Here is a 69,346-nt window from a genome sequence, read left to right as displayed (position 1 = left end):
TTTCATAACATTTTAAAATTGTGGAATTTGATAGTGTTTGGATATTCAACCTTGAAATGATGTCAAGTCGAGTTTTGAGGTCAAGTGAGCAATCAGAACCACAAATACGGGCAAGGTGGACAAATGGTCTTACTAAGATATTTGCAGACTTGATGGTTGAAGAGGTTCAAAAAGGGAACAGAACAAGCAATAATTCCTTTAGCAAAAAAGCTTGGAAGTTTATGTGTGATGAATTTTATCAAAAGACTGGCCTGAAATGGGATACAGAGCAGCTGAAGAACAGATATTGTATCATGAGGAAGCAGCATTCCATATTGAAGTCACTCCTCAGTCGAAGTGATTTCAGATTGGATGAATCTTCAGGGATCATTATAGCCAGCAATGATTCATGGAACCAATACTTGAAGGTATGATTCTTCTGTCTCTTGCCTTTGTGTGAATTATAATATTTCCTGCCTTGAAAGAACCTCTCTTCAACCTATAATTTGCAGCGGACTTCTTCGCTGGCTACTATGTTGTTGCCGTGTGACCGAGAGGTCACAGTTCGAGTCTTAGGAGCAGCCTCTTGCCAAAAAGTTGGGAGGGGAAGGCTTGCCCCCAATACAACCTTGTGGTGGGACCCCTCCCCGGACCCTCACTTAGCAGGGATGTGTCGTGCACCGGGCCTCCCTTTATTGTTGTTCTGGGTTTAATGGATGAGCATCTATGTTGAACGGACACTTCTCTTTAGTAGCTGTTCTACGTTTTTGTTTCAGTGTCTGTTTTTGTTTGAAGGTTATGTTTTAGAAATAATGTTTTCGTTGTTTGTTTCTGTGTCCGTGTCATGCAACATAGATGAGCATGCTAGAAATTATATGGTGAGGATCTGACCTTGAGAAATGAGAATGCCATGGAATGATTTGTGAAGCAGCTTTTACTTCCATAGTAGCCTATAATATTTATCCAGATTATAGGGGTAGGTGTTCCACCAAACCGGGCAAGCGATTGATCTATGAATCTTTGAATTGTTCGTCTTTAACTCGCTGTAAAACGTTGACTTGTAGGGACATCCTGATGCTGAGCCCATAAGAATGAGTGGCTGTCCCTTTTATAAACAGCTTGGTGTGATTTTCTGCGAACCGATTACTAACGGAAAACATGATTTATCTGCTGAACAAGAAGAAGTTCCTTCACCCATTCCCTGTGTGAACACTATTAAAGAAGAAGAGTTACCAGCTCCTACTCCAGGGGAAGAATCCTCTTCGGAATCTGATGATCGGGAGTATATGGCAGACAACCAAGAAAGATTTCAACGAGCAACGTATCAACAAACCACATCTCAACCTGCCAAGCATATGATGCATAGTGCTGCTACTGCAATGGACAGCATGAGTGCTGCTAATCGTAAAAGAGGTCGCAAAGGGATTGATGATGGCATTGCAAGAGCAATATTGCACATGGCAGCTGCGTCGAGGATGAGGACAGCTGCTATAACAAAAGTCAATGAGAGATACGGTGTCGCTGATTGTATTAAGGAGTTGGACGCAATACAAGGTTTGGAAGAAGGGATGTATTTCGCGGCGCTTGATTTGTTCGACAATCGTAATGCAAGGGAATTCTTCTTATCGCTCAAAGGCGACAAGCGTACAATTTGGTTGCGTGGCAAGTGTAGTGCAGCACATCCAGCACCGTAGATGGAAAAAGAAGAAGAAGACGAGAAATTAGTTGTAATTGTGCAGAAAAATATGTTGTTCATGACAAACCAACTTCCCTTTTGACTTGTGTAGGCTAGACCACTTTCCGGCATCAAATCATGGTCCAGCATTGGACAGTTAACTGTAAATTATACTTACAATTTCATTATTTATTCTTCAAAAAATTTAGGAATATGGTTTTAGTTTTCTAACCTTTGATGTTTATAACGTGTTTGGTAAAATGCAAACATCATACAATATATGAGTGTTTTTGTTATAGTTTTTAAATAGGCTTATATCACCAGCTCCTTAAATTTGTTCATAACGGTAGATTGACTTCCTAAACACCAACTCCTTGAACTTGATTATTTCGTATTACCAACTCCTTGAACTTGTCCATAAAAGTAGACTAGCTCCATAAAAGTAGATTAGCTCCTTGAACTTTATAAGTGTCTCACTAACTCCCTAAATTTGCTTATTCCGCAACAATTAAATACAAAAACTTATTAAACCTAAATTCTAAAATCACATCTTCATATATTCGAGAGGTAATTTTTTTTTCTCTTCTCCTACCTTTCAACCTATTATAAGAGTTTTGAGGATTGGAAAGTAGTATTACGGTTTTTGTAATTAGTTGTTACCTAATAAGCAAGTTTAGGGAGTTGGTGAAACACTTATAAAGTTGAGGGAGCTAATCTATTTTTATGGACAAGTTCAGGGAGTTGGTGATACGGAATAATCAAGTTCAAGGAGCTGATGAGACACTTGTAAAGTTTAGAGAGCTAAGAGCATCTCCAAGAGACTCTTAGTACACTCTCTAAAAATAATATAAATAATTAACTCTTAATGATTTAAAAGTGACTAAAACATATCATCTCCAACAATACTTTTATATTCACTCCTTATTTATTATTTTATTATTAATTATTATTCTATTTACCAATAGTGAAAGGAGAGAGATTCTTCAATGGTAAATTATTAATAAAAAATGAATTAAGAGTCACTAAGGGCTCGTTTGGTTCGCGGAATAGAGGGGGAATAGAATAGTCTATTCCTAAAGAATAGCTATTCTCACATTTGGTTGATTTTTTTTATGGAATAGCTATTCCATGGAATCCCTATTCCTTGATTTTATGGAATAGCTATTCTTCAATTTAGGTTAGGAATAGCCTATTCCTAATATTATATTTTTGTAATTTACAAAATTATCCTCCATTAAATCCTCAATCTTCTCTCTAATCATTTTCCCAAATCTTATAAATTTTGGTCAATCCATAATTTATATCATATAAAACGTGAAAAATGGAAAAATGACGAAAACGTTAAAAAATGTAAAAATACGAAAAATATGAAACACGAAAAATGTGAAAATGTTACAAACACGAGAATATGCAAAAAATAAAATACGCAAAAACCATGAAAACGTGAACAAATGCGAAAAACACGAAGACGCAAAAAAAGAAGAAGCAAACACACGAAAAACACAAAATAGGAATAGCGCGAAAAAGTGACAAAACACGAAATATTAAAAAACGTGAAAAATAAAAACACGAAAATGCGAAAAAATACGAAAAATGCTAAAACACAAAACGTGACAATATGTGAAAAACATGAAAATGCGAAAAACGCAAACAAAACACGAAAACGTTAAAAACAAAAAAATATGAAAAAATACGAAAAACATGGAAAAACGTGAATAACACGAAAAAGTAACAAAATACGAAAAATACAAAAACGCGAAAAAAAACCAAAAAGGGGAAAAACCGAAAAACTAAAACGTGAAAAATCGAAAAAATGCAAAATAAAACACAATAACATGACAAAACGTGAAAAATACGAAAACGTGAACAAACGGAAAAAACAAGAAAACTTGGGAAACACGGAAAAACATAAAAAAACGTTACAAACGCATTTTTCGTGTTTTTAACACCTTTTCATGTTTTCGTGTTTTTCGATTTTTTCACGTTTTTCATTTTTTTTTTCACATTTTCGTGTTTTCCACTTTTTTCATGTTTTTGTGTTTTTTACGGTTTGCACATTTTTTTTGTTTTTTCATATTTTGCGTGTGTGTTTTTTTTTTGTGTTAACACGTTTATATGTTTTCGCGTTTTCACCCTTTTCCACTTTTATCTCATTTTTTTCTTTTGTTTTTATTTTTTTACCTCTCTTTTTTCGTGTTTTTACAATTTTTCCGTTTTCATGTTCTTATTGTTTTTTCGTTTTTAATGTATTTTTCGTGTTTTTTTCGTCTTTCGTATTTCCCATTTTTCTATTTTTTATATATTTTTTAAAATAATATATATTAAATATTTGAACAATTTATAGTAAAAAATTAAAATTTTAAAATAAATAAGAAATTACATTTGAGGATAATATTGTCTTTTTAATAAAAAAAATTATCTATTCTATTCTACGTTATTCCATCAACCAAACATAGGAATAGTAATTCCTAAGAATTTCTATTCCATTATTTATTCTATTCCTTTGGAATAACCATTCTATTCCATTCCATTCTATTCCGCGAACCAAACGGCACCTAAGAGGTGCAGAGAGGCTCTCTATTAATAGAGAGGATGGAGAGGCTCTTAATGATTTGAGGAGCTACTAAGAGGCTGTTGGAGTTGATTTTTAATTCTCCCTCCTCAAATCTATCTATCTATACTATATATAATAGCGGAAGCAGAGAGAAATGAGAAGAAGTGTTTTAGAGGCTTTTTTGATGAGTTGTCAACGTAGTAAAAAATCAAAATTAAAAAGATTTAATTAATTAATAATAATAGATTTATATTTATAATATATTAAACAATTACTAACTCATTAATTAAAATAATAAAAGAAACTAAGAGTTACAGGAAGATGAAAAACACAAAGCAAATGAAATCCAAAAGTCATAAATAAACTTCTATATAAAGCATGATAGATAATATTCCACCATTATATGCATTGGCCATGATAGATAGTACTATATTTCTAAGGGTAATTAATTTATTAGTCCCTATATTTTGACAAAACACACTGTTTAGTCCCTGTATTTTCAAAAACACATGGTAAGGTCCCTAACCTTTTTCTCAATGAACTGTTTAGTCCTTCCGTCTGTTTGTTAGTTTTTTTTACCATTTATGACTTCGGAAATGACTAAATTACCTTTACTATTTACCTTCAAACTTTAGAAGAGGAAATCCAATTTAGAAGAAGAAGCTATTTGTATGGAGAACAAGAAAAAGAACAGACCTAATGCTTACGAATTTGAACGATTAAGAAGAAAATCAAGAAGAACAACACTCAAAGTTGATTTCAGATGCATTAGAGTTTAAAGGAAAGGAAAATAAAGGAAAAGAAGAACGCAAATCCAAATTGACTAATAAAATCTTTATGAGAGTCTAATGATAGGGACTAAACAGCTCACCGAAAAAAACGTTAGGGACTAAACAGTTCATCGAGAAAAATGTTAGGGACTTTATCATGTGTTTTTGAAAATACAGGGACTAAACAGTGTGTTTTGTCAAAATATAGGGACTAATAAATTAATTACCCTATTTCTAAAGGTAATTATTCGATTTTTTTCATATGTTGTAGTTATTTTGTTCTCAATTGTGTTGTTGTTTTATTTTTATTAAACAATAGTTGTTATAGTTTCATCTTTCAGATCAATTTCTGCCGTTACCCAGGTTCTATACCTCTCGCTACCTTATCCCTGTTTTCTTTTTTATTTGTCTCCTTTTCAAACTGATATCTCCAATTGAAGAAATCCGATAGAAATAGAAGATGCATGGACAACTAAAATCGGGAAACACAAAGGTATTCGATTTTTTTTCATATGTTGTAGTTATTTTGTTATCAATTGTGTTGTTGTTTTATTTTTATTAAACAATAGTTATTATAGTTTCATCTTTCAGATCCATTTCTGCCGTTACCCAGGTTCTATACCTCTCGCTACCTTATCCATGTTTTCTTTTTTATTTGTCTTTTTTTTCAAACTGATATCTCCAATTGAAGAAATCCGATAGAAATAGAAGATGCATGAACAACTAAAATCGGAAAACACAAAGGTGTCAAAAATTTACAAGAAATTCTTATGTTTCTCAAGGTAATTATTCGATTTTTTTTTTCATATGTTGTAGTTATTTATGTTCTCAATTATTTCGATGTTTTATTTTTATTAAACAATGGTTTTTATAGTTTCATATTTCAGAGATGAAATTCCCAATGTGTCAAAAATTACAAGAAATTCTTACGTTTCTCAAGGTAATTATTCAATTTTTTTCATATGTTGTAGTTATTTTTGTTCTCAATTATGTCGATATTTTATTTTTATTAAACAATGATTGTTATAGTTTCATCTTTTAGAGATGAAATTCCAAAGGTGTCAAAAATTATAAGAAACTCTTATATTTCTCAAGGTAATTATTCAATTTTTTTCATATTATAGTTATTTTTGTTTTCAATTATGTCGTTGTTTTATTTTTATTAAACAATGATTATAATAGTTTCATATTTCATAGATGAAATTTCATTTATGTCGTTATCCAGTTTCATACCTCTCGCTACCTTATCCATGTTTTCTTTTTTATTTGTCTTTTTTCCCCCTCAAAATAACTAAAATAAAGATTTTGTATATTTGCATTCTTTTTTAGTATATGTTGCAAGGTGTTATCATTTCGATTGTTAACTCTAACTAAAATTTAGATTTTCGGCTTTATATAAACTCAATTGTTAGCTTTAATTGAAGTTATATTAATTTTTTTATTCGGAACCTGTTGAAATCCACTCATTTTTTTAGTTTGAGTTTATCTAACTGATATGGATTGTATTTTTTTAATATTTTTATGCATTTTGGTATAAATAGATATAAAGTTTCACACAATAGTTGTTCATTGAAGTTGGAGACATTGAAGAAAATATTAAAGAGGTATTGAAATATTATACTTACAATGAAGTTTATTTCAATTATAAATTATGTTATATTATTATTATTATTATCAAAAAGTTATTTTTTTCCAGTTCTCTAGGCAATGAGATTGTAAGCGTCTAATACACTTGATAACATGTTTATTCTTGAGAATTTGGATTATGCTAGATACGAATTCAAAATGAAGATAAATAAAAATAAATTTTGATGCTCAAAATCCTAAAATGGTACATTAATTATGGGATATCAAGATAATTGCTTTTGCAAAATTTGCTTATATAGTCTTTAACTATTATATTGTGGTTCGTACAAAATTGTTAGTATTTCAAGAGTTTTTAACAGATGAAAATGAAACATGATCATAAGACAAGTTGTTGGAAAATATTAATTAAAAAATATTATTATTTGAATCTCTTCAAATTCTCAAATGTTGACCATAATGATTCTAATTAATAGAATTAATTTCATATATTAATTATAAAACTTTTTTTTGTACTGAGTAGTTACAATTGCTGTTTAATTTTATTTAACTAAAATTAATTTATGAACTTAACACTTCATTAAGAGAAAATAAAAAATTTAATTAAGAGGCAAAGAATAATTTCACTCTCCTCTTTATATGCTTATATCTTGACATTCTCTCTTATTTTCGAAAAAATGAGAGGAAGATAGTTCTTTCCTAATTATCATTTTTGTCTCTTCATTTTTGCTTTTTATTATTTTGTTTGTTTTTCTTGCTTACGAAATTCAAGAATATATAATTATTAGAATATATTAATGAAGTCAAATAAGTTATATATGCGAGCGTGACTGATATTCTATACAGTGAAAAAATGATAAACAAATTGATTAAATGTCTTGATAAGATATTATGAAATAAATAAGTTTCATATCCCGTGCATCGCACGAGTTTTCGACTAGTTTTAACTTAAGAGCCAAACTAAGAGGCTTTTGGAGATGTTCTAATCTACTATTATGGACAAGTTCAGAGAGCTTGTGATATATTAGGCGTTTTAAATAATATATTAGGACTTATCCCAAAAAAAAGAAAAAGTTAATACAACCCATTTTTACTCATCATAACCTATCCAAACCATCAAATAATATCCTTGGATGAGTTGAGTAAAAACCTTATTATAATATCCACCCAATCCATTTGAACACCCCTACTATTGGATAGAAAATTTGAATTAAATGATTTAAATGGATAGAAAATTTGAATTAAATGATTTAAATGTTATTTGGTTGTTATATTGGATCTTACAAACAAGTTTATCGGTAAATTGAAACAGTTTTGTACTTTTTTTTTTTTTTTTGTTAGATATTTATAACTATATTAGTAATGCAGATTTCCCCCCAAAAAAATTGTGATTAAAAACATTATAGATAAATTTATATAATTTCATATAGAGTTAAATATATAAATCTCTAAAAACTTAAAGTCAAATTTGTTAAAAAGGGCGTTATCAAACTTTTTAAATTATCTGAAATTTTGTAAAATTAGGGTCAATTTATCACCTTTTTAAAAAATGATACTTACTTCAGGCTTAAAGATCAATTTAGCCTTCAACCTATTATACACACCCAAAATCAATTGGTCCCCATACTTTTAAAACTACTAATAAACACCCTATTCTCCACTCAAATCTCCAATTAACCCCTACCTCAAACGTTGTTAAAGGCATTACTTATTAGCATAAAAATAACCGATAATAATGTTTGACACAACATAGTGTAAAAAACCGACACAATAAAAATGGTTTCCTATCTATAATTTGGCACCAAAGTGTAGGTAGCATTGCAGCATTTATTGGTCGGACTGCACTTTTTATTTATGACTTTGCTATTGTTATGTCAAAAAAAAAAAAAAAAAATTATGCAAGCGTTGCAGCATTTATTACTGTCCAAAAACGATATGTTGCTGTTGCGAAATAAAAGCTACTTTAGACGACAATTATGTTTTGCAAGAAACGCTACGAAAGATGCGAATGCTGGTTTTATGCATAAAATCACACAGATATAACATAAAAGATGCAATTTTATTGTATTAATTATTTGAATCTAACATCAGATTCTGTCTGATAATTTAATATATATAATGTTTTCATAATCAATCATATATTATCAGAATGTTTTTACAGGCACGTAATTATATCTCTATCTTTTTTGTTGGAGTCCAAAGTGACAAACCACAGCTCTATATCTATAAATAAACCACTAGAAATCCTAACATTCCATCTATTCTATCAGCTATCCTTTCCTATGGCTTTCACAACCCAATTCCCAGTCATGTCTTTGGCAATCTTCTTCATTTTGGGAGCTTTGGCTTCTCAAGCCATGGCAGCTCGTACTCTCCAAGATGCATCAATGCAGACAATGCATGAGCAATGGATGTCACTTTATGGACGAGTGTACAAGGACTCTACTGAGAAGGAAATGCGATTCAACATCTTCAAGCAAAATGTTCATCTCATTGAATCCTTCAACAAAGATGAAGCCAAATCATTCAAGCTAGGCATTAATCAGTTTGCTGATCTTACTAACCAAGAGTTCAAAGCCTCAAGAAACAGATTCAAGGGTCATATGTGCTCCGAACAAGTAGGTCCTTTCAGGTATGAAAACATTAGTGCAGTCCCAACTTCAATGGACTGGAGAAAGAAAGGTGCAGTCACAGCCATCAAGGACCAGGGCCAATGTGGTAAGTTCTGCAGTATTATTATAGAACATAATAGCAAACTATTTACTTAGCTAATTTATCAATTCAACTTTCTTTTACAGGATCGTGTTGGGCATTTTCAACGGTGGCTGCAGTAGAAGGAATCACTCAGCTAACAACCGGCAAATTGATTTCACTTTCTGAGCAAGAATTGGTTGATTGTGACACTAAGGGAGAGGATCAAGGTTGCGAAGGTGGACTCATGGATGATGGCTTCAAATTCATCATAGGGAACCAAGGAATAACGACTGAAACTAACTATCCTTATGATGCTGCTGATGGAACTTGCAAGACAAAGAAGGAGGCTAATCATGCAGCCAAGATCACTGGTTACGAAGATGTACCAGCAAATGATGAGGCATCATTGATGAAGGCAGTAGCAAACCAACCAATTGCAGTTGCAATAGATGCAAGTGGTTCTGAATTTCAGTTCTATTCAAGTGGTATCTTTACAGGATCATGTGGAACTGAACTGGACCACGGAGTTACTGCCGTTGGGTATGGATCCAGCGGTGGAATGAATTATTGGTTGGTGAAGAATTCATGGGGAAGCCAATGGGGAGAAGAAGGGTACATAAGAATGCAAAAGGATATCGATGCAAATGAAGGACTGTGCGGCATTGCAATGGAAGCATCTTACCCTACTGCTTAAATCACATAATCATACATATGCATCTCAAACTCTATATAGAAACTGAGTTTACAGGGTTTAGTTAATTATAATATGTTAGCAAACATGTGTATACCTCGCTCCAGTCGCAATTTGTATATCTTTCCTACTTGTAATATATTGTGCATGTGTGGATTTGTGGTTTTCTTCAGTTTCATATGCCAAAACAAATTAAAAAGCAAACAAATCTCCAACAATCCATACCAAAAATCTCCATTTCTCGCCATTTTTTAACAAGAGCACAGTAAAAACACATCAAATGTGAGAGGAAATCATCAACAAAGCCTCCAGTGCAAAGAAAAAGACATTAAGGGCCAAGAATTTGGAATATAATCTAAATTAAAAAAAGTGCAGTTAGCCACTGAGCTCCAAAAATAGTAGATCCTGAATTCAAGATCCAGTATTTAGCAAATTCCTTATGTAATGGAAGAGATTAAATATTTTTACACAAACCACTAAGAACTTGTAAATTATTTCGTTTAACTCTCTAATTTCTCTTCCATAGGAACAAAATCTATGACCCCATTGAGAGTAACTTAATTGCTAGGTGTTTGCTTTAAGAGACAATAGTCATGCATTGATTTGTGAAAACCAAGTTGTTGTAAGGCATGGGTGAAAGCCTTATACCACTGACGGCCTCCTTGTTTTAATCCATACAAGGATTTGGAAAGTTTGCAGAACTGTCCTTTTTTGTGCCTTAAGATACCCTCCTGGTGGAATCATATATATATCCTCATCTACATATCCATGCAAGGAAGCACTAGTCACATCCACTTGGTGAATAGGCCAAGCTTTAGTTGTTGCAATAGCAATGAACAGCCTAACTGTCACTGTTTTTGTCACAAGAGAGAAACTCTCTGTGTAATCTACACCATAACTTCTGAACGTACCCCTTTGCTACCAAACGAGCTTTATATCTCTCCACACTTCCATGTGCATTGTACTTCACTCTAATACCCCACCTAGAAGAAATTTGTTTCTTTCCGTCTGGTAAATCAGTAAGTGTCCATGTTTCATTATCTTCCAATGCTTTAAGCTCCTCCTTTTTCACAGCTGCCTGCCATTTAGGCTGAGTATGAGCTTCACTGTAACTTGTAGGTTCCTTAATCTTAGCAATGGTAGCTAGATAAGATGTATGAGCTGTTGTACAGCTAAGAGAACTGTCAGCAAAATTAACCATAGGATCATTGAACCAATGTGGTGGTTTAGAAACTCTCTCATTTGGTAGTTGAATAGGTGGAACTGGTGAGGATAAAGCATTTGGAGAAGAGATTGGTGAATCTGAACTGATATTTGTATTGGGAAGTGAAGGTGAAGTAGAGGAAGTAGAAGAGGAAATTGGTGTATTTGATGTTAGGTCAATATCACAAGGTGATAGGTTAGATTCTGGATAAGTAGAATGAGAGAGCTAGATTGAGAGGAAGATGTTGAGGGTGCATCTGATATGTTTGGATTAGAGGACATGGGAAAAGAAGGGAGCATTGACTCTATTATAGTAACAGAAGTTTGATCTACAGGAACTATGGTTTTATAAAACTGGATATCTCGAGAGATAACAAGTTGTTTCTCTGAAATGTATGCTTTACTCCCCTTTTGAACTGGTGATATCTCCAAATATATCCCCTAATAAGCTCTTTGCATGAACTTATCCTTATGAGCTTGTGCATATGTAATGTAGCATAAACATCCTGCCGAATTAGGCTCCTTTTGATAGAACTTAGAATATGGAAATGTGCCAAGTGAGGACCTTAGTTGGAAGTACATTGATCAAATGAGTGGCATGAATCATAGCTTCGTCCCAAAACTTGTTGGAAAGGCCTGAGTAAAAAAGAAGTGCCCTTAATATCTCAGCCAGAAATATGTGCTTTCTTTCCAGCATTCCATTCTATTGTGGCGTGTGAATGCAAGATGTTTGGTGAATGATACCATGTTGGTGAAATAACGACTGAGTATTACAGCCTACAAACTCAGTACCACTATCGGTTCTGGCGTTAAGAATGACAGCATCAAACTGTGTTTTAAGCAATTGAAAAAATTGCTGAAGGTCCAAGTAAGCCTTGTGTAATCATCGACAACAGTCAAAATATACTTTGCCCCTGTGAGAGAAGCCTATTTATATGGACCCCAAACATCCATATGAACAATTCAAAAGGCTTAACCTATGTAATCTCACAATAGCTAAAATGTAACCTATGTTGTTTTGCTTTATGACAAGACACAATGAAAATCTGCCAATTTACATGGTAAACCTTTCAAATGAGCTAGTTTATGATTAGAAATGTGACCAAACCTATGATGCCACATGGTTACTGTAGAAGAATAAAATTTCTATTTAAAATAAGACTAATCTCCATTTATTCTATGCAGGAAAAAATCCTTGTAAGGATAGAATCCCTCATTATTTATAATGAAACAATATTATCTTAATCAGGATGAAGGGGTCTAAAAATTTCATAAGGGGTATCAAGTCTCATAAAAGAGATCCGGTTGAACCACACCTATTATTTCTGAATTTTTATCAATATATAATTTACCTTTTGAATAAATAATTTTGTTTAAATGAGAATAATATATTAAAGTTATATCATTAATAATTAAGTTAACTATAATATTATGTCATTAATAGTTAAGTTAACTAAAATATCATATCTAAATTATATATATAATAATCACAACAACAACAACAAAGCCTTAGTCCCGAAATGATTCGGGGTCGGCTAACATGAACCATCATATAAAACCGTGCAATCAAGTCGTGTCAGCGACACAAATTCTCTCCCTATATATTTTTTGAATCAAAAAAATATTTTATTATGTAACATAATAAAAAGTATATTATAATAAAAAATATACAACTAAAAATGAAGTATGAACGATATTTATTTCTCTTCAGAAAAAAACAATATTTATTAAAATTTTATTAAACACTTAATATTTCTAACTGTATAAACAATTAGTTGGCAATAGATAAATTAAATAGGTGCTCCAACATCAGAATTCTAGTTCAAGTTAATATTAATTCATGATCATCTATTCTGAAAGAAACAGTTAGCATTATTTTTTCCCAATGGGTAAATCAAGCCAGTTGCATAATTATGTTATTTGCTGGCAAAGGCACAGCGAAGTTCTTCTCATATGTGAACACATTTCAGAAACAACCAAAAAGCCAAAATTCCTTGGAAGTTGGAAACTAAAATCAAATTTGTGGCAATGCACAACTCAGTAGAAAGTAGATTACCCAAAAAAACAAATGGGTTATTAAAATACTAAAATATTCATTAATTTATTAAACAACTCATTTCATCAATTTCATAATACATATACATGTTGCAATCAGAATGTTTTTGTGGGCACGTAGTTTTTTATTGTGATAAACCATTTGAGAGCAGAACTATAGTATGTATATAAATCATTCCAAAATCTCCATCTATCATATCATTTCCTATGGCTTTCACAACCCAATTCCCATGCATTACTTTGTCACTCATCTTTCTTTTTGGAGCTTTGGCTTCTCAAGCCATGGCAGCTCGTACTCTCCAAGATGTATCAATGCAGACAATGCATGAGCAATGGATGTCTCTTTATGGACGAGTTTACAAGGACTCTACTGAGAAGGAGATACGATTCAACATCTTCAAACTAAATGTTCATCTCATTGAATCCTTCAACAAAGATGAAGCCAAATCATTCAAGCTAGCCATTAATCAGTTTGCTGATCTTACAAACCAAGAGTTCACAACCTCAAGAAACAGATTCAAGGGTCATATGTGCTCCGAACAAGCAGGTCCTTTCAGGTATGAAAACATTAGTGCAGTCCCAACTTCAATGGACTGGAGAAAGAAAGGTGCAGTTACCGCCATCAAAGACCAGGGGCAATGTGGTAGGTTCCAATTTCATCCAACAACAACACGAACTTTGTAATCAAACTATTTAATTGGCAAATTTATTCATTGAACTTTCTTTTACAGGATCTTGTTGGGCATTTTCAACTGTGGCTGCAGTAGAAGGAATCACTCAGCTAACAACCGGGAAATTGATTTCACTTTCTGAGCAAGAATTAGTTGATTGTGACACTAAGGGAGAGGATCAAGGTTGCGAAGGTGGACTCATGGATGATGGTTTCAAATTCATCATAGGGAACCAAGGAATAACGACTGAAACTAACTATCCTTATGATGCTGCTGATGGAACTTGTAAGACAAAGAAGGAGGCTAATCATGCAGCCAAGATCACCGGTTACGAAGATGTACCAGCAAATGATGAGGCGGCATTGATGAAGGCAGTAGCAAACCAACCAATTGCAGTTGCAATAGATGCAAGTGGTTCTGAATTTCAGTTCTATTCCAGTGGTATCTTTACAGGATCATGTGGAACTGAACTGGACCACGGAGTTACTGCCGTTGGGTATGGATCCAGCGGTGGAATGAATTATTGGTTGGTGAAGAATTCTTGGGGAAGCCAATGGGGAGAAGAAGGGTACATAAGAATGCAAAAGGATATTGATGCAAATGAAGGACTGTGCGGCATTGCAATGGAAGCATCTTACCCTACTGCTTAAATCACATAATCATTATACATCTAAAACTCTGTATATAATCTGAGTTTATATGGTTCATGCTTGGTTTTAGTTAATTACAATATGTTAGCAAATATGTGTATTCCTTGCTCCAGTTGTAATTTGTATATCTTTCCTACTTGTAATATATTGTGCATGTGTGTATATGTGGTTTTCTCCTGTTTCATATGCCAAAACAAATTAAAAAGCAAACGAATCTCCAACAATACATACCAAAAATCTCACGAATCTCCATTTCTCGCCATTCTTGTACAAGTGCACAGCAACAACACATCAAACGTGAGAGGAAATCATCAACAAAGCCCCCCTGCAAAGAAAAAGACATCAAGGGACAAGAATTTGGAATATAATCAAAATTATAAAACTGCTGAGTTAGCCACTTAATTCCACAAAATTGTAGATCCTGAATTCAAAATCCAGTATTTAGGTAATGGAAGAGATTAAATTTTCTTTACAAAAACCACTAAGAACTTGTAAATTATTTCATTTAACTACTAAGAACTTGTAAATTATTTCATTTAACTCTCTAATTTCTCTTCCATAGGAACCAAGTCTGTGACCCCATTGAGAGTAACTTAATTGCTAGGTGTTTGCTTTAACCAAAATGTAGCATTAAATGCAAGTGGTTCCAGCTTATAGAAAACAGGTCAATTAATACCAAAAGCAATTCATATAAATCCGTCAACCTCACATCTAATTAGTAAAAGTTTCGACAGCACAACTTCAATTCAAGAGCTCTATAGCAGAAAGAATCATAGTTCAGATGCTTTTTACTGGTCTCGCCAAATACATTTTGGGTATACACAACAGCCTACCAAAACTTCAGAAATTAAGATGAATACTACTAAATTTAGCCAACTCCGCAGTCATTGACCAATTGAAAACTCCTGTATAGCTATATAAGCACTTCACAGAATTCATTTCTAATGTAAACCGGCTTTTATATTCTTGAAAACAAACATGAATTTCAATCATATCGTTAACTCTATTAGGCACAAGAGATTACAAATTATCACTTCTCTCATCCTCCTCGACAATGGAGTACTACAAAACTAATCAGAATCACACAGAGACAGCAAGAATCTATCCCAATATTCAAGGTTTTGTGAATCTTCCTTCTTAATATGCCATCAATTAAGTACAAGCTTCTCAAATACAATATAAACCCCAACAGAAACAACAAGTTAACAATTAAACCAAATCTAAATACGTTCAAGAAAGTAATCATTATGCTCTGCAATTGTCTTAATAGCAGAAAAATGTGAATGGAATAGAAAATATTGGAGATATTGATCAAACTTCTTGACGTGTTCAACAATTTGGTAGTCAATCTTCAAGAGAAAACTAGATGAACTTTATCCAATGATAAACGCTCAACTCAGAAATTAAAAAATGAAGTTGCAAGCAAATTGGAAAAAACAGTATTAATAAATCAAATAATAGCCAATTGCAAGGTATATCTCCATATATATGTTTAAAAGAAAAAATCACCTGTCTGTAGCAACATTTTATGCTTGTGTTCTTGACAAATTGTAATGGTAGGTTTTTTCGTCCACATACTATGCCTCCAAAGTGAGATGAAATCCATGTAGAAAGGTTAAACGCTTTCATTGGATAAGATGTTTTGAAAGGTAATTAAAGGGAGGGTAAAGATTAAAAAATATGAGGGTAAGGGTTTTGATCAATAAGTTTTTAATAGATTTTTAACCCATCAAATCGGTGGGTTTGGAAGGGTTTTGATGAACCCTTCCTTTTCTTCCAAATAAGGGTAAGGGTAATACCTTCTCTCCCCTTCTTTTCCTCCTCTACTCTTTTCTACCCACCCTTTAATTATCCTTTAAAACCTTTCATCCAATCAAAGCCTAAGCCTTGTTTGGGAGGAGGAGGTTAATGAGAGTAAATGGGAGTAATGGAAGGTTAAGTATTAAGCTAACCTTGTTTGGGACTTAATTTTTGAAAGTAAATGGAGGTTAATGGGGTTAAATGCTTACTTCCTCTAACCTCCAAATTGGGGGTTAATGGGAGTAACGTAATTTTTTTTAAAATTTCTTGTCTCTGCAGAGTAAATTTAACCTCATTCCTCTCCATATTTAAACTCTCAAATAAGGTTAAACATTTAACCCCATTTACATCCTATAAACTCCCAAACAAGTTAATTTTTAACTTTCCATTCCATCACTTCCCTTCCTTTCCATTACCTCCTTTAACTCTCACCTCCATTAACCTCCAAACTCCCAAACAAACGCTAAGAGAGTGAGTGGATCATTTCTTTTAAAACAAACTGCGAAAATTGGAGGAGGAGATATTATGGCGGCAAAGTTCATTTGGTGTGCTCGGGAAACCACCAGGATTTTGTACACTAGTAAATTACAGAGAAAACCGTGTTTCAAATTTTCAACGGTATTGCTATATACCGCAAAAGTTATACTTTCTACCGTATTCTTTTGACATTTATGCCCTCCTCATAATTTCAAACCAATAACCAAAAACTCTCAAATCTTCTCTAGCTTTTGAAGCTTTTCATAAAACTCGATCTAAAACAACATACTGTCAAAGAAAGGAAGGGGAAACGGCTTAATGAATCTTCCGATAAGTTTTTTTTAAAAAAATATGTCCGAAATCACGAGTTCCGCCTCCAAAATCGGAGGCGGAACCCGTTTTTTTTTACCTAAACGGAACTCCGACGCCGTTGCCACCACGGGCGGAACGGACGAACTGTTCGTTCCGCCCGTGGTGGCAACGACGTCGGCCATACTGTCCAATGGCGCACCCGTTCCACCGTAAGGTGGAACTGGGTTCCGCGCTCGTTCCACCGTATGGTGGAACTGGGTGGCGCATCCGTTTAGGCTTATTTCTTAAAAAAAAAAATCAAAATTTAAAAAACGAATTTTTAATTTAAATTTATATTGTAAGATTACTTCGTGTTCGAAATCATGGTCTTTGGGAATACTCGGATCCATTTTCGTCAAATTCGGGATTTTAGGCTTGGGAGAGAAAGATAAAAAAAAAATGAGTTTTTAAAAAAAATAAAATGAAAAGGGCATAAATGTCAAAAGAGTGCGGTGGATGAAAAAACAATTGCGGTATATAGCACCCGTTAATTCTTTCAATTGGCCTCTTAGTGCGAAATCATAGAAAAATTTTGGGAAAATTACACAGAAATTCATATTTTAGAAACTATTTACAACTATATCAAGTTATAATTTTAAATTATGTCAAACTAGTAAAATCAGTACTTTAATATATCTTAAAGATTGGAATTTATAAATTAGAAATCTAAAATATATTTTCTAAGATTTATAATTTATGAATTGTAGTCTAAATTTTTTAAATTATAATGTAAAATCATAATATATAGAGAATAATGATATATATTCTTTTATTGTTTAAAGGTAGATGAGATGGTTAAAACATTTGCTTCTTTTCGTGGTGAAGCTCTTAGCCTGTTGGTTGAGAGCTTACCTATGACCCTAGAGGTCATGGGTTCGAATCACATCCGGGTGGGGTGGGTTGAGGGTTTTTTCCTTTCTCTTTAATGTAATCTTCATTTCTTTAATATAAGTGCATTGCGCACAACTTTTAAAAAAAAAAAAATAATGATATATTAAAAATTAAGTTTGATGATATGACTTAGTTATAATTTTATGTTTAATTATGATATTCATGTATTTGACCCTAGAATTTTCCCTTTTATTCCTTACTGTTTCAATCAAAATTAATTGGGCTTTTTATACAGAAATCATGAATGGTAATAGTTATATTTATAATTTAAAATAGCATAAATTACACAATAGTTAGGATTGACAAATTATTTAAAAGTATCTCAAATTTTTAAATAAATTTATTTAAATGTTAAATTTGATGAGTTTTTAAAAAAAAAAAATTCCAACAACTGATTAATTGAAAATTTGACAAAAAAAAGTTACGATATTCTGATATTTTAAAATTTAAAATCATATAATAATAAACTACTTTTATAATTGTAAATAAAACTCAAAATCTGATTTTTAATGTAATTTAATATTTATAATTTAATTAATATTGGAAATTTAATCCACAATATATCAAAATGTTAATTTTATCATAATAAAAATGTTACACACTATAGTTAAAAAATACGAGTATATCTAAAAACATTAAATATATATTATATATATATATATTAAAATCCGAAACTTACGAGAGAAAAAAGAGTGGTTGATTTAATTTGATATAATTTAAATTATTACATGTTAATTATAGATCATTTTTAAAAATTTAGTTCCATTGTAAATTTCCCTTAATTTTACTCTTACTTGGCAGACAATATTATGATGGTTTGACTGTTATGTTATTTGACTTAGAATCGGTTTTGGGCATGAGTCAGGAGTGCACCGCTTAGAATCCGAGGCCAAAAGGAGTCCAGTATCCTTTTTACTATATATGTATAGGGATGGTAATGGGTAGGGTACCCGCAGGTAATGCCAATCCCAAACTCTTACTCTTTTATTTTTTAATTACTCGTACTCGTCCCATTACCCTAACGGGTATACGTTTTTCATTCCATACTAGTTCCATTTAATTCGCGGGTATCCGCGGGTAGCCTTACCTATTAAGAATCAATAAATAAAACAAAAATATTACAAATTTAACAAAGTATAAATTTAATAAATCATCTATCTAAAAATTGAACAAATTGAATCTTAATTAATAAGAATAAAATAGTTTAGTGGTATCACTCAATGGTTAAAAAACATAAAGATTGGAGTTCAAATCTCACGTCTTACATCTAAAAACAATTATATTTATTAATATATAAAAATTTATGACGGGTAACGGGTACCGGGTACCCTAGGGGGTATTCTCATACCCGTCCCATTACCCTAACGGGTAATGGTTTTGATCTCATACCCGTCTCATACCGTTTTATACAGGATACGAATAGTCCCATTAGGGTCGGGTAGTGCCGGGTACCCGCGGGTATACTACCCGTTGCTATCCCTATATATGTAGTAAAATTTTTTATTATAAATGTAGGTATAATATGCATTCAGGCCTAGAAGTGGATCGAGTAATATGATATTTTAGATCTAAAATGAGTTCAAATTTCTATTTTAAATTTTTAAGTAGAATTTTTATTTATTAAAAACCACTTATCTCTTATTTCACCTAAGGTCCATAAAATGTTAGGATCGGCCCTAATTTGACTACCAAACCAAACCTTTAAAATAAGTTTGTTATTAAATTGAAACAATTTTGTATATTTTAGCAAGTTTTTAATAATTGTGTCAATAAAAATGTAAATGTGGGTTCGAATCACATGGGTGGGATGGGTTGAGAGTTTTTCTTTGTCTTTAATGTAATTTTCCTTTGTTTAATGTAAATGCATTGCACACAACTAAAAAAAATATAAATATTTTAGGCAATTTTTTGGGATTAACTTATTTGTATTTTAGTAGCCTATTTATAGATATAGCACAATAAATATTTTAGATAATTGATGTTTGAAAATTCGTTGTGACAGTTAAATAACAAATCAAATAAAATAAATCATTCAGTTTATATTTATCATTTCATACCTTAATAATAGTAAATCTTTATTTTCTAAAATATAATAAAGACAAATTTGGACTCTATCTTTATATTTATAATACCAAATTTTAAAAAATAAATGTATAATTATTATAATATTAAGATGAATATATTATTAAGACATATATTTATAATAATTATAAATATATTTATGTATTTATATTCATTATAAATATTATTTATAAATAGTTATTAAAAAATAATATTGGTATTTTTGTGAATAGGGGTGGACAAAAAAATCGACCAAACCATTACTTAAACCCAAAATCGGGAAACCGAACCGAAAAAATTGGTTAACAGAACCAATGGATACCATTTATAAGTTAAATTTAGCGGTTAATAGTTTCAATTCAGGATTTGAATTTCCCACCGTCATAAATCACACTCAATTTGTTCGATATAAATCACTTGGACTTGAAGTTAGTTTCATCGCACCGAGGAACAGTTATTGAAGTGTTTGCAAATTAAACAAAATTAAAATCGCGCTCGAAAAAGCAAAAAAAGAATCGATAAGAAGCTCTAAAACAGAGAGAAAGAGAAATAAGAAAAGGAGTGGTAAAATAAGGAGAGAAAAGTTAATTTCTCAAAAATGAAATCAAAATAAACAATGAATATAATTTAGTGTAACCTTTTATATTACAAAGTTTTTACGTTTTAAAAGTTTAGAGACCATACCATCATAATGAAAATAGATAAAGTAGCCATGAGTGTATTTTACCCCAAAATAACACCATTAGTTAAATTCATTTTTTCAATTTTTTTAAAGAAAAAAATTTATAAATAGCCATGAATTGTTTATTTTAATGGTTTAGGTTATTTTGTAATTCAAGTGCTACAAATTAATTCATTATACACTCCTAATTTAAAGTATACGTCCTCTATTATAAAAACGGATACACATCTCTCTACGAGCATAAGGTCTTTTAACTGAGGGCATTATTTGACTAGTGTTAAAAAATATGCAACAATATATGAATTTTGATTGAATCACTCATTTTAATTCCTAAACTAAGGTGCTGTTTGATAAAACTGAAAATTAAGTGCTGAAAAAATAAGTACTGAATTTTAAGTGTTGAATATTTTTTTTTTTGGTAAGAAATGAAAGGAAAAAAACAAAACCAACAAAAAACCTACACCGGGATCAGTCTAGGAAGGCTGACCCCAATCCTATCCTCTAGAAGAGAAGGCAAAAGAAAAGAAGGAGGAACAGAGAGGGTAGAAACACCTAACATTCTCCCATGCCCAGCAGCTGCTAAGCGATCCGCCACGCGGTTTTGCTTTTAGGGGAGAAATTAAGATACTCAAAGGCAGGACGAAGCCTCAAAATAGCTTTGATGAGATTCTGGCTCTTCAGACAAACAGCCTGGCTATCTGAAATCCTGTTAATAGCCTCCAGATTATCAGATTCCACCGAGAGCTTTTTAACACCCATGCGAATGGCGAGTTTAATACCTAACAAGATACCCCAGAGCTCCGCAGAAAAGGAGGAGCCCGTCCCCAAGTTATGGGTAAACCCCGCCATCCAATTGCCACCAGCATCCCGAAGAACTCCTCCAGCAGCAATTCTGCCATTGCTAAGGCAGGAGCCATCAGTATTCAACTTAGCAAACCCTTCTCTAGGCTTACTCCAGCCAACTAGCAGGATCTCTTTATCCGGGGAGGGGCGAACAAGGGAATCTCTTTCAAAGCTTTGAGTAATAACAAAGAGCTTCTTCGAGAAGAAAAACAGTAAATCAGGAATAAGGACAGCCTTACCCGCAAATAATTCTTCATTCCTCCACTTCCAGATTTGGTGACAAGTAATAGCAAAGAGGATGGCACCGTGCTCCATGTTGGCCAGCAAGTTCCCCTTGGCTCCTTGAGAGAACCAGTCCCTTTCAGAAAAGACCATGAAGGAAGGGAGGATGTGATGAGGGAGGATCCCTTCCCATATCTTCTTACTATTTGGGCAATCCCTCAAGGCATGGCACAAGGTTTCCACATTGCCTCTGCATCTACTACAGGCACTAGACTCAGTCAAGTGCCTTCTGTGCCTATCCGCATTCGTAAGGAGCCTGTCTTTGATACCCAGCCAAAGGAAGCTCCTGATACGGTAAGGGATCTTGAGGGACCATATGGACTTCCAAATCTCCAAGGGAGGATAAGCCCTATTAGGGGTAAAAGCTTCATAGGCCGATTTACAAGAATAAGTATCATTATTCGTCAAGGCCAGCAATGTCTATCCTTATCCTCCTCTTGATTGCTAATCTTCACTCCTCTAATGTTAAGAAGGGTCTCCTCTTGATTGCTAATCTTCACTCCTCTAATGTTAAGTGTTGAATATTATAAGTGCTGAAAGTATTGAATGATTTAACTTTTATAAAAATATTTGTTGATAATGTTTAACTTAAACTATTAAGTTAAATATTTTGACTTGTCAAAATAAGTGATTTTTAACTTAATTAGTTAATTTAAGTGGTGGAGAAACACAACCGTTATCAAACGCGCTTAAATTAACTAAGTGCTTAATATTTTAATTTAAGTAATTAAGTGCTTTATCAAACAAGGCCTAAAACTTCAAAGTTAATTAAGATCTTAAACTATCAAAATTATCAATTATATCCTTGAACTAAGGAAAATCATCAATTGAGTCTGTATGATATTCTAAAATTAGAAACTGTAACTACTTGGTATGGACTGTAATAATCTTTGTGTTGGTTCAAAATAGATTTAGGGAAGAGAGTTTGAAACTGTTCAATCGAATAACTTCGATGATGACTCAATTGATGATTTTTACTTAAGATGGGAACTCGATTAATGATTTTTACTTACTTTAGGGACATAATTGGTGATTTTGATAGTTTAAGGTACTAATTGATTTTCAAGCTTTAGTTTGGAGATCCAAATGGATATTATGCCAATCCCAAAGAAACATCTATTGAGAATGATTTTGATTTAATCATCATTAAAAGAAAAAAGGGCAAATATAATAGAAACTGTAACTACTTGGTATGGACTGTAATGATCGTTGTGTTGGTTCAAAATAGATTTAGGGAAAAGAGTTTGAAATTGTTTAATCGAATAACTTTCGATGATGACTCAATTGATGATTTTTACTTAAGATGGGGACTCGATTAATGATTTTTACTTACTTTAAGGACCTAATTAGTGATTTTGATAGTTTAAGATACTAATTGATTTTCAAGCTTTAGTTTAGAGACTCAAATGGATATTATGCCAATCACAAAGAAACATCTATTGAGAATGATTTTGATTTAATCATCACTAAAAGAAAAATAAGGCAAATATAATAGAGATCAAATGCACTTTCTTTTCTTTTTTCTTGACTTGATTCAAAATGATCCAACATTCTTCAACAGAAACATTAACTTTATACTTCTAAAGAAAAACATTGTACTTCTAAGGAAAACAGAAAAAAATTACACATTCACAAGGCAGAACAAGGATGGCATAAAACAACATCAATCAAAATTTCTAGGCCGGAGCCGGAGGAGTTTCGGAACCATTCTTGCAGCCTGCCTGCCATGACTAATTTTCCCCAACCACTCGGTCGGGGCCGGAGTTTGCAAATAGGATGTCAATCTATATACAGGGAAATCTGAAGTCATTGTAATATCCTTTTCACCTCCTTAGCTGGTTCACTACCTTTCGCTTGGTTGTATACCGATTCGAACGCTTGCATACACACGCTCGAAAATCCAACGATCGCCTGAAAAACATGCGGAAACCCCATCTGCAGATTATTAAGTGTCATCGCTCTCGTTATGCTCACTGATTTTTCATGCTTATTTTTCTCCTCCTCCGCCTTAGCTCTCAATATTTCAACCTTATTTCGCTTCTCCGTCACAGGATCCTTGCTTTTGCCTCTCGTGTTACCATCAGGCATTGAGCAAGGTCCGTACTTGCTTTCAAGCGACCGAAGCTCGCCTGCCTTTTTCTCAAACTCCTTGAATGCTGATTCTGCTTTCTTCTTTTGCTTATGCTCTTCTCCTTGTTGAACTACAATGGCATGTATAACAGTGAGGAAGCTCTTAATTCCTTCGGATGCTACTTTGTCCGGAATCCGATCAACAGCATGATGCCATTCTTCGCAAAGCGAGTAAATTTGAGACTCCTGACACGGTCTCGAAAGAGGGTTTTTGCTGAACTGGAAAAGACTGAGACGAAGCCAGCCGGTGAGGGACTGAATATAATCGCGCTGAGCTTTGACGAGGTTGCAGAATGATTGATGCCATTGCTGAACCTCGAGTTCGAGCTGAAGAGTGTACTGACGGTGAATCTCAGACGTCGGTTCTGTAGACGGAATGGTGTTGAGATACTTGAGCTGCTGAACTATGTGTGTTTGGACCTGGTGTGCCTCATACATGCTTCTCCACATACACATCAATCTGCAAATCCAATTTGGTACTTCATATTTAATGCATCAAATCAATAGAAATAATTTACAGAAAAAAGGTTGGCACATATATTTATATTTCCTAGATGACATCAAAATCATATATCTGGCCCACCCCACGACATGACTACCAAAAACAATGTAATCAAGAAAGTCAAAATATTGTCTCCTCAAGTAAGACAAATTAATCAAGAAAAGTGTTGTTAAGTATGAACTCAAAGAAAGTCATAACTTTTGTAGAGGCGCTAGTCAGGGGACAAAGCCTCCGAAATTACTCGGAAAAATTAATCGGATTTGTATTTTTTTTATAAATACAATTAAAATATGAATTATACTATGTAAAATTAAAATATAAAAGATCTAAAATAATATATATATATATATATATTTTAATATTTATTATATTAGTGTCCTTAAAAAAATAAAAGTTTGCCAACAAAATAGTATTAATATCTTCAAAGATAAAATAATATTAATATCTTAAAAAATAAGATAATATTAATATCTTCCAAAATAAGATTATGATAATTTTAGGTTTTTTTTTTCTAGTTTTAGGTTATTTAATATTTTATTTAAAATTGAAAAAACTGACATAAATCTCGATGACCAATTTTTTTAAAGGATCCCTTAGGTTCACCTGGATCAGTCCAAATGGCAAAAAAATCGGTTTATACAGTCCGATTTGAGAAAATCAGTACGGTGCTGTGAAAATCTCCACCTAGAATGCGACCTACGCGGATTTTTAGAACACTAACCTCAAGATTAGGGAAATTATTAGAATCACTATGTTCTTCATGTCAAATGGATGACTTTTCATACATATTATGACATGTGGAACATTTACCCACAAATATTATAAGAAACCCCACTATTTTATTTATTAAGTGGGATCACAATACACATGTTTAAAAGTGAATTGAGGGTCCAACTCATTCATTCACTAGCGGGTCCTTGCATAAGTGATAGTACCTTTGAAACTAAAGTGAAGAGAGGGAAGTGAAGAAGAATCCTGAATTGAGGGTCCAACTCATTCATTCACTAGCGGGTCCTTGCATAAGTGATAGTACCTTTGAAACTAAAGTGAAGAGAGGGAAGTGAAGAAGAATCCTGTAAAAAGCAGTCAAAGCTATAGAAAATTGACTTTTTTCTTTAGGAGACACTCATGTCCCAGAATTATTTATATTTGACCCACCATTGTAATTAGATTTTATTCATGAGTAATCCTGCTTTCAACAGCCAAATATAAATTTTTAAATTTGTCTCAATCCATGAAGTAAAAAGAAAATGGACAAAGTCCAAATTTGTTTTTTTGAAGAAATACAAATACACTGACGAAATAGTAAAAGTTCATCCTCAATCAATGTTTCCAACGTGGAGCTATTGCAAACATACCTCTACCTCTTCCTAGTAAAATTTTGGGTAAATTACACCTATGGGCACTGAACTTTACCGATTTTCACGGTATGACCACTGAACTTTACATTTTACTACACCCGTGACTACTAAACTTTAGCTAACACCAAAAATCTTCAAGAATTAAAATTGTTCACAACGACATTTACCATGAAACCATACTTTTTATTTTTCAAAATCACCAATTTTGGAGTTTTCTGTCTCTAAAAATCCATGGTTTCTCTACTAACCAAACAACACCTAAATAACCTCAAAACAAAAAAAATCAAGAATTAAACTTGCTCATAATATCATTGATTCTTGAATTTTTTTTTTTTTTTATTTTGAGGCCATTTTGAGTCGTTGATTGAAGTTTAGTGGTCACGGGTGTAATAAAGTGTAAAGTTCAGTGGCTTACATTTTGAAGTTAAGTGGCCTTACCACGAAAATTGGTAAAGTTCAATGCCACGGGTGTAATTTACCCGTAAAATTCTATACTCAACATTTTCAACATGAAGCTATTTTGGGCTCAGAAAGTTGTGGAGAGGGTGCAAAAAATAAGGGCTGCACTAAAAAAAAAAAAAAAAAAAAGATATCTTGACCCTACTTAGGCCAAAACGACACCATTTGATGTCCTAGGTTGAGAAAAAAAGCTCAATCCTTTATCAGTTGGGGCTGCAATCAACACCCCGTATATATGAAGGAGGGGTGGGCAGGGTGGTTCCTAGCTGCCAAGCACGCTGCCACCCTGTGCTCCTTGCCTCTCCCTCTAGACTCGGGTAAGAGTCGAAGTTCTATTACTCAGGCCTAAAATTGCTTTCACGTACCATTATCTGGACTTAAAATTTCTCCAAAGTCCCAAAACAAAAATTGCAAAACTACAGTACCGCATGAAGCAAAAGCAGTAGCAAAATAAGGAAACTATGGGCATGCACTTGCACAACAATACTATAGAGTGGGGGCATTGTATTAATTATATGGAAGGACAATAATAATGTATCCACTAGGCCTCCTAGAAATGGAAAGTGAAATCACGTGAAAAAATTGAATTGATTATCAAAAATAGAAGTCAGAAAGAAGAAGAGATACTAACCCTTTTACAAGGTCAATAAGTTGAGGAAACAGTTCAGTTTCTCTCAATTTGATGATTTCAGCAGAAGTAGTCTCAATTGCTTGTGCAGCTACTGTCATTTCTGATTCTAATTTCTCTACTTCTTTCTTTGTCTTTTCTGTCTTCACATAATCACCTCTCTTTACTTCTAGCTTCCTCACTATTCCCACCTTCTTCTCATGCTCTATCTTTATGCTCTCTGCATCCTACATTTTATAAATTAAGCCATACCATTATTCATCTTATCTTCATTTTAAGATCTCAATTAGGACCGTAAATGAGCTGAGTAGCTCGATAACAGGTCAATTTATAAACGAGTGGTGTTGAGGCTCGTTTTATAAACAAACCGAGCTTTAGCATAGCGAAACTCGGCTCGAAAGTTCACAGGCAAGCTCAGTTGCAGGGTTTGAACAAGTTTGATTATAATGTTCATGAACAGACTCGATTATAAAAGCTTATGAAGAAACTTTAGTTTTGTAGGTTTCAGACGCAAAAGTACATAGTTTAATTGTGTTAGTATTATTATTGGGCTTACAACATTATTTCGCCATTAACCTATCCAAAATGATGTTATTTAGGCTTGTTTAAATTGGTGAAATTTCACCCAATTTGATGATAGAATTGTTATGCCGTGACACATTGTAATATTTTAACAACTGGATTTGACACGCGTCATGTATTATAGTTTTTTAGATGTCTTACAATGGAAATAATTAATTAAATTTAAAAAAAATAAAAAAAAAACTCTAAATTAAAATCTATCAAGTCAAAATATCACCTATCAAGTCAAAAGTCAAAATGTCAAAATATCATCTATCAAGTCAAAATGTCAACATATTGCCACATGGCAGTGTCAATGGAACAAAATATTATATTAAGCATCCGGTTTTTTTCATGTCACTTGGAAGATCCACCGTTCATATTTGTTCATATTTTGACACGTGTAGTGTGACCCCATTTAATAATTAAAATAGTAGGATTCTGGAAGGTCTAACGTAGAGAACCAAATGATTTTCCAAATAAGACAAAGGTTTTGTTCAGTTCAGTCTCCATCTAAATTGAAATTTTACCAATTGGGATTAGCGAAGAGCCAAATGAAACCAAATAATAGATAAGTCTGGTTGTGGTTCAAGACTTTTTTTTTTTGAAAAGCACTATTATTTATTAGATATTAGATATATTTGAATTTAGCAATAAGTCAGCATCTAAATTGTTTACGAGCTTAGATTATGAATTAGGAGCTGCTCGCGAACAACAGTGATGAGAATTGAGCTCGAGCTCGTTAATTTTCTGCTCACATGAACATGAGCAGACCATGACTCGGCTCGATGACAGCCCTAATCTCAATAAATTAATTATTGATTAATTATGAATTTAATTAGCCCAATTAGATCTACCAACCTTAACTTCTTGGAATAGTTTTTTCTCCCATGCATATAGCCTCTCCACAGTTGAACAATGGCTACCTCCTACATTATTTCCGTCACACATTTTCCCAAATCCATTCATCTTTTGACTGGAATTCCAGGTCCACAATGACGGATTTGTCAAATTGCAGCCATGATCGTAAACTTTACCTGAAAATTACAAAAGAAAACAAAAACTTTCTTGAGTTTTCTCAGCAACCAAACACTCAAGAAAAATGTCGAGAAAAACAATTTAAATTTACCTCCTTTGTTTTGAGCAGAAAAACTAGGGTTAGGAACTTCTAAAAGCAAAGAAAGCTGAAATCCACCATCCGCGGCCTTAAGAAAATACTCATCAACTTCCTTCACAATCTCAATTAGATCTTTACTGTTCCTTGAAACCACCATAGCAAGTTCACTTCCACTCACACTACCAGTCGTCTCTTTAGAAAATCCACTCATAACTGACGGCGGCGCAGTAAGGCTAGCTGCCGTTCCGGTAGCTGTGACTGCCACCTCAGACACCGTAGTTGTAGTCACATCCTCCCATTCTTCCTCAGACCTTGAAGCTGAAGGAGGCGGCGGCACAAAAGGATCCCAAAAATCCCAACTAGATGACTGAGGAGGCGGAGGAGGAGGTGGCGGCGGAGGGAGAGCTGGAGAAGCGGTTATCGATGTCGACCATGTGTCGGAGCTTGGACTCATTGGTGGAGGTGGAGGCGGCGGTGTTGGTGGTAATGGAGGTGGCGATGGTAAAACCGGTGGCAGATGATGCCGGTGGCTGTGGTTGTGGTGGAGGTGGAGATTTGCTTCTGCGTTGGAGAACTGAAGGAGCGCTGATCCAGTGCTACGCAATGAACGGAGGTACATTGTATGTGATGCTGAGACTGCTTGTCTAGCTTTAACTAATTGTTTCATATACCTCTTTCTCGCTTTGCATCTTGACACCATTTCTTCCCTTTCTAATCTCGAATAACAGCACCCCATCGTCTTCTTCGTCTTCTTCGTTTCCGAAGACCTGAATTTAAATAAAATTGCTTTTCGGAAAGCAACAGATGAACTTTTAAATTTTTAATTCGATTTTGGGGTTTCGGAATTCGTGTTTCTTTACTTTGGTGAAAGCATTTTTGCTTTTATTTCTTCAGCTTTCATCAATGGCGGTTTCTGTTTCTCACATACATAGGTATAGCTGTTTGGACTCTGATCGGAAAAACCAGTGGCGGATGAGGTAATTAATGGGTGGTGGTGATGTGGCGGAGGAGGAGGAGAATGGAAAGGGACTAGAGAGACTGAGAGTGGAGAGACAATGGAGTATTGGGCAGAGAGCCAAAGTAATTTTATATTTGAAAATTTAGGTGACGAAAATAGCCTTTTGATTAATTTAATTTACTAAATGCCTTTGAACATGCAAGCACACAGCACACAATGCCAAATGACAAATGTTGGTAGTCAGGGAGGATGATGTGTTTGCTACAAATTGTCGAATCTGGAAAAGGGAAAAGGACTGGAGGGTATTTGCGTCATTTCAGACTTCAACGGCACAAAAAGAGCTTAATATGGCAATTGGATTGATTCAACTTAAAAATAAGAAACGCTCGTGAGTTATGAGTACAGTTTCAATACGGTGCGTAACAGTTGACATCAATCTATTTGACTCTCTTTAAACATTTTTTTTTTTTTGGTGAGAAGGACTAGCTTAAACACTTCTGATTTGGCAAGGATCACTTATAAATAATAATTTTTTCTTTTAAAATAGTATTTTAATTATTAAAGGGATAATTACTAATTTGACCCAATCAAGGATCCCAATTTACATATCTAACTCACCTTGCCTCAAAGTTACCAAATTAGACATTTTCACCCATTTTGGACAAAACTAACCTTAGTTCTATTTGATGAATCGATCTTCTTCTTCTTCTTCTTCCTCCTCATCCTTCTCCTCCGCTTCATCCGCTTCTTCTTCTTCTTCTTCTTCTTCTTCTTCTTGTTCTTCTTCTTCTTCTCTGTTTCAACTTCTTCTTCAGTTCATCTTCTTCAATTTCTGATACCAATCGTTAGCGATTTTTGAGATTTTTGACATATTATGTTCAATTTCCCGTACAAATGGTATATTTTTGGCTTATACGCTTGTTTTTCTCATTGGTTTTCCCTCTTTCATCATCTGTAATGGTATCGTTTCAATTTCCTCTATTTTTCCATAATTTTTTCCATTTTCCTCCATTGCTGTCGCATTTGTGACGAAATTGTCGCATTTCGTCACAAATGCGACAAGAACTGTCGCATTTCGTCGCAAATGCGACAAGAACTGTCGCATTTCGTCACAAATGCGACAAGAGTTGTCGCATTAACAAATGCGACAGTTCTTGTCGCATTTGCGACGAAATGCGACAATTTCGTCACAAATGCGACAACAATGGACGAAAATGAAAATAAAATTATGGAAAATAGAGGAAATTGAAACGATACCATTAAAGATGAAGAAAGAGGCAAAACCAACGAGAAAAGCAAGCGTATAAGCAAAAAATATACCATTTGTACGGGAAATTGAACATAATATGTCAAAAATCTCAAAAATCGTTAACGATTGGTATAAGAAATTGAAGAAGATGAATAAGTTGAAACGAAGAAGAAGAAGAACAAGAAGCGGATGAAGCGGAGGAGGAGGAAGAAGAAGAAGAAGAAGAAGATCGATCGATCGATTCATCAAATAGAACTAAGGTTAGTTTTGTCCAAAATGGGTGAAAGTGTCTAATTTGGTAACTTTGAGGTAAGGTGGGTTAGATATGTAAATTGGGGTCCTTGATTGGGTCAGATTAGTAATTATCCCATTATTAAACTAGTGGAGAATTCATGTGATGCAAAAGCAGTTGTGTTCACATGGACCCTGATGACCACGTAAATTTGATCATTCACCATTAGATTTAGGCGGATTAAAATCCTAAGGTGGAGATTCAAAATATCCTAAGACTTATATTTAATCCGCCTAGATCTAACGGTGAATGGCCAAATTTACGTAGTCATCATGGTCCATGTGAACGTAACTGGATGCAAAAGATATGAAATGTGATGCAAAAGATATGAAATGTTTCAATAATTTAGATAAATAAATAAATAATTTTATATTATATATATTTTAAATTATTATTTTTTTATTAATAATTCAAATCAAATTAAATCAATTTTGAAAATAAAAATTGATTAATTTTGTTATAAAAGATTAATTAAAGGGGACTTTTTTGTTTGGAATGTTAGAGGTGCGGCGAGCAAGGCAACCCGCATCCATGTTAATGATCTTATTAAGCAATTTAATCCTTCTTGTTTTGCTCTTCTGGAAACCAAGGTTAGTGGTTCCAAAGCAGATGAAGTGGTTAGAAAGTTTAAGAATTGGAGTTGTGTCAGATCGGAGGCTACTGGTCGGGCAGGGGGGGATTTGGCTCTTTTGGAAGCCAGGTCAAGTTAATATTGACATTATTAGTATGGACAGTCAATTCATCCATAGTAAGGTGTGTTACCCTGGTAATAAACCTTTCTTTGTCACCTTTGTTTATGTCGATCCTGTTTTGACTAACCGGAGAAGGCTGTGGGAGATCCTGTACTCTATTAGTACTAGCATGGTTGATGCTTGGTTGGTGGCTGGGGACTTTAATGACATTGCCCTTATGAGTGATCAAAGAGGAGGGGGGTGATCATTATGTGAACCGGTGCCTTAATCACAAGCAGAGTATGGATTTATGCGGGCTGTCGGACCTGGGAGCCGCTGGTCACAAGTTTACCTGGAAAAGGAATAGTGTGTTTGTTCGGTTAGACAAGGTTTACGCTAATGTTGCTGCAATCTATAGATTTCCCGAGGTCAATGTGCTTAATCTCCCTTTCCGTCATTCTGACCATTGCCCTATCCTCATTAAGCTGGTTAAATGTAATCGGCTTAAAGGGAATAGACCTTTTAGGTATCTTGTTGTTTGGGATTCACATCCTGAGTTTAAGAATTTTGTTAAAAACAATTGGCAACCTCACTCTGATGTTCTCCTTGCCGCTGAGGGGTTCAGGAGGAATGTGGTAGGATGGAATAAAAACATCTTTGGCCACATTATCAGAAGGAAAAACAAACTTTTGAGAAGGATGGAAGGCATTCAACGTTGTTTGGAGGTCCGCTTCGACCACAGTCTGAATTGTCATCTTAGATCTCTCCAAAACGAGTTGGAAGCAGTGCTTAGACAGGAAGAGCTTCTTTGGTTCCAGAAATCTAGGAAGGCTTGGATAAAGGACGGGGACCCGAACACCAGGTTTTTCCACCTTTCAACGATTATTAGGAGACAGAGGAATAGGATCGATGCTATCAAAGACTCCAATGGTGATTGGACATTTGAGGAGGAAGATATTCGACGTCTTGCCCTTGATTTCTACAAAGACCTTTTTAAAGAGGAAGCGGTGGACTTGAAGAGTGCCCACTCTAGGATCTCCTTTCCTAGGTTGGGGGAGGATGTTATTAAGGAAGCTTTCCACCCTATTGACCTGAAAGAAATTGATCTGGCTTTCTCCAGTATCGGTTCTACTAAGGCTCCTGGGATCGATGGTATCCCTGCTAGTTTCTACCATAAACACTGGGATACTGTGAAGGAGGGCATTTACAGTTTTGTTTTTGGTGTTTTTGGTGGTTCCAATGATATTAGGCTGGTTAATAAAACCCTCCTAGTTCTGATCCCAAAAGTTGATAAGCCTTCCTCCTTTCTTCAGATGAGGCCTATCAGTCTTTGCAATGTGCTATACAAAGCTATCACTAAGATTGTGGCTAATAGAATCTGGCGGATCTTTTCGGATATTATAAGCCAGAATCAAGGGAGTTTTGTTCCTGGCAGGCAAATGATGGATAATGTTGTTATTGCCCAGGAGGTGGTCCATTACATAAAGATGAAGAAAGGAAGGAAAGGGATCGTGGCTCTCAAACTGGATCTGGAGAAAGCTTATGATCGTTTAAACTGGAGCTTTCTTCTGGATAGTTTGATGAAAGCTGGTATCCCGGAGAGCTGGAGGAAATTAATTGAGAATTGCATTTCCTCTCCTGTTTTCCAGGTTATGATTAATGGAGACATGTCTGATGAGTTCTCTCCCTCCAGGGGAATTCGCCAAGGAGATCCTATGAGCCCCTTCCTTTTTGTTATTGCTATGGAAAGATTGTCGCACCTGATCCAAGAGGCGGTGAGCAAGGGGATTCTCCACCCTGTATCCATCAACAAACATTGCCCTCCTATTACCCATTTGTTCTTCGCTGATGATGTGATGCTTTTCGTGGAAGGTAATGAGGAGCAAATTGGTGTGGTGATGGATATCCTTAATTGCTTCTGTGATGCTTCTGGCCAGAAGATTAATATCCAAAAATCTCGGATGCTTTGCTCTAAGAACATGGACAATGGCATATGCAGAAGGCTTAGTGATCTCTCCGGCATTCCCCTGACTCACTCTTTGGGGAAGTATCTTGAGGTCCCTCTTCACAGCGACAGGGTCTCCAAAGCCTCTTTTAAAGATACTTTGGACAATACTAACGGTTTGTGTGCTAGTTGGAAAGCTAATTCTCTTTTCCTAGCAGGCCGTCTTACTTTAATCCAGTCTGTCAACTGCACGGCTCCGAACTATATCATGCAAGCCTGTAGACTCCCTGAGTCGGTTCTCAACGAGCTTGATAAGATTAACCGGCGCTTCCTTTGGGGAGAGTCTGGAGAAGGGAAAAAGATTCACCTGGTCCCTTGGAAGGAGGTCTGCCAGCCGAAAAGCAGGGGGGGTCTGGGCATCAGGCAAGCTAAGGACAACAATAAAGTCTTTTTAATGAAGCTTCTCTGGAGAATGTGGCAATTCCCATCCTCCCTTTGTGTTCGTCTTCTCTGTGGCAAGTATCGGAAAGACAAAATTTTTGGTGGCCCTAAGGAGAGAGTTGTCAGTTGTTCCTTCCTCTGGAAAGGGCTTAGCGCTGTGTTTGCTGAGTTCTGCACGGGGGTTGGCCTGGAGGTGGGTAATGGTAAGTCCATCAGTTTCTGGTATGATACTTGGATTGGTGACAAACAGCTTATAGAAGTGTGTAGCTCCCCCCCCCCCCCCCCCCCCCCGCCTAGTAACATCCGTAACTGGAAAGTTGCCGATGTGGTGGACTCAGAGGGATACTGGATCTGGTCTAAGTTTGATACCTTCTTTAGCCTGGAGACCCTCCTTAGAATTAGAGGAGTTAAGATTAGTAATCAAGAGGAAGACAAGGACAGGCATTGCTGGGCCCTGACAAACAATGGCGCTTATTCTTGTAAGTCAGCCTATGAAGCTTTTACCCCTAACAGGGCCGATCCTCTCTCGGATATTTGGAAATCCATTTGGGCCCTTAAAATCCCTTACCTTATTAGGAGTTTCCTGTGGCTGGGAGTCAAGAACAGGTTGCTCACTAACTCGGATAGGCACAGACGGCACTTGGCGGATTCAGGAGCCTGCAGTAGATGCAGAGGCCATGTTGAAACTTTGTGCCATGCTCTGAGGGATTGCCCTAAGAGTAAAGAGGTTTGGAAGAAGATTCTCCCTCACCACACCCTCCCTTCCTTCATGGCTCATTCTGAGTTTGACTGGTTCTCTAATGGTGCTAGTGGGAAATTATTGGCTAACATGGAGCACGGTGACATTTTCTTTGTTACCATCTGTCACCAAATTTGGAAGTGGAGGAACGAGGAGATCTTTGCTGATAAAACTGTCCTTTATTCCTGACTTACTTGATTTCTTCTCGAAAAAACTCTCTATTATTACTGAGAGCTTCAAAGGGGATCCCCTTGTCAGATCTACCCAGAAAAGAGAGTTCCACCTCGTTGGTTGGAGCAAGCCGAGAGAATGGGTAGTGAAGCTGAATACGGATGGTTCCTACCTTAGCAATGGCAAAATTGCTGTCGGAGGAGTTCTTCGTGATGCGGGTGGCACCTGGCTGGCTGGGTTTACCCATAACCTGGGGATGGGTTCATCCTTTTCGGCGGAACTTTGGGGTATTCTCTCGGGTATCAAGCTTGCCATTAGCCTAGGTTTTAAGAGGTTATCTGTGGAATCTGATAACTTAGAGGCGATCAACAGGATTTCTGATAACCAGGCTATTTGTCTTAACAGCCAAAATCTTATCAAAGCTATTTTAAGGCTTCACCCTTCCTTTGAGTTCTTAAAGTTCAGCCACATCTATAGGGAACAGAACCGGGTTGCTGATCGCTTGGCGGCAGCTGGGCATGAGGGGATGTTAGGTGTTTCTACCCTTTCTGTTCCTCCCATCTTTCTTTCGTCTCTTCTTTTAGAGGATAGGATTGGGGTCAGCCTGCCTAGGCTAATCCCGGGTTAGTTTTCTTTGTTTGTTTGTTTTTCCTTTCCTGTTTCTACCAAAAAAAAATTAAAGGGGATGATTTATTTATTTTTAAAAAAGTTAATGATTTGTATTTTTTTTAGTAATTCTAATATATACATTTTCATATTTTTTTCTAATTGGAATTCATTAAAATTATAGAAATATAAGATTAATTAAGAAATATATTAGAATGTAGTAAAAAACAAAAATTAAATCAAATTACAATTAAAATTTAACATTATATCTACGATACAAAACAATTACAATCTATATTGAAATGGGCGCAACATCAATTTATTATGCTACAAACTATTACAATCAATATTTTTCTAATGTTGCACATGGAGAGACTTTATCAATTCAAGATGTTGTATATATACATTTAACATTTGCATTAAAAAAACTTCAATTACATAAAAAACAAATTCATAATAATTAGACACAAACTTATCTTCATGATAATCATTTTGCTTGATGAAATTTCATGATCACTAAAGTATTCGAATTCAATTATTCATTAGGCCACAATAACATGTATATCCAATTGAATCAGCTTAAGGTCATGAGTTTCCATATTTTCATCCCGTAATATCTCATCAAGACATTCAATCAATTTGTTCTTCATTCTTTCATTGTATACAATATCAATCACGCTCACATGTATCACTTCTTTGATTTCATTAATATTTTCTAATAATTATATATTCTTGAATTTCGAAAGCAAGAACACGAAACAAACAAGGGAATAGAAAACAAAAATAAAGGGATGAAAAAGAAAATTAGGAGAGAAATATCTTTCTCTCATTTTTTTTTATTTCTAAAATAAGAGAGAATGTCAAAATATATATGCATATAAAAGGAGAGTGGAAATGTTTTTGCTCATTAATTATTTTTTTTAATGAAGTATTAATTCTATAAATTAATTTTATTTAAATAGATTAAATCGCAATTATAACCACTCAGTACAAAAAAAAATTATGATTTTTTTTTTGGTAGGAACAGGAAAAGAAAAAAAAACAAAAACCAAAAACCTAGCTTGGGATTAGCCTAGGGAAGCTAACCTCCACCACATCTTCAAAAAGAAGAGAAGAAAGATAATCAAGAGGATAAGAAAAGGTCGTGACGCCCAACATTCCCTCATGACCAGCAGCCGCCAAACGATCCGTTACCCGGTTCTGTTCTCTGAAGATATGGCTGAAATTTATGAAATCAAAGGAAGAGCAAAATCTTCTAATACCTTTGATTAGATTTTGGCTATTTAAACAAATAGCATTATTATCGGAAATCATTTTGATAGCCTCAAGGTTGTCAGATTTTACAATCAACTTCTTCAAATCCAGACTCTTGGCAAGTTTAAGGCCAGAAAAAATCCCCCAAAGCTCAGCCGAAAAGGACGAACCTAAGCCCAGATTCTGAGCAAACCCAGACAACCAGGCACCCCCATCATCTCTCAGAACACCTCCTGCAGCAATCTTACCGTCCTTAAGGCAAGAACCATCCGTGTTTAATTTCACCACCCCTTCCCTAGGCCTGCACCAACCAAGGAGGTGAACAGTCTTCTTCTGGGTCGACCTAGCAAGAGAATCTCCTTTGAAGCTATCAGTAATATTGAATAATTTTTCCGAGAAGAACTCAACTAAATTAGGAATAGAAACAGTTTTCTTTCCAAAGATCTCCTCATTCCTCTACTTCCAAATCTGGTGACAGACAATAGCAAAGAAAATATCACCATGCTCAAGGTTGCCAATAACTTCCCACTAACTCCATCAATAAACCAGTCATGATCAGAGTGAGCCAAGAAAGTAGAAAGCAGGTGGTGAGGGAGAACTTTTCTCCACACCTTTTTACTCCTAGTATAGTCCCTAAGAGCATGGCAAATAGTTTCAACATGCCCTCTGCATCTGCTGCAAGCACCTGAATCCACCAGATGCCGTCTATTTCTATCCGAATTAGTGAGCAGCCTATCCTTAACACCAAGCCACAGAAAGCTCCTAATGCAGTAAGGAATTTTTAAAGCCCAAATGATTTTCCAAACTTCAGAGTGAGGACCCGTCCCATTTTGGTTGAAAGCCTCAAAGGCAGACTTGCAGGTATAAGCCCCATTGTTTGTCAATGCCCAACAATGACTATCTCTATCTTCCTCCTTGTTACTTATCTTAACCCCTCTAATCCTCATGAGTGTATCCAGACTAAAAAAAGATTCAAATTTAGACCAAATCCAATCCCCCTCAGAATCCACCACATCGGCGATCCTCCAATTGCGGATATTACTAGGTGGCAGGGAGCTACACACCTCTAATAAAGATTTGCCTCCAATCCAGATGTCATTCCAGAAGCTGATGGACTTACCATTTCCCACCTCCCAACCTATCCCAGAGCAAAACTTTGAAAACACAGTATTGAGGCCTTTCCAAAGAAAAGAACAATTGAAAACTCTCTCCTTGGGGCCCCCAAAAATCTTATCTTTTCTATATTTCCCACAAAGAAAACGAACCCAAAGAGAAGAGGGGAGTTGCCACATTCTCCACAGAAGCTTCATTAATAAAACTTTGTTATTGTCCTTGGCTTGTCTTATCCCCAGGCCTCCCATGTTTTTAGGTTGACAAACCTCCTTCCAAGGAACAAGGTGGATCTTTTTCCCCTCCGCAGAGTCCCCCCAAAGGAAACGCCGATTGATTTTATCAAGATCATTAAGAACAGGCTCAGGCAATCTACAAGCTTGCATAATATGATTAGGAGCCGCATAATTTATAGACTAAATCAAAGTAAGACGGCCCGCAAGAGAAAGAGTTTTAGCTTTCCAACTGGCACACTTACCATTAGTTTTATCCAGAGTCTCTTTAAATGAGGCTTTGGAGACTCTATCACTATGGAGGGGAACCCCCAGATACTTACCCAAAGAGTTAGTCAGAGGAATACCAGATATTTCACTTAGCCTTTTGCAGACACCCTTACTCATGTTTTTAGAACACAACATCCTGGATTTTTGGATATTGATCTTCTGGCCAGAAGCGGCGCAGAAACAGTTAAGGATATCCATAACCACACCAATTTGCTTCTCAATCCCTTCCACAAAGATCATAACATAATCTGCGAAGAACAAATGAGTAATCGAAGGACAGAATTTGTTGATGGAAACTGTATGGAATTTTCCATTGCCCGCAGCCTCTTGGATAAGGTGAGACAAACTTTCCATAGCAATAACAAATAAGAAAGGGCTCATAGGGTCCCCTTGACGGATCCCCCTGGAAGGAGTAAACTCCTCCGACATATCTCCATTGATCAAAACCTGAAAAATGGGAGAAGAAATGCAGACCTCGATCAATCTCCTCCAACTATCCGGGATACCAGCTCTCTTCAGACTATCCAGAAGAAAACCCCAGTTTAAGCGGTCATAAGCTTTCTCCAGGTCTAGCTTCAGAGTCACAATACCTCTCCTACCCTTTTTAATTTTCATGGAGTGAACCATCTCCTGGGCAATAACAACATTATCCATCATCTGTCTGCCAGGAACAAAACTGCATTGATTCTGGCTAATAATCTCAGGAAGAATACACCGGAGTCTACTAGCCACAATTTTTGTAATAGCTTTGTACAACACATTACAAAGACTAATAGGCCTCATTTGTAAAAAGGAGGACGATTTCTCAACTTTTGGAATCAAGACCAGAAGAGGTTTATTCACAAGCCTAATATCGTTGGAACCACTGAAAACTCCTTTAACAAAACTATAAATGCCTTCCTTCACAGTATCCCAATGTTTGTGATAAAAACTGGCAGGAATACCATCAATCCCAGGAGCTTTGGTAGCTCCAATACTCGAGAAGGCCAGATCAATCTCTTTCTGGTCAATAGGATGGAAAGCTTCCCGAATCATTTCCTCTTCCAACCTAGGAAACGAAGTCCTAGAAAGGGCTTTATCCAGATCCACATTCTCCTCTTTAAATAAGTCTTTATAAAAATTAAGGTCCAAGCGATGAATGTCCTCATCCTCATAGACCCAATCTCCATTTGAATCTTTGATAGCATCGATCCGATTCCTCTGCCTTCTAATAATAGTAGAAAGGTGAAAAAACCTGGTATTGCGATCTCCATCTTTGATCCAAGCCTTTCTAGATTTCTGAAACCAAAGTAGCTCTTTCTGCCTCAGCACAGCTTCCAATTCGTTCTGGAGAGATCTAAGAAGACCATTCAGACTATGATCAAATCTAATCTCCAAATTGCGATGAATGCCTTCGATTCTGCTTAAAAGCTTATTCTTTCTTCTGATAATGTGGCCAAAGATGTTTTTATTCCATCCCACCACATTCCTTCTAAACCCCTCAGCAGCAAGGAGAACATTGGAGTGGGGCTGCCAATTGTCCTGAATAAAGTTTTTAAACTCAGGGTGAGATTCTCAGGCCACCTAGTACCTAAAAGGTTTGTCCCCTTTAGGCCGATGACTTTTAACCAACTTAACTAAAATAGGACAGTGATCAGAGTGACGGAAAGGAAGATTCAACACATTCACTTCGGGAAATCTATAGATGGCCGCAATATTCGAAAAAACTTTGTCCAACCGAATAAAAACACTATTACGTTTCCAAGTAAATCTATGACCAGCAGCTCCCAGATCGGAAAGCCCACACAAATCCATATTCTGCTTATGGTTGAGACACCGGTTCACATAGTGGTTCCCACCCCCTTTTTTATCACTCATAAGGTCAATATCATTAAAATCCCCAGCCACAAACCAAGCATCCAAAATGCTCGTACTCATAGTATACAGGAACTCCCACAACCTTTTACGATTGGCCATGATAGGATCAGCATAAACAAAGGTGATAAAGAAGAGTTTATTACCAGGATAAATAACCTTACTGTGAATAAATTGTTTATCCATACTGACAATGTCAATCTGAACACGATCTGGCTTCTAGAAGAGCCAAATCCCCCCAGCCCGGCCAGTAGCCTCCGATCTGACACAATTCCAATTTCTAAACTTTCTAACCACCTCATCTACTTTACTACCACTGATCTTGGTTTCCAGCAAAGCAAAACAAGAAGGGTTAAATTGTTTAATTAAATCTTTAACATGGATACGAGTAGCCTTACTAGCCGTACCTCTAACATTCCATACAAAAAAGTCCATCAAAAAGGCAGACTACTGACCACAGTCCCAACACCCTAAACCATGTACTAATTCGGGGCTCCTAAGAGCCTTGAAAAGGTACCAGCAGGCCCCCTTTTATCCCAAACATCCAAAGAGCTATGGTTATTTTTCTGATTACCCTTAGGTTTTTTCATATTCATTTTATTGACCCCCATAGCCTTTCCATTTGAATTATCAACATAGGTTTTCGGGATACTAACCTCATTGTGCTTCTTTTTCCCAAATGGGGCATGATTCTAGGAGCTCCCCAAGGCAACAACTTTGGACTCAAACAGAGAGTTAACAGTCTCTACTTTATTGGCCTCCGGCTCAGCAGATTCTAACCCTGGCATGCTTAGCTCCATATGCTTGTTTGAGTGGACAGATTCATGAGCATCCTCAATAGACAGGACCCCAAATCTAGATCCTGAACCGAGGACCGTATCATCACCAGAACCAACTTTCTTATTGGGGGGCCTTTCCTTGATCTCAGGGGCAATCTGGAGAGAATTCATCTCCTTACTAATGTCAGGAGGACGATTCTGAACAACAGTTGCCCGAGTCCTTCGTCTAACCGACCTCTTAGCCAGCATCCAGGGTCCAAAGTTCCTCCCTTCACCTTGAATCCCCTCTTCTCTTTCTTTATCAGCCACCATAACCTCTACGACCAGCTTCTCTTTCTTTGGACACCCTTCATAAGTATGGCCAAACATACCACACTCATAGCAAATATTATGAATGCCTTCATATTCAATATAGTAAATCGTATTCTGAACACAGAATTTAGACAAAAGAGGCTTAGCTAGATCGATATCAATACAAACCCTGGCAAACTTACCTCTCACTGCCCCAATGGTGGTTTTATCCACATGGTGAACTTTCCCAACAAGACCACCAACTTTATTAAGAAAGCTTTCATTATAGTATTCAATAGGTAAACCCGGGAATCTTACCCAAGTTAGAATCCTATTAACCGAACAGTCATGAGGATTAAAATTAGGGACCCATGGCCTTAATGCCAGAACATGATTAGAGATAATATAAGGGCCACCATTAATAACAACATTAAAGTCCTCCGCCCTATTAAATTTGATAACATAATAGTCATTTTCTAAGTCAGTAACGGTGACTTTCCCTTTTTTAGCCCACTGCGCATGGATTCTCTGAGCGAAATAATTAAAACTAATCCTTTTACCAAGCACAGTAACTATTAAAGCTAACTTCCATTTAGATCTGAGGACGCGTTTATCCGCCGAGGATAGCCGAATCACAGGACATAACGGGTCATCTTGTTCTCCATCCTCAACATCAGAGTCAGAATAGATCTCCTCACACTTATCCTCTATAATTTCTTCATCTAACACGGGTTCTTCCTCGACCACCCCCATCACTGTATCTCTCTAGGAGTTTTTCCCCAAGCCTTGCTTGTTAGATTTTTTATTTAAAGCATCAACAAATGTCCTAGAACCCAAATTCAAATTGGACATGGACTCGACGTGAACCGCAGCCCCCTGGACTGTCGGCCCACCCTCCTGGACTGCCGGCCCACCTTTCTAGACTGCCGGCCCGCCCTTCTAGACTGTCGATCCCCTACCTCCCGCCTCTCTCTCCCCTTCCGCCCCAGATCCGAAGATCTCGCCCCTCCCGCCTTCCTGGACTGCCGACCCGCCCTCCTTGACTGCCGATCCCCTTCCGCCCTAGATTCGAAGATCTCGCTCCTCTCATTCCCTGCCGCATCCCTGTCGCCCATCTCCCTGTCCCCTTTCGGCCCTAAATCCACCCCACAGCCCAAACCCCCAGCCAGATCCGGCCACTCGCCCACCTTCCGCGCCTGCCCACCGCCTAACGCCGCCCGATCCCTCTCCCTTGACTGCTCCCTCACCCGCACGCTCTCCATTGCTCTTTCTCTCATCGCGGCTTAATGAGAGAGAGAATACAGATCTGAGAGAGAGAGAAGATAGATTTGAGAAAGAGAAAATAGATCCGAGATCGAATGAAGACAGATCTGAGAGAGAGAAGACATATCTAAGAGAGAGAATAGATCCGAGTTAGAATGAAGACAGATCGGAGAGAGAGAAAACAAATCTCAAAATAACCAAACCACAAGCCATAGCTCCCACGAGAAGGAGAAAACCATAGCTTCCACGAGAAGGAGAAAACTTCTCTAATGAAAGAAGGAGAAAACTTCGAAAAAAAAATTTATGATTAATATGTGAAATTAATTTTATTCAGGAAAAATTACAAAAATAAACTTTATGGTTTGGACCATTTTCAAACATAAGTTATGTAGTTTAAAAGTTGGCAAACAGGTACCTTGGGGTTGATTCCGTTAGCAAATACAGTCAAATTGACTAACGGTGTCAAAAAAGTAAAAAGTAAAAAGGAAAAGAGTTAATTTTGTTTTTATATTTATTTATTTTATAAAGTAACCCCTTCATTATCTAATTATAACAAACAAACCACAAAACTAAACTAAAAATTCAAACTCCACATCTCTCTTCTCTCTTCCTCCTCGCCAATATCTCTCTCCTTTCACATGAGCTCTAAATTCCTCTCAACTCTTCATCTCTCTTTTATTATAAAAAAAAAAAAACTTCTCCAAAACCAAACCTTACCCAAATGCCTATTTTAACTCACTAAAACTTTCAATTTGAATTAAAATACTTAAAGCAATAACCAAAATTTCATCCATTCATTTTATCTGTCACAAACAAAATAATAAGAGAGGAAGAAAATGATCCCATTATATTTATTCTTTGTGCTTGTTTTCACAATGATCCCACAAAAACCTATTGATGCTTCTTCTTATTTTTTTAAAACTTCAACGACTCAAATGATTCGCACAATCTGCAACCAAACATCAAAAAGCTAGGGACCTAGTCCTAAGAATGAAGTAGCCTTCCAGTCACCACTAGCCAAGGGAAAGTTAGAGAAGAACTGGGAATGCTCATATACTATCTTTAAAATACTCTTAAATGGAGCCTACCGCCTATTAACTTTTGAGGGGATTCCACTTGGGAACACCAAAAATGTACAAAATCTTAAAAGATATTATCAATAAAACAGATTGTTGTTTGATTCATCATATTTTGATGTTCCATATCCTCATATATATTCTAACGACACGAAGCCTAGTAAAAACTTATTGGTCATAAACAAATAAAATAGAAAAGGACTAGAGGTGGGTATGCTATGGGACATCGTGACTACACCCAACAAGTCTTCGAAGAAAAATATCCTGCACTAAGTGGTGACTGTTGAAATACCTTTCCACATGATTTTGATTTGATAAAATTATTCATATTAATGATAAAAAATATTCTAACACATTAAATTTAAATGCTTTGATTTATTCACACTAATGTGTTTGTTCAATGTTGAGTTATTTGATTTATAAGACATTAAGTTAAATGGCCCCAAGGCCCATGAAAAAGAGTCAAGCCCAAGTCAATGGATCATAGCCTCACGGCCCAAGAAGACCAAAATGCAGTCGTACTGAGTAAAACGCAAGCCCAGCTTGGAGAAGGATCGAGAAGCCTTCGTCTAAATAGCTTCAAGATGAAGCTGCTGAGTTGAGCGACAAGATAGTCCAGTCAGCAGTTGACCTGAACAAATTTAGAGACAAAGTATTTCCACTTTGGGTAAAGCTCAGAGGACGCAGAAAGCTATCTGGAAGACTTTACTATAAATGTGGAAACATTCTGGTTTGTCTGACGAAAAGCTGCTGAGCACTGTCGAAGACAGAAGATACAAGAATATTATTGGCCGAGGACGCTGAGCACGTACTGAGTGAAAGCGACAGGAAGCTGTTTCCCTCCAACGGTTATTTCGAAATTCGAAATCACCGGTGCTTCAAGTGTCACTATAAATAGGCCTCTCAAATGCTTCATTCGATGCAGATCTTCAATTAAGTCGAAACGCTGACCAAATTGTTACTTGAAGTTCTGTGAGAAAAGCAAAGCAAATCTTACACCAATTCCAATTCTGTGTAAAAGTCTAGAGTGATCTAAATCATCTAAAGTGTCTTAGCAATTGTTGTTTAGGACAAAAACACTTATCATTTCTAGAAGAATAGAAAGGAGAAGCTGAGTACTCGGTTATAGTACTCAGCGGTAGAAATAGGAGTGAGTAGAGGTATGGAGGAAGGTACTCTTGTATACTCAGCTTTCTATTGTAAAAGGTTTGTGCTCTACCTTTAAAGAGCTCAGTAGAGGATTCAAAAAGCTCGGAAGGATTTCCGGGGACTGGACGTAGGCGAAGAGGCCGAACCAGGATACGTCTGCTGAGTAATATCCTTCTAACCCTTATCTCCCTTAATTATTGCTTGCTATAACATTGCCTAGTTAAACGCTAAAATGAACACAAGCTAAGTTGAGTGAACTGAGAAGCTGAGTTCAGCAATAGACTCAAAGTGCTATCTCCTGACTCAAGGATAGATTAAGTCTTAGTCACCTGTTAACTAAGTCTGTATCTAAAACTTACTCAGTCTCACAGTGCAAAAAGACTTCGAGAAAGTCTAAGTTCGAAATTGACAGTCAGCCATATGAGAAAATTTTAAATAGTTCCTAACCCCCCCTCCCTTGGAACTAATATTGTCACATTATACGGGACCAACAAGTGGTATCAGAGCCTAAAAGCTCACCGAGCAAGATATAACTATCTTGAGCTGATCCCCACAATGGCTGAGAACAGCACTCGTTTCCTCCCAGGAAATCAGTCAACTCAGATTCTTCCTGAGGGATTGTCCATTACTCGGCCTCCTCTGTTCTTCGGGTCTAACTACACCTTTTGGAAGAACATAATGAAAAATTTCATTCAGGCAACAAATATGAGTGCATGGCTTTCTATAGTCCAAGGCCCATTTGTTCCTGTCGAAACTGTTGACGGTCAAACGGTTGTTAAAGCTGAGGCTAAGTGGATAGAAGATGACCTCAAGAAGCTACAAAATCATGCTTCAGTTATAAACATGCTTCACTGTGCGTTAGATGCTGCAGAGTACAACAAAATTTCAGGTTGTGAGTCAGCACAGGAAATCTGGAAGAAACTGGAGGTCACCTATGAAGGAACCAGCAAAGTTAAGGAGTCCAAGGTGAACCAGCACATGAGATTATACGAGCTGTTTGAAATGAATGATGGTGAAGGAATCTCTGAAATGAACTCAAGATTCACCAGCATAATCAATGAGCTCAAAAGACTTGGCAAGATCTTTACTGAGGAAGAGCAAGTCAAGAAGATACTGAGGAGTCTTCCCAAAAGCTGGCAAGCCAAGAAAACTGCAGTTGAGGAAGCTCAAGACTTGACCACTTACAAGTATGATGAACTCATTGGATCTCTGCTGACCCATGAGATCTCAATGAAGAACTTTGAGGTGAAGGAGAAGTCTGAGGACAAGAAGCAAAAGTCTCTTGTCATGAAAGCTGACTCCACTGATGGAAGCTCAACAGACGATGAAGAGATGGCCATGTTCACTAGAAAAATGAAAAGGATATCTAGAAAGAATGATAAATATTCCAAGAAGCCTTACAAGAAGTTTGATAAGTACAAAGCTGAGTCTAGCGACAGCAAGTACAAAAAGGACAGTTCAAAGCCCATCACATGCTTTGAATGCCATCAAACTGGCCATATCAAATCAAGCTGTCCTACCTTGAAGAAGGAAAAGAAGAACAGCAATAAGGCAATGGTGGCCACCTGGAGTGACAGTGATGAGTCATCATCATCAGAAGCTGATGCCACCAAGTCAGCAAAGATCTGCTTCATGGCTGATGAGCTTGTTGAGCCTTGTGTTTCTGAGCATGCTGACCCCTCCATTGCATCTGACAATGAGGAACACTCAACTGAGGTAATGTCACTACCCCTGCCCAGAAATGAACTGATAAATGCCCTGAGTGACCTCTACACACTTATCAAAAAGTGTAACAAGAAGGTTAGAGCACTCAGCAGACGATGTGATGAGATTGAAGAGGTCAAACTCAGTGACCTTCGATATCTTCTCCAAGACAACTCAACTTTGCATGACAACATGCAAATTATGCACAAGTTTGTCTCTGAGGTCAAATCAGATTCTAAGAAACTGAGAAAGGACATCACATCTATTCAGAACCAATTCATGGTTCCGAATAAAAGAAATATTCCTCTGAACACTCAGTACCGAAATACTAGTCAGCAGAGATGGAATCCTCAGCGGAATGTCCAGTGTGACTTCTGTGGGAAGAAAGGACACACCACAAAGGTGTGCTGACATGCTCAGTATTGGGGTGCTGACCAGCCAGTGAGATATCCCTAACGAAGGGTCAGCTGTGACTTCTGTGGGAAAAATGGACACACTGTCAAAGTGTGTCGTCATAAGATTAAATATGATGTTTCACCTGCTGAGCCTAACAAACAAGGACCCAAAAAGATTTGGGTACCTAAAGATAACTAGTTATATTGCAGGTAAGCCTAAGGTGTGCTGAGAAGTCAAAGATGTGGTACATTGACAGCACATGCTCGAGGTATATGACTGGTGATGACACTCAATTCATCACACTTGTGCGTAAACGAGGTGGAAGCGTAAGTTTCGGAGACAACAAAAAGGGTAAGATAGTAGGGTCAGGAACCGTTGGTGGTAATCCTACTATTGAGTCAGTCTCCCTAGTCAGTGGACTTAAATATAACCTACTGAGCGTAGCTCAACTGTGTGACAACGGCAGAAAAGTTATATTTGATGACACTGGATGTAAAATACTCGAGGGAAAAACAAATGAATTAATTTTAACTGCCCCTCGTATTGATAATGTCTTTATGCTGAATTTGGAAAAGAAATTTTCAAAAAATATATGCTTAGTGTCAAAGGAAGAAAATTCCTGGCTATGGCACAGGAGACTTGGTCATGTAAGCATGGACCTCCTGGCCAAATTAGCAAGAAAACAATTAGTTGAGGGACTGCCAAAACTTAAGTTCGAAAAGGATCAATTATGCAATGCTTGTCAGTATGGAAAACAAACTAAAAAATCTTTTCACAGTAAAAACATTGTCTCAACCAAGCATCCACTAGAGTTGCTACACTTGGATCTCTTCGGACCAGTCCAGCCGTTGAGCTTAGGTGGTAGGAGATTTTCCTTGGTCATTGTAGATGACTTTTCTCGGTACACTTGGATCATCTTGCTGAGTAGCAAGGATGAAACCTTTGAGACGTTTTCAACATTAGTAAGAAAACTTGAAAATGATAAAGACCTAAAGTTAGCTCACATCCGAAGTGATAATGGTGAAGAATTCAAAAACCAACAGTTTGTTGAATTCTGTGAAGCCAACGGCATTGACCATAACTTTTCTGCTCCTAGAACGCCTCAACAGAATGGGGTAGTTGAGAGGAAAAACAAAACCTTGGTTGAAATAGCCAGGACAATGCTGAGTGAGAATAGGCTTCCAAAGTACTTTTGGGGAGAAGCTGTCAACACAGCTTGCTACATACTTAATAGGGCACTGGTCAGGCCTATATTAAAGAAGACCCCCTACGAACTTTGGAAAGGACGAAAACCCAACATTGGATACTTTCGTGCCTTCGGTTGTAAATGTTTCATTCTAAATACTAAAGACAGCCTTGCTAAGTTTGATTCAAAAGCTGATGAAGCTATCTTTTTAGGCTACTCAACAAACAGCAAAGCATATAGAGTTTTTAATAAACGAACTCAGGTCTTAGAAGAGTCCGTACACATTGAGTTCGATGAAACTAACCATGCAGGAAAAGACAATCAGCTGACTGAGGATGATCCATACTCAGCACCTGCTGACCAAGAAACAGCCACTGAGTCACTACCTCAAGGGCTGACCAAAGGTAAAAGCGAAACTCAAATTGTTTTCACTGACCAATCTACACCTGCAGAGATTGTTGAAACTCAACCAGCTCAAGACATCACTCTACCAAAAGAGATCAGAATACTAAGAGGACACTCAGAGAGTGCTATTCTTGATGCTGCTGGAAACACCCTGATGACAATAAATCAACTCAGGAGATACCTCAGCAACGTAGCATTCGTCTCAGTTCTGGAACCAAAGAACTTCTCTGAAGCTGAGCACGATGAGTTCTGGATGAGTGCAATGCAAGAAGAACTTGACCAGTTCAGAAGCAATGAAGTTTGGGACTTAGTGCCAAACCCAAAAAGCCAGAAGACCATAGGAACAAGATGGGTATTCCGCAATAAGCTAGATGAATAAGGGAATGTAGTTAGGAACAAAGCAAGACTTATAGCTCAGGGCTATAGTCAGCAAGAAGGTATTGACTACGGTGAGACCTTCACCCCAGTGGCAAGGCTAGAGGCTACCAGAATTTTATGTGCATATGCTAGTTACATGAACTTTAAGTTATTTCAAATGGATGTTAAGAGTGCATTCCTTAATGGAGTTATAAACGAGGAAGTCTATGTTAATCAGCCTCCAGGGTTTGAGGATCCTAAGTTCCCAAACCACGTTTATAAGCTCAAAAAGGCTCTGTATGGTCTCAAGCAAGCACCACGTGCTTGGTATGAGAGGCTGGCCAGTTTCCTGTTGACTAGAAATTATGTCAGAGGTAAAGCTGATACAACCTTATTCATTAAGAGGAAGGGTAAAGATACCCTACTGGCTCAGATATATATTGATGACATTATTTTTGGTGCCACTAATGAATCCATATGCAAGGAATTTAGTAAGCAGATGCAGAATGAGTTTGAAATGTCAATGATGGGAGAACTCAACTTCTTCCTTGGACTTCAAATCAAACAAGGGAAAAATTGCATCTTCATCAGTCAAACTAAGTATGCTAAGGAGATATTGAAGAAGTATGAACTTGAAAACTGCAAGTCAATATCTACCCCAATGGGCACTGACATTGTCCTCTGCGCTGACGAAAATGGTAAGTCAGTAGACAGCAAATTGTACCGAGGTATGATTGGCTCTCTACTCTACTTAACTGCTAGTAGACCGAACATTCAGTTCTCAGTATGTTATTGTGCTAGATATCAATCTAACCCTAAGGAATCTCATTACATAGCTGTAAAAATAATCCTTAGATATTTGCAAGGCTCAGTGAATGCAGGTTTATGGTATCCCAATACTTATGATTTCACACTCATTGGATACACTGACGCTGACTACGGACGAGACTAACTTGAACGAAAAAGCACCTCAGGAGGATGTCATTTCCTTGGAAGCTGTCTTGTGTCTTGGTTCAATAAGAAGCAGTCGTCAGTAGCCCTGTCAACCACTGAAGCTGAGTACATTGCTGATGGAAGCTGTCTTGTTCAAATCCTCTGGATTAAGCAACAGCTAGAAGATTATGGTGTTCAGACTAAAACAATTGAAGTCAAATGTGACAACAAGAGTGCCATTGACCTATCAAAGAACCCAATCCAGCACAGCAGGATGAAGCATGTCAGCATAAGACATCACTTCATCAGAGACCATGTACTCAAGGGAGAGATCAAGCTGACCTATGTCCCAACGGATGAGCAGCTTGCTGATATCTTCACCAAGCCACTGGCTCGTGAGCAATTTAACATTCTTAGAGAAGCTATCGGTATGTTTAATCCTCTTCAATAAAATCTAAGTATGATTCATGCTGAGTTGCTATACATGCTGAGTTGGTATACATGCTGAGTATCTTTTACCATACAATGAATTAAAACTGCTTTATACACTCAGAACTTGAACTGCTGAGTAAAGCAACTTGCACTATTAGGGTTTGCACGTGTAGTTATATAGCCACTAGGATGACGTAAGCGTCATCATTAGTAAAAGCACGCGCCATTTCTCACATCAATCCTGGCTCCCCACCTGAGCAAGAGTATGTTGATACTCCAGAAGATGAGGCTCACACTGGTCATGGTCAACATGAAAAACCCATGGATGAAGTCAGCATCCTCGGCATTGATCCTCATACAGAACACTCAACTCCTTCAAAGAAAAAGAAGGACAAAGGTAAGAAATCAAAGGAGCCTGAGGAGAGAACCTTTCGATCTGTGTTCTCCGACGTTGAAGGACTAGATGTCGTGGCTTCACGATGGTTCTCAAAGAGCTTTGTCGAAACTGAGAAACCCTACTGTGACTGGATATCCAAGAACGGATGGACCAAACTATTCTCATTAAATGGGCTGACCTACCCAAGGCTTGTGACCGAGTTCTACTCAAATCTACTGGTCGCTATGGACGATGTTGATTTTATGGTCACATACATCAACAAGAAACAAATCATCATCAACCGTTCATATCTAGCCATCCTTCTAGATTTGAAGGACGAAGGAGCTGAGCTGATGAAAACCAATGATTACAAAAAGGTCAAGTACACCTCTACATTCTATAAACCTGACGGGCATGTCGGCGAAGTCTCGTGCACCTCGCTTACTCAGCATCAAAGACACGCCCACTACCTGCTGACCAACTACTTATACCCAAAGGTCAATTCCACATCCTCTGCATCCAATTTCGAACAGTGTTTCCTATGGCACATGCTTAACTACAAACCTTTAAATATGCCTGTGTTCGTGATCGGGGCCATGCAACGAAGTACTGGAGCACTTCGAATGGGATCTCTCATCACCGAGATTCTCAAGGACCACAAAGTCAGCTTTAAGAATGAGGAAAGCATACTGGGAACAGAAATCAGCATTGAGAATCTTGTTGGCCTAGCACACAGCCTTCCTTTCAAATCAAAGAAAGGAAAGGACCCTGTAGTTGAAGAAGAAGAGGAGATTGAGCTTCCCAGTAAAGGGAAAAAGAGAAAGGTAGTCATGTCTGCTGGAGTAAAAACTATGCCGGCACTCCAAACTGTAAAAAGACTTAAAGTGGTAATGGCCAAACCCACTCAAGCTGAGCCAGCTAAGAAGAAAGTTGACTCTTCCAAGCCTTCCCAGAAACGACCAGCCACTGTCCAAGAGACTGAGGACGTGCATGAGGAAACTGAGCCACCCCTAAAGAGGAAGAAGGTTTGTCACACCCGACCCTAAACGACCTCAATCGGCATCAGGCGTGAAATAGAAAGATCATAATCAATACTTAGGAATCTCCAATTTATCCAAATATCATGATAAATCATGGAGTTAATGGAAGGAAACATTATAATTTGTGGTTTTATGATGATTATGAGAAATCTTGATAATGTGAAATAATTTTGTGATCTTGGAGATTATTTGAGGAAGAAAATTTAGATTAGAGAACGTGAATTTCGAGGACGAAATTTTTTAATGTGGGGAGAATTGTCACGACCGTGTCCAAATTTGTAGAATTTATATCTTGATAGTAATATATATTATAATTATCGGGTATGTGATAGTAATTTGGTGGTATAAGGAAAGTTTGAAGTTAATTTGAGGGTTTTAGGTGTAAATTAAAAGTTTAGAGTAATTTTTAAAAGATTATAGAAAGATGGAGGATCAAACGTGATGTTTGCCAAATTTGAGATATATATCTCAATATCTGTAGGCGGTGTAGGTGTAGGCGGTGATGATAATATAAATATATTATTTTCTTTTCTTTTTCTTTTTCTTTCATTTTTACCATCAGTTTTCTCTGAACCGTTTCTCCACTGTTTCTTTGATTTATGGAGATTCGACCGTCCGAATCACTCGAAATTTAAAACATAGCATCCTTATACATAGATCTAAGTCCTAGCCGAAGAGTTTTTGAGTTTCGACAGTGTTTGAAGGGAAATGTCTTAGATAGAATTTAGAGGCGAATCGATCGTATGTATTTTGTTCAATTAGTAGCCAAGGTAAGTAACTATCAACTATATTTTAAGTTTTATGTATATAGATATATTTATAATCAAAGAATTTTCAGAAATTGATATTTAAGGATTATACGGGTATTTTGTAAATTGGGATTTTTTACGATTTTGCTTTTTATTGTGAAATTATGGTTCAAATGAAGCTATTGACTATGTTTCTATGTGAATTTCAGATTTTACTTGATTATGTTGACTTAAGGCTTCATTTGGTTGATTTACATATATACATATATGGTTTGGGTTTCAATGTATATATATATTGAATAAAATGAATTTGATGATTTCTTACGAATTGTTTTTGGATTGAGAAATCTGTTGCGGTTATTGTTGTTATTATTTTGGATTGAAGTCCAAATATGATTTTTATGAGTTGTGATATTTCGAAAGATTAAATGGTTTTGTCCATCTAGGATTGCCCGGGGTAGGAGTTGTATTTGTAAGACCATATCTAATGGCGGTATGGCCAGAGTGCACGGCTGGTAGTCCTAACTGTTAGGCAAGGAACGAGATATAAATTCTATCAAGATATAAATTCTAGAAATTTGGAAACGGTCGTGACAAGGTTCCTGGTGATGCACCACTAAACGTAATCCCTCTTGGTTTTGCTGTCCCAGAGGATTCCTTCTTCCTGCGAGCTCAGGAAACGGATAAAGAAAAGTCTGTCTCTGCTGAGAAGACAAAGAAACATACCTCAAGCAACTCAGCTGCTGAAGAACTAGCTGAGGATGTCCCTAACATCATCCAAGCTGACCAAACTCCGTCTCCAAAACAATCTAAAGATGACAGCGAGAGGAGATTTAAAAAGAAGTCACACAAACCCCCCGTGTTTGATATACTAGATGACTCCCCTCTCCATGAACCTATCGTCAATTTGACTGACTTGGACTTCAACTTTTTCTCCAAGCCTATTGCCAAGCCCTCGCCAGTCAAGGAAAAACAAGCCTCTGTTTCTAAAAGTCAGGAACATGCCGAAGCTGACGCCCCTCAAGGTCAGAAGTCTGCCGACACCGCTGCTCAAGCCTCAACTGAGCAAATGATCGAAGAACCTCTTGTTCAAGAAAATGAACAAGTACATGAGAAAACTCCTGCTCAGGACAATCTCGAGCTGACTCCTCCACAAGTCAATACTCAGCTCCAGACTGACACTGAGCAGGCAGATATTGCTGCTGTCCAAACCAATCCTCTAACTGAACAATCAGCAAACCAGTCAGCTCCTGCTGCAGGGCCCAACACTGAGTCTGCCATTCCAATTGCTCAACCTTCAACCACTCAAGAGGGCACCTCCATTTCTGGTGAGCAACCATATATGCAATCACCTGCTGCTAACCAGAACTCAGTTCTTGAGATTCCATCAGCTAATCCGCTGAACTTTCTTACTTCTTCCGCGTCGGGAAAGCGAATTCTCTAAGGTGCTCAAGAACTGATCGCAGACATACAACAAACTCATGCCTCTGATACTGAGCCTGCTCAACTGAGCACCATAATGCAACTTCTGACTGAACTCAAAAGTCTTAAGGAGCTGTTGTGTGTGCTAACTGATATGGTTGCTCAGCAGCCAAAGTAGGAATTCGCTACAAAGATGGCTAACCTTTATTTGCATATGGTGCACCACATGGACACTATTGAAGGTAAGCTGAATGACTTATCTGCCACAAACTCTGGTGTTGCTCAGTCTGCTCAAATGGTTCAAGCATTAACTCAACTTAGTACTAAGCTCACTACAACTAGAGACTTGGTTGCTTCTTCCTCCCAATGCACAATAGAGCAAATTGCTGAAGCCATCCGCCTGCTCAACTTATCGAAAGAGGAGATGCAAACTGACCAGGCAAAGTCATCTGCGATTTTTCAACTTGCCAAGGCCACTTATGACCATGTCACACATCAATCTAACCAGTGACACCATTACGACGCTGGTTTGCTCAAAATGTACCATCAGTCTTATGCTATGATGACCGACACCATGAGCTGGATGGGCAAGTCCCTTCAATTTATACTCAGCGTCATCAGTTCTCATATGGACATTCCGGCGTCCAATATGGCTGGTGGAATCAAAGTCTTTGATGGGCTTAAACACAGTACGGCTCAACTCCAACAGTATTCCGCCCTCCTGACTCGTGCTGTTGATCAATGGAAGTTTTATGCTGCTATCCCTCAGCCCGTTGATGCTGGAAAAAAGGGGGAGAACGATAAACACCCAGCTGGAACTCAACAAAAGAAACAACATCTTGGTTCCACTTCTTCAGCTGTCCCTCCTAGCACTCAACCCCAGCAACAACCCAAGACCAAGTCTAACCAAGTGTCTGTTAACATTAGGCGATAGATATTTGTAACCTTGTGTACTTGCTTATGTTATGTTTTGTGCTAAATACTATCGTATCTTCATTAAATCATCTATGTTATCTGATTTTCACTTTATGCCTATCTGCTGTGTTGATCTAAATTCATGACTTGTCTCACATGTTTTCTTATTCAAATTGAACAAAGTAACTAAAGCTTGACAACATTGAATTAATCATGTACTTGGCCACTGAGTAAAACTACTCAGCCTCAATTAACTCACTCAGCTAACTCTGATATTTGAACTTAATCTTCCGCTTAACTTAATATCGAAACTGAGTGAAATGAGCCTGGTCCAAGAACTAACCTAACTATGAACTCTGACTTTAGACTTACTTGATTAAACCTTAAAATGTTTAAAGTAAAACTAAGTCAGCGGCTCAACCCTTACGGGGGAGAATCTTAAGAAGTTAAGTATAGGTCAATCATCATGGGGGAGCTCAACACTGAGTTCCTCATTGAATATTTTTGCCAACATCAAAATGGGGGAGTTTGTTGAAACACCTTTCCACATGATTTTGATTTGACAAAATTATTCATATTAATAATAAAAAATATTCTAACACATTAAATTTAAATGCTTTGATTTATTCACACTAATGTGTTTGTTCAATGTTGAGTTATTTGATTTATAAGACATTAACTTAAATGGCCCCAAGGCCCATGAAAAAGAGTCAAGCCCAAGTCAATGGATCATAGCCTCACGGCCCAAGAAGACCAAAACGCAGTCGTACTGAGTAAAACGCAAGCCCAGCTTGGAGAAGGATCGAGAAGCCTTCGTCTAAATAGCTTCAAGATGAAGCTGCTGAGTTGAGCGACAAGATAGTCCAGTCAGCAGTTGACCTGAACAAACTTAGAGACAAAGTATTTCCACTTTGGGTAAAGCTCAGAGGACGCAGAAAGCTGTCTAGAAGACTTTACTATAAATGTGGAAACATTCTGGTTTGTCCGACGAAAAGCTGCTGAGCACTGCCGAAGACAGAAGATACAAGAATATTATTGGCCGAGGACGCTGAGCACGTACTGAGTGAAAGCGACAGGAAGCCGTTTCCCTCCAACGGTTATTTCGAAATTCGAAATCACCGGTGCTTCAAGTGTCACTATAAATAGGCCTCTCAAATGCTTCATTCGATGCAGATCTTCAATTAAGTCGAAACACTGACCAAATTATTACTTGAAGTTCTGTGAGAAAAGCAAAGCAAATCTTACACCAATTTCAATTCTGTGTAAAGGTCTAGAGTGATCTAAATCATCTAAAGTGTCTTAGCAATTGTTGTTTAGGACAAAAACACTTATCATTTCTAGAAGAATAGAAAGGAGAAGCTGAGTACTCGGTTATAGTACTCAGCGGTAGAAATAGGAGTGAGTAGAGGTATAGAGCAAGGTACTCTTGTATACTCAGCTTTCTATTGTAAAAGGTTTGTGCTCTACCTTTAAAGAGCTCAGTAGAGGATTCAAAAAGCTCGGAAGGATTTCCGAGGACTGGACGTAGGCGAAGAGGCCGAACCAGGATACGTCTGCTGAGTAATATCCTTCTAACCCTTATCTCCCTTAATTATTGCTTGCTATAACACTGCTTAGTTAAACGCTAAAACGAATACAAGCTGAGTTGAGTGAACTGAGAAGCTGAGATCAGGAATAGACTCAAAGTGCTATCTCCTGACTCAAGGATAGATTAAGTCTTAGTCACCTGTTGACTAAGTCTGTATCTAAAACTTACTCAGTCTCATAGTGCAAAAAGACTTCGAGAAAGTCTAAGTTCGAAATTAACAGTCAGCCATATGAAAAAATTTTAAATAGTTCCTAACCCCCCCTTGGAACTAATATTGTCACGTTATACGGGACCAACAGTGACAATATGCACGCTTAAGGTACTAACACCATATGCACGCTTAAGTCATCGATAACTTGTCCTTAAAGCTTGTATACCTTAAGGTACTAACACTATACGCACGCTTCGTCAATGCAATCGACTCACACCCCAACCTAAAAAAATGAATCTTTACCACACAAGATAAACAAAGGAACCAATAAGGAAAAACACATTGACATTATAGCGTGCGGATACAAAGACAGGAAAAAGCATACATAAAGCAAATAGCCAAAGGCTTAAATAATACATATAGAATTAAAAAAAAATGTTACAATGCAAACGTAGCCACTCACAGCCCATTCGGATTGGGAAGTTCACCTCGGTCTATCATTAGCCGATACATATACCTCTAGTCATGACACTCATCAATATTATGGCCAGTCTGTTGATAGTACAAGCAAACCCATCCCTGGTGAGTTACAAGATGGAGTCGGTAGGGCGAGATGGTACCAATTAGACCTCTAAAAAAGTACTCATAGATAACAAAACTCCGCTGGTACATATGCCTTAAACAAAGACAAATGCCTACCTCGCCTCCTTCCACGAATCACATAACTAGCTAGAATGCTTTGAATGCAGGCTGTCATGTCCGTGTCCTTAATTTTTATTTATTACACCTCGAACCTTGAGTTATATTATATTCGTTTTAGTATTGGTCGATTAATTGAGTGTTACGGGTATAGTTTTGAGGCTAATTGCACATTTTTATACTAATTATAAGTTTAGTGTAAGTTTTAAAAGAAATTAGATTTTTAGAGGACCAAAATGAATAATTAACCACTCACATCAAGGCCTATAAATAGAATTATTTCAGAATTAGAAAATCATTTTGATCAAACTCATCCTTCTACATTGTTCTTCCTCCTCCACTCTCTCTCCTTTCTCCTCCACCAAAAAGTAGCAGCTCCACCGTTTTGGGTATTGTCGGAGATCTAACCGTCCAAATCACTTCATATTTTAACTGGAGACTTTAGACACATAGGAGCAACTTCTGACCAGAGGGATTTGGATTTGGAGTTGCGCACAGAGAATACGAGCTAGGAAGATTGTGAGGAAGATTTAGGGTTTTGTGCTGTTATTCTCAAATTTAGGCTAAGGTAAGTAACTATCAACTAGTATTTTGGTTTACATATATATATATATATATATAGAGCTTTAAAACTCCATAAATTTGTCTCATAAGGGTTTTCATAGAATGATTTGTGTATTTGTTATTGATTTTTGAGTTGTGTTCAAGGTTTGAAGGAGATGAGTTTACAAAAAGTGATTTTGGACAATTTTGATTCATACTTTGATGTTGAACTGGTTTTCTCAAGAGTTAGTTTTCTCAATAGTTTAATTGTTATTTAGTTAAATTGATGTTGAATTGGTTTTCTTAAGGATTAGAGTGTTATTTGGGTTCAATTGATTGAGTTGAATTTCTTTAAGGGTTTTAATATTGTTTTGGTTCAATTAGTGTTCAATTGGATTTTTTTAAGGGTTTTAATACTATTTTGGTTCAATTGGATTTCTATAGAGGTTTAATTACTATTTTGGTTCAGTTAAGTTCAATTGATGTTGAATTGAATTTCTTTAAGAGTTTTAATACTATTTTGGTTCTGTTTGGCTCTTTCATGGGAAATTGCGGGCGTGCCAGAGAATTATAGTATTATCAAACTATGGAATGAAATTGAGTGCGCTTTTTAACTTCTAAATATCAAACGACTGTAAGGAATAAAGAGACCGAAAATTCCAAAGGATTCGATTATCAAAACGATACCGATCTTACAGAAAATGATTGAACAACAAATAAAATTAAAATGTACTGGAAGCGTGAATGAAATTGAAATTGAAATCTGAAAATTGAAACTAAGGGAATGACTGAGAAATTTAAATTGCTGAAGTCTAGAGATAATTTGCTAGAGTTTTGGGTGTGTTTAGTTATTGAGTCGAGCCTTTCTCATCGTGATTCCTTCCTTTAATAGATGTTGGAGGTAACTTCCTGTTTGCTTCCACTTATCAACGTTCTCCACCATATTGAGTAACATCCACTTTGACTACCACAATGGATTGATATGTATACTTTTTGATTTTTTCTACTTTTTAATTGGCTCACAAAAACACATTAAAATATTAACTAGCCTTGGTTCCCCTATGTTCCCTTTAAGTCCCCTCTGATGTCCACTATAGGAAGTTGGTTTTCCACGAGGTACACTATGATTTTCCATGAGGTACACTACATGGTTTCCCCTAAGGTACACTATGGTTTCCCATGAGGTACACTACATGGTTTCCCCTAAGGTACACCATGGTTTCCCCTGAGTTCGCTATTGGAAATTCTAAGTGAATGATGTACCAAAAAAGTTTCCTGAAATGAAAAGTTTCTTAAACATTTCTTTTAAGAAAAGATTTCCTAAAATGTTCTTTTAAGAAAAAGTTTCCTAAAAAAAAGTTTATCCTATGAAAAGTGTAAACCAGGGTATGAAACAAGAAAACTTTATTTTTGGTGCAAACATGTTCAATTGGATTTCTGTAGAGGTTTAATTACTATTTTGGTTCAGTTAAGTTCAATTGATGTTGAATTGAATTTCTTTAAGGGTTAAATGATATTTTGGTTCAATTGGTGTTAAATTGAATTTCTTCAGGGGTTCAATTGCTATTTTGGTTTAGTAAATGTTGGATTTTGATTTATTGATGATTGTAGTAAAGTTTGATCTATTTGATGAGAAAGTGTATATAATTGAAATTTGGTTGGATTTTGGATAAAGTTTGTATCCATCAGAAGTAGTTCGGACGGGTGGTTTGATATTTGAAGACCATGTTTAGTGAGGAACATGTCATGTGTACACAGTCTAAAGACCTAGTCGGGTATTGGCAGCGAAGTGTTGGGTAAAACCAATACGGGATTAGGGATGGTTAAAGAGACGTCTCGATTATGTTTGCGTGTTATGGATTGATTTATGAGGGGATACTCAGTGATGGATACGATATTGAATTTGATTCGAACTTCGGTTTTTAGTAAATGTTTATATAAAAATCATTACGTTTTGGTTAAGTTTGATTTAAGATTATTGATTCTAACTCTGTTTTAGTTGGATGTTGTTACAAGTTAATAATTTTAAGGTTTGGTTTGGTTAAATGTTTTCACAAATGTATACATATAGCTATTTTAAGTAAAAACTAGTTTCTATAGTTGATAGTTGCTTACTGAGATTTTTGTCTCATATTTTCAAATGTTTTAATGTTTTTAGGCGAAGAAGTACGAGGTATTGAGGGAAGTGTTTGGCACTAGGGCGAGATTTGGATACGGCCACAATTGTCCAAGTCGTCTTCTAGGGTATTGCATATCATTGTGTACATGTAGATATAGGTTTGTATTTGTGCTTGTGAATATTTAGGCACATGAGTTGCCAATTTTGAAAGGATAATGAAGTTGTGGTATGCAAAAGTTTGGTTTGAATGTCTAACTATGGTGCTAATATGTGAGGTTAGGTAGGTTAAAAGTTGACATGTTAGAAATGGGAGAAATTTTCTATGTTTCAAACTCGTTTTGGTAAAAGCACGAGAAAAGGATTTCGTAATTGGAAATTATAAGTGATTTTTAACCTATTCTAAATGTAAAAGTATATATTGAAAATGTTTCTTAAGTTTCAAACAAGATTTGTATTTCTTAACTTTTAATTGTGAGATGTTACTTCCGGCTCGTACCTGTCTGTGGTAATGTCTCACTGTCATATCCGATTCTATTTTGGACCGGGTTTGACACATGCATCCTCCACATCTAGACGATGCTCTATCTAGAGAGGAAGAGGGTAACAACCCTAGAAATGAATCACATATTTTTCGGAGGGGACATTCTAAATGGCTCAATTAGGCAACAATCCTAGCCTAATTTTGAGAATCATTTGGAAAGCAAGGAATATCCTATTTGAAGGGGTGCATTCATGGATAGTGAATAAGCATAATTTTAGGCCGTTAACGAGGATGAATGATGGGTTGGAGGATGTTTGTGTTGGAGACCTAAGGGTTTTGAGGGATGAGGATGTTCATCTTATAGAAGAGATTTTCAATCCAATTGATTTTCTTGTTATCTCAGCCTGATGATTGTATGATATGACATTTTGAGAAGAATGACAATTATTCAGTCTATTTCAGGTATGACACTTTGAGAAGAATGGCAATTGATAAAATTTCTCTTAATCATGGATGGAATGATATGTGGAGCTTTAATACTTCCCCAAAAGTTAAATATTTTATTTAGTGGTGATTTTATCGCGAACCGTGAGCGACTATTTTTGAAAGGCATTCAAGTTGATAATGTGTGTGCTGTTTGTGGGAGTTTTGGCGAGCACAAGATTGTTGATTGTTCCTTTGAGATAGACTGTTGGGGAACGTCAAAAATTTAGTTGTTTATGGTTGAAGCAGCAAGTTTTTAGGATTGGTTCTATATTATGATTAGCAACGCAATGAATGGTAAAGAGAGGGAGAATATATGCATGGTAACAAGGGAAACATGAAACTAACGCAACAACAAAATATGTAATAATCACATAATCCTGATGTTGTTCTGTGTAGCGAGGTTCTTTTACTTCCTAAAGGATTGTCAAGTTTGTAATTTGGCCTCCAAAAACATAAGCACGATTCATTCGGCTCCAATGGTCACTGTTTGGAGACTTCTCAGAATAGGAGGAATGAAAATGAAAATGCTTCTCTTGATGGTAGTAAGAGGATGGTGGATTTTGGGATGGTTTGTAGGGACTCGACATGGACGATTCTGTCGTGTAGAACAAAGACTTTGAACGACTCCTGGGAAGCTAGAGTTGTAGAAGCCTATTGTCTTAAGGAAGAATTGGAGTGTGGATTTGTTAAAAAAGGGTGGATGGTTGTTTGGGTCGAATTGGATGTCAAAAGTGTGGTGGATAGTTTTTATACTACAACATATGATAATTCTTAATTTAATAGGATTTTTTTTATAGTTGTCGCATTGTGCGCTTCATCCTTAGAATTGCTCATATGAAAAGGCAAGTGAATATGATTGCAGATTTTCTTGCCAATTTCGCGTTTAATTAGCATAATCTAACTTATTAGGATTTGATTCTTTAATTTGTGAGATTTTATACTATTTTTAGTATCGCTTCTAATCATTCGTAAAATTCCATTTTCCTTTGAAAAAAATGCGAATTCGAGATATTTTGACGAAATTTGCTGAAACATATCCAATTCTATGGATTTAAATCTAGAAATTGGGTTTTTAATTTATTTTTGTTCTAAAAATAAAAAATTAGAATTACAAGTAACTTTTTCAAAATTTTAAGAAATTCATTTCCTTTTATAAATAAGTATAAATTTGATTTTTTCCGATATAATTAAAATATAGGAGCACAAGAAACCATGATGAGCATGTGTTATCCACGCGTTATATGAAAGCGAGTGACGGTATAAAAAGATGATGATATTTAAATGACTAAGAGCATCTCCAAGAAACTCTTAGTGAGCTCTCTAAAAATAATATAAATAATTGACTCTTAGTGATTTAAGAGTGGTTAAGATATATGATCTCCAACAATGCTCCTTATATTCACTCCTTATTTATTATTTTATTATTAAAAATATTCTTTATTGTTACATTACCAATAGTGTGAGGAGAGAGACACATCAATAGTAAATTATTAATAAAAAATGAAGTTAGGAGGCATTAAGAGGTGGAGAGAGGCTCTCTATTAATAGAGAGGATGGAGAGACTCTTAGTGATTTGAGGAGCCACTAAGAGGCTGTTGGAGATGAATTTCCATTCTCTCTCCTCAAATTTTAACTTAAGAGCCAACTTAAGAAACTGTTGGAGATGCTCTAAGTAATTATGTAATCCTTATAATTTTATCTAACATACTAATCAACCCACTATTTAATTATAAGATCCCTACATTTTTTCACTTTCAACCGTTTAGTCATTCTATGGAATATAACCGTTAAATGAGATTAAAATACCAAACTAACACCTCCTTATATTTTTGTTTGTCTCTGTCTTTCTTAATTGCTCGTAACATTAGTTCTCCTCTTCAACTAACTCTAAATTACATCTCTCTCTTTCTACAATGATAAATTCATAAAAGCTGCAGAGTAACATCCACAAAAAAGCATACCTTGCTTTCCCTCCTTGTTCATGAACCAAAATCCTTTGCTTGCTATCTTCCCCTATTCCATTCGATTCTTCCATTTCTTATATAATCTTAACTTAACTTGAACTTGTAATCAATCAATTATTTCTCAAATCTCTTTTCTTCATTTTCTCTGTGTTCTGCTCTGGGTTTTGATTTGCTTTTTAATTGAAGAAAATGGCAGCAGCAGCAGCATCACCAATAGTCGATACAGAGTATTTGAAGGAGATAGAAAAGGTTCGTCGGGACCTTCGTGCTCTTATTTCCAGCAAGAACTGCGCTCCTCTCATGCTTCGTTTAGCGTAAATGCAATCTCCTCTGTTTTCTTATTAGTCTAGTTGCTCAGAATTGCGGTTTTCTAAAATTGATAAATGATGCGTGCAGATGGCATGATGCGGGAACTTACGATGCCAAATCAAAAACTGGAGGGCCTGATGGTTCCATTAGGCACCAAGATGAGTACACTCATGGAGCTAATAATGGCCTTAAAATCGCCATTGATATGTGCGGTGAGCTTTTCTTTCTTCCTTAATATTTTCTGTTGATAAATGATAATCAGTCGTTGATGATTTTGGACATGTCTTCAATTTCAGAGGAAATCAAAGCCAAACATCCCAAAATTACATACGCCGATCTCTTTCAGGTGATTCTATATCTGTTAATCAAATGGTTTTAAATTTGCTTTTGCCGATTGAAAAAATTGAAGTGTTCAATTTTTGACTGAGAACCATTTGATGACGATCAGATCTGTTCCTCATGGTTAATTAATAAGAATATGCTTCTAAAACATTGAACTTCTACTAATCTGCAATCTATATTATTTTTGGGGATTTTAGCTTGCTGGGGTTGTTGCAGTTGAAATCACTGGAGGTCCAACTATTGACTTTGTTCCAGGAAGAAAGGTATGATCATTCCATGGGATAACTGCTTCTCTCAAAAACATAATGGCTGATATTTATTAAACTCTATTTTCCTCTCTCTTTCAACCAGGACTCTTCTATGTCTCCTGAAGAGGGACGTCTTCCTGATGCGAATAAAGGTTCATGACTATCTCTACCTATTATTTTACTAATTAACCTTTATTATTTACTTGCTATGTTCCAGGGAAACTCTTGTTCGTTAGTGTTTATGCGTTTCGTGTCTGTTTCCGTTTACTAGCTAAATTTTCTTAAAAATAACATTTCTTCGTATCCCTTTCCGTTCCAATCTTCGTGGCCGTGCAACATTGTTGACTTGTAATTTGATTTGGTTACAGATGCATCTCACTTGAGGGACGTGTTTTATCGAATGGGTTTGTCAGACAAGGACATTGTTGCACTCTCTGGCGGTCACACATTGGTAGTCATTTTGCTGATAGAAAAATTATTTTAGAGACAGTAGTTCTTCTATATTTATTTGATGTTTTAATTGGTTTGACAGGGAAAGGCACACAAGGAAAGATCAGGTTTTGAAGGAGCTTGGACAAAGGAGCCTTTGAAATTTGACAACTCTTATTTTAAGTAAGAAAGCCAATAACTGTGGTGTTATTCTGTTATATGGATGAACTAAACTAACATTCTCAATTTTGAAATCAAATCAGGGAGCTGCTGAGAGGAGATTCAGAAGGACTATTAAAACTTCCTACAGATATGGTGCTAGTAGAAGATCCTAAATTTCGGGCTTATGTTGAGAAATTTGCTCAGGTCATACAACAAACAAACAACACATCTATTTTTTAATCCTAATCTGATTGATCCACATACTTATGATAAAGTTGTTGTTACTTCATATGGCAGGATGAGGATGCATTCTTTGCAGATTATGCAGCCTCCCATAAGAAATTATCAGAGCTTGGCTTCAGAGAAACTGCAAAGTGCACTACAATCCTTGCACAGAGTGCTGTAGGTCTTGCTGTAGCTGCAGTTGTGGTAATCCTAGGTTATTGCTATGAAATGAACCGAAGAATCAAGTGATAAAAGTACCATTCTAAATTTGTTTATGCACTATGCTTGAAATGAGACATTGAATTGATTGTTTTCAAGTTAATAAATCATATTCCTTATTAAGAGCTACATAAAATCAAACAGAAACAATACTGCTTGTGTAATGGGAAAAACCCCAAAAACACATCTAGCGATTAGGATATTGCTGTAGGGAGAACAAGTTCATCTCCATCCTAGACTCTTCAAAGTTATGAAATTTAACAAATAAATCAGGCTCTTGGGCTGAGAGACAGAGTGATGTCTTGAAAAACCTTGAGCCTCTTTTCAATTTTCTTTTCCACCTTGGGTAGAATGACTCCTGTGTTGCTAGGTTGATTTAGCTTCCTTTGGTCATTTACTGGACCTAAAACTGCAGCAAGAATAGCATCTTCAAAATCCTCAATGTCAGGCAACAACTTAGACAATCCATTCTCTGTTTCATCAGATAACCTTCTTGACTTAGTCTCAGGTTTACCAGGTTCTGCAAATGGCAATTTCTTCTTGATCACCCCTAATTCATTTCCTGATCTTGTCCTCTTAAGTGTCTCATTAAATGGATTCCCAATTGGGATTTCATTCACCAATTTAGAAGAAATGTAAGGCTTTGCATCCACATTCAATGCATTCACAAAAGGAGTAAACTGTCTGATATTTCCATCCATGTTCTCATTACCAAAATCATCATGAAATTTGGTAGTGTTTGTTGTTGTTTGTATGATGATATTGTGGTCCTTGCAAGGCTGAGGCTGCCAAATAGATGAAGAACCAAGAAAGGCATCAAATAGCCTACTCTGTTCAACTCTATCACCTCCTCCTTTGTTCATCATATCAGATTCAAGATCATTAAGCATCTGCTGTGCTCTTTCATAGGCTTTGAGATGAGAATCAACACCTCTTGGCCCATCCAAAACTGCCGGCTTCACTCGCCGGAGTGTTTCTTTCGCCTCTGTAAGTCTTCCCTGCTTCATTAAACATATGCCGAGGTTGCACATTTTGTTGTTATCAGCAGCAATTGAAAGTGCTCGCCGATATGCATCTTCTGCTTCTATGTAGTTACTTTGCTGCATCAGTGCCCATCCCAAGTTCCCCTGAACCAAACCAAACCCACAAAACAAAAAATTCAGAAATTGAATTGCAAATCAGAAATCAATGATTTAAAATTTAATTAATCAATCAATCATGTTCATACCAGTAATCGAGTTGCTTCTTGTTCAACAGAGACCTGAAATTTCTTCCCCTGAGACCGAGCTGTCTTGGTTCTTTTCCCATTGAAAGCAAGTCCTTGTTGAATTAAGAAAAGCTTGTGCTTCAATAACCCAATTTGGTCATCCAATCTTCCACATCTCTATAAAAACAATATTTTAACAGTTAAAACAAAATTAACTCAATTATTAACTACTTAATTAATTAATTAATCAAATACCTTGTAAAGATCTAAAAGAATATTATCAAGGGACTCTTGAGCTTGATCTGAACACCGACTTCTCAAAGACTTTATAGCTTCAATGGCTTCCTCAGCCCTGTTCTGTTGCTTCATTACAATAGCCATATCTTTCAGAGCACTATCTACTCTATCTCCTGCATTTATTGCTGCCCAAAACAGAGGAATCGCCTTCTCCGGATCCTTATCTACCAACTAATCAAACAAAACCCATTAAGAAAAACACTAAAAAAACAAAAATTGAAATCAAAATCAAAATTGAAGTGATCCGAGCAACCTACTTGAACATTTTTGGCTCTGACATAAGGAGAATCACCCACAGGAACTTTGTGGATAGCATGAAAAGACTCAGAGCGAGTTCTAGAAACACCACCAAGAGGCTTCGCCGGTGAGGTGGGAGCCGATTTGGTTGGTCGGAAACCAGGAGGAGCATTCCACATATCTTGCAACATTTTCTTATTTGTTTAAAGTAAAGAAGAACTTTGCTTTGCCCTCTTCTGGTATTTTTGGATCGGAGGAGACAGAAGATAGAATGTAGGAGAAGAGGGAGATGCAGAGGTTAGGGATGAAGATGCAGAGTGAATTCGCGAAAGTTTATTGAAGTATAGAGAGGCTGTTAAGGAAAGATATTTGAAATTTTTCGACCGTTGAGGTTACCGTTTTACGTAAGTAGCCGTTGCATTGTCTCAAATCATTTACGGATTTGGTGAGATGTTAGAGGTTTCGTATTTGCATTTCGACCCTTCGCCCTTTACTATAATGCATTTTTCGCCTGTTTTTAGCAAAAATATTCAATTAATAAAATATATGGTATACGCTTAATGTTGGTGAGTTCGAATGTTTTTAGACATTACTAAAAAAATCAAATATTTTGATTGCATATGTTCTGCGTAAACTGAATAATTGTTAGTTTAAAAAGCAAGAGATCAATAATGGAATGGAATACGGTAATAAAAAAGGAAAGAAAATATTGCATATTACCGAATTGATTTAGAATAACAGCAGGACTGACGGTTGGGTTTTTTTTATGTTGATTCTTTTTCCTAAGAAGATAAAACTCTGCGCTCATTTGATATCTATTCATATTATGGTGATCTGGAATAAAACAAAAATAAGGTATGTCTGAGAGTATCCACAACACTGGCGGTTAGCGCTCCTTTACCACTTGCTCGTATTATGACAATGGCGAGTAGGACAAAAATAAGCAACATTGACGGTTATGTTGATTTTTATTCCTTAAAAGAGAAAGTTATGCGATCCTTTGCCACTTGCTCCTATTATGACGATTGCGAGTGGAACAAAAATAAGCAACACTGACAGTTATGTTTTTTTTTATGATGATTCTTATTCCGAAAAAGAGAAAACTCTGCGCTCCTTTGCCACATGCTTCTATTATGACGATTGCGAGTCAAAAGTAACCAACACTTGCGGTTACACTTTATTCATGTTGATTTTTATTCCTAAGAAGAGAAGGCTCTACGCTCATTTGCCACCTACACTGACGGTTTTGTTGATTCTTATTCCTTAAAAGAGAAAGCTATGCGATCCTTTGCCACATGTTCCTATTATGACGATTGCGAGTAAAACAAAAGGAAGCAGCACTGACAGTTATGTTTTTCTTCTATTGATTCTTATTCCTAAGAAGAGAATACTCTGCGCGCTTTTGCCACCTACTCCTATTATGATAATTGCGAGTCAAAAGTAAGCAACACTGACAGTTACACTTTTTTTATGTTGATTCTTATTCCTAAGAAGAGAAGGCTCTACACTCATTTGTTACTGCTTCTATTATGATGACTGCGAGTAGGACAAAAGTAAGCAACACTGACAGTTACACTTTCTTTATGTTGATTCTTATTACTAAGAAGGAAAATTTAAGCACTCTTTTGTCACATGCTCATATTATAACGATTGCAAGTAGGACAAAAGAAAAATACGCACGGGACGAAAGTTAGACTCGGGCTTAATAGAGGAGGTTTAAATCGATTCCTTTGCACTGGCATTGAATTGACTTATTTAAGCACAACATAATATTTGGATTTTTTTTTTCAACACATGTAAAATACATAATATATTTTTTTAAAGTAAATATTTTTTTAAACATGTTTATATATCTTTTATTAATTTAGGACTCATAATACAATAAATACACTGTTTAATCAGATTATTATAAACTATGTTAATATATGTTTTTTTAAAGGATATTAATATATGTTTTTGGTGACTGGAAAATGAAATAATTGGTTAATAGTAATATAGAATTAATTTTTACTTGCTAGACGAACATTTAAAACCTCCTAAATAAAGTTTATGGTTTTCTTATTTGCTTTTTTACCTCTTTATCTATAAAATTTATTTTTCAGTAATTGACTATTTTTGTCATGAATTGAAATAAATTTTGTCTTGTATGTCTTGATAAAAATAAATTCACAAGTTCACAAAAATATTTAAAAAAAAAAAAACAGTAACAGGATCAGAGTTCCGAAATAAAGAGAAAGGTTGAGGGTCCCATTACGAAACAAATTATTATTCACAAATAATTTACTTGTGGAAAAAATATATATAAAATATGTTTAATTAATTTGGTAAATTTAAAATATGGCCATAGATTTGGAAGTTTTAAAAAAAATTAATTATTTGCACCAAACAAATTATCTTATTTTAATTTTTTTTATTATTATTGTTTAGTTCACAAAAAAAAAACAGAAAAAAACAAACTAAACATCCACTAAACAAGAAAAACAAACTTCATTTCTGATGAAGCTAGGATACCATGAAAAGAATCTTGAAAAATAATAGTTACAGTCGGAAAAAAAGAAGTCTTGTTAGCTATAAAAAGAACATAAATTTACATATGAAGTTAAAAATGTCTTGGTAGGAGTAACAAGAAAAAAAAAACTAGAAATAAGATTTGACTTCTAAATGCTTAATTGGTGGGAACAAGAACAGTAGAAAAAAAAAATC

At 36.2% G+C, this 69,346-nt stretch overlaps 6 protein-coding genes across 6 annotated transcripts in view; 4 read left to right on the top strand and 2 right to left on the bottom strand.

Annotated features, from left to right (window-relative positions):
- LOC136208104 (uncharacterized) overlaps positions 1 to 1,866 on the top strand; it is a 2,456-nt gene extending 590 nt beyond the window's left edge. The window contains exons 2-3 of the mRNA XM_065998935.1: positions 35 to 407; positions 1,044 to 1,866. Coding sequence (XP_065855007.1) covers positions 57 to 407; positions 1,044 to 1,673 — 981 coding nt within the window. The 5' untranslated portion in view covers positions 35 to 56 and the 3' untranslated portion in view covers positions 1,674 to 1,866. The remainder of the gene's footprint in view (positions 1 to 34; positions 408 to 1,043) is intronic.
- Positions 1,867 to 8,730: 6,864 nt separating this feature from the next.
- Positions 8,731 to 10,127, top strand: LOC136209328 (senescence-specific cysteine protease SAG39-like). The gene is made up of 2 exons (XM_066000769.1): positions 8,731 to 9,280; positions 9,361 to 10,127. Exons 1-2 carry the CDS (start codon positions 8,845 to 8,847, stop codon positions 9,948 to 9,950), a joined length of 1,026 nt encoding a protein of 341 aa, XP_065856841.1. The 5' UTR covers positions 8,731 to 8,844; the 3' UTR covers positions 9,951 to 10,127.
- Positions 10,128 to 13,412: 3,285 nt separating this feature from the next.
- Positions 13,413 to 14,642, top strand: LOC136209098 (senescence-specific cysteine protease SAG39-like). Its single transcript, XM_066000478.1, has 2 exons — positions 13,413 to 13,848; positions 13,937 to 14,642. Exons 1-2 carry the CDS (start codon positions 13,413 to 13,415, stop codon positions 14,524 to 14,526), a joined length of 1,026 nt encoding a protein of 341 aa, XP_065856550.1. The 3' UTR covers positions 14,527 to 14,642.
- Positions 14,643 to 23,411: 8,769 nt separating this feature from the next.
- LOC136208269 (protein ALTERED PHOSPHATE STARVATION RESPONSE 1) lies at positions 23,412 to 29,738 on the bottom strand. The gene is made up of 4 exons (XM_065999077.1): positions 28,684 to 29,738; positions 28,416 to 28,591; positions 26,997 to 27,220; positions 23,412 to 24,503 (listed from the first exon to the last, which is right to left on the bottom strand). Exons 1-4 carry the CDS (start codon positions 29,405 to 29,407, stop codon positions 23,720 to 23,722), a joined length of 1,908 nt encoding a protein of 635 aa, XP_065855149.1. The 5' UTR covers positions 29,408 to 29,738; the 3' UTR covers positions 23,412 to 23,719.
- A 33,116-nt stretch (positions 29,739 to 62,854) lies between these two features.
- On the top strand, positions 62,855 to 65,025 carry LOC136209488 (L-ascorbate peroxidase 3). Its single transcript, XM_066000959.1, has 9 exons — positions 62,855 to 63,282; positions 63,365 to 63,489; positions 63,574 to 63,623; positions 63,817 to 63,882; positions 63,971 to 64,019; positions 64,236 to 64,318; positions 64,400 to 64,479; positions 64,560 to 64,662; positions 64,756 to 65,025. Exons 1-9 carry the CDS (start codon positions 63,158 to 63,160, stop codon positions 64,930 to 64,932), a joined length of 858 nt encoding a protein of 285 aa, XP_065857031.1. The 5' UTR covers positions 62,855 to 63,157; the 3' UTR covers positions 64,933 to 65,025.
- On the bottom strand, positions 64,991 to 67,133 carry LOC136209487 (protein POLLENLESS 3-LIKE 2). Its single transcript, XM_066000958.1, has 4 exons — positions 66,664 to 67,133; positions 66,365 to 66,577; positions 66,131 to 66,286; positions 64,991 to 66,029 (listed from the first exon to the last, which is right to left on the bottom strand). The coding sequence occupies exons 1-4, from the start codon at positions 66,832 to 66,834 to the stop codon at positions 65,172 to 65,174; spliced, it is 1,398 nt and encodes a 465-aa protein (XP_065857030.1). The 5' UTR covers positions 66,835 to 67,133; the 3' UTR covers positions 64,991 to 65,171.
- Positions 67,134 to 69,346: the final 2,213 nt, after the last annotated feature.

This window comes from Euphorbia lathyris, chromosome 10, assembly GCF_963576675.1.
Source record: "Euphorbia lathyris chromosome 10, ddEupLath1.1, whole genome shotgun sequence".
Classification (NCBI taxonomy): Eukaryota; Viridiplantae; Streptophyta; class Magnoliopsida; order Malpighiales; family Euphorbiaceae; genus Euphorbia; species Euphorbia lathyris.
The sequence above is the reverse complement of the archived record's forward strand: the minus strand, read 5'-3'. Positions and strand labels throughout refer to the sequence as shown.

Bases quoted from the DNA above. Each gene is read 5' to 3' on its own strand.
- LOC136209488 (XM_066000959.1), top strand. From the start codon at position 63,158: ATGGCAGCAGCAGCAGCATCACCAATAGTCGATACAGAGTATTTGAAG. The intron at 64,020-64,235 runs GTTCATGACTAT...ATTTGGTTACAG, and splicing joins TCTTCCTGATGCGAATAAAG to ATGCATCTCACTTGAGGGAC. The intron at 64,480-64,559 runs GTAAGAAAGCCA...AAATCAAATCAG, and splicing joins TTTGACAACTCTTATTTTAA to GGAGCTGCTGAGAGGAGATT.
- LOC136209328 (XM_066000769.1), top strand. From the start codon at position 8,845: ATGGCTTTCACAACCCAATTCCCAGTCATGTCTTTGGCAATCTTCTTC. The intron at 9,281-9,360 runs GTAAGTTCTGCA...TTTCTTTTACAG, and splicing joins CAAGGACCAGGGCCAATGTG to GATCGTGTTGGGCATTTTCA.
- LOC136209487 (XM_066000958.1), bottom strand. From the start codon at position 66,834: ATGTTGCAAGATATGTGGAATGCTCCTCCTGGTTTCCGACCAACCAAA. The intron at 66,287-66,364 runs GTATTTGATTAA...TTGTTTTTATAG, and splicing joins TTCTTTTAGATCTTTACAAG to AGATGTGGAAGATTGGATGA. The intron at 66,030-66,130 runs GTATGAACATGA...GGTTTGGTTCAG, and splicing joins AAGAAGCAACTCGATTACTG to GGGAACTTGGGATGGGCACT.
- LOC136209098 (XM_066000478.1), top strand. From the start codon at position 13,413: ATGGCTTTCACAACCCAATTCCCATGCATTACTTTGTCACTCATCTTT. The intron at 13,849-13,936 runs GTAGGTTCCAAT...TTTCTTTTACAG, and splicing joins CAAAGACCAGGGGCAATGTG to GATCTTGTTGGGCATTTTCA.
- LOC136208269 (XM_065999077.1), bottom strand. From the start codon at position 29,407: ATGGGGTGCTGTTATTCGAGATTAGAAAGGGAAGAAATGGTGTCAAGA. The intron at 28,592-28,683 runs GTAAATTTAAAT...TGTAATTTTCAG, and splicing joins TTCTGCTCAAAACAAAGGAG to GTAAAGTTTACGATCATGGC. The intron at 24,504-26,996 runs GTTAGTATCTCT...TTGGATTTGCAG, and splicing joins CTTATTGACCTTGTAAAAGG to ATTGATGTGTATGTGGAGAA.